The sequence below is a fragment of the Myotis lucifugus genome, unplaced genomic scaffold, assembly GCF_000147115.1.
Source record: "Myotis lucifugus unplaced genomic scaffold, Myoluc2.0 scaffold_77, whole genome shotgun sequence".
NCBI classification, from domain to species: Eukaryota; Metazoa; Chordata; class Mammalia; order Chiroptera; family Vespertilionidae; genus Myotis; species Myotis lucifugus.
The window spans coordinates 415,139-475,213 of NW_005871125.1; the positions used below are offsets into that span (position 1 = coordinate 415,139).

General features: G+C 38.7%; 1 non-coding gene across 1 annotated transcript; it reads right to left on the minus strand.

Annotated features, from left to right (window-relative positions):
- Nucleotides 1-28,451: 28,451 nt before the first annotated feature.
- LOC111826422 lies at nucleotides 28,452-28,514 on the minus strand. Its single transcript, XR_002829755.1, has one exon. It is a non-coding gene; the product is annotated as a U7 small nuclear RNA (small nuclear RNA).
- Between the last annotated feature and the right edge of the window lie 31,561 nt (nucleotides 28,515-60,075).

The window sequence follows — 60,075 nt, forward strand, 5'->3', positions numbered from 1 at the left end:
ACCCTTTCTGAAATAACTCAACTGCAATGATTTTCTACACATATGTATTAAAATGATAAAAGACATACTGTAGGATTTTTTCCCATATGGTGCTAGCAATTTGGAGTTCAGTAGGACTTTTTATAACTTGCAGCTCACCAAGAAAATGTCAGAACCCATGAGAATAAAACAACTTCTATTTTAGGTTTTCAATTCATTTGCTCTGATCTCTCAACCAGAAAAACGGACTCTACAGGCCTCTTTATTCTGAATGAATTTAACGTTCAGTCCTCTACTACCTTCTCAGTCTATTAAGGCTAAGAGTATTCTAGTATCTCTTGTCTTTGCTCACTTACTGACATTTATTGAACATGTGCCATGAAGGGCAAGCTGTCACCACAGTTAACAAACTGACCTTTATGGCAATGGAAACCAGGGTAAGAGAAACCATATTTAAAAAAAAAAATCACATTGCTAGAAGCCCAGGTGCTCAAGCCAAGCAAAGACTCCTCATTTTTAAACCAATTCAAGAGATTTGAGAGAAAGCAGTGTAGACTAACTTGTTCTGAGAAAATTAATAGAAGGGGAATGTGGCTCTCAAATCATCATTAAAGCATCACATTGACTTAAGATGGTACTCACTATAAGATATCCCACTCCTCACTGTCAGAGACAGACGTTGCCATCTCTGAAATTAGTATTGTCATGTGAAAATGCTTGTACATTATGTATCTCTATTGAGATTTTCAGGTATTTCAAAACCACCCAATGATTATAAAATGTGTATTCATACAACTAATATTTATAAAGTACTTACTACTAGTATGTGACAGGCATTGGGCATATTGAGTATATACAGTAGTGAGCAAAACCCAATTTCTGTCTTCAAGGAGTTTTCTGTTGACTGCAGTGTTGTAAATGCTTCTAAAAAGGGGAACTGCAAGGTGATGGGGGAGATAATCATAAAAACATGAAGCCCAGAGTGGTAGTGGAGATGATTTGGGTAGGCAGTCAGCAAAGGCTCTGTGGTGGAAGTCACACCATTAGAAGAGGCAGGTTTTCTCACTTGTGTCTGTTTTAAATTAACCCAGTATTTTACATAAAAACATATGGGGCTAGAATATCCTCACTCAGCAATTCCTGAAAGTTTACAAATGATAGAATAAGTGGAGTTTATTTACCCTCTGACAAGTCCCGTAGTTTGAAACGTGGCAGACTGGTTCACAAGAATAAAAGCAGCTGGGTAAATATTCCCTCTGAAATTACTTTTTTTCTGGTTTAATTAATAATTAAAACACTACCAAATACAGAACTTATGTGGCGCTACTTCTTGACAGGCTGGTTGGGAATGGCCCATTAATCATTGACTATTATTGAGAGGGTGGTGTGTTGGAAGGAGTGTGGGCTTTGAAATCAGACAGGAGTTTCAGTTCTCTCAGATTTTGAGTAAGTGAACCCTGAGTCTAGTTTCCTCATTTATAAAACTAGGAAATTATAGTACCCAAATTCACGTATGAAGACAAAATGATTATGTAAACCACAACACAATGTTGGTATATAGTAAGTAGTAAATAAATTATTAACAATATCACTTGGAAAAATAATAGATTTGAAAGAAAATGTTAAGTGCGTGAAATAAGAATCCTATATAATAAAAGGCTCATATGCAAATTGTCCCCTTGACCAGGAGTTCAATCAGGAGTTCAACTGGGATTTCAACCAGGGGGCGGGGCCGGCCCGATCAGCCCGATCAGGGCAGACAGGCCGAACCCCACCAGTCCATGAATTCATGCACCTGGCCTCTAGTACCATATATAAAAGTATAAGTTTGGTTATGGAAGGGAGAAAAAGTAAAAAAAAGAATGTACAGCTAGATGATGCTTGAGATGAGAGTCTATGAGTGAGAAGCAAGAGGATAATTTAATTAGGTTTTCAGAAAAGTAGTGTTTGTGAAATTCCTTTTTTTTCTTTGAAGGGTTTGGTATCATTTTCACCATCTGGACCTAGGGTTTTCTATGTAGAAGTTTTAAGTAATAAATTCAATTGCTTTAATAGGCATAGAACTAGTCATACTTTTAAAAATTCATATTTTCTATTTCTTCTAATGTCAGCTTTGAAAAGTTGGGGTTATAATAAATTCATCTTTATTTCTAAGTTGTCAAATGTATTGTCATAATATTTTTTTATTCTCATTTTAAGGTCTTTAGTGTCTGTGGTAATGTTTCCCTTTTCATTTCTGATATTGGTGATTCATGACTCCTCTCTGTCTCTTCGGATTGAGAAATTAAATTCTTATACAGAGAATAAGAAATTAAATTCTTTTACAGAGTCACAGTTTGGCTTTATTGCTGTTTTTCTATTGTTTATGTTTTCTATATCATTAATTTCTATCTTATTTTTTCTCATTTCTACTTATTTTGTATTTCATTTTCTCTTCTTTTTCTAGCTTCCTGAGCAGGAAATTTGATTATTGATTTTAAATCTTTATCTGTATCTAGTATGAATATTTGTATAGTTCCCTTTATACACTGTTTTGACTATATCTCACTAATTTTAACATGTTCTATTTTTAATTATTATTCAGTTTAAAATGTTTTCTAATTGCCATTATGATTTCCTCATTGACAGATGGGTTATTTAGATGAGTGTTGTTTTATTTCCAATATTGGGATTTTTTTCACTTTCTTTTTGTTATTGATTTCTTGCTTAAATCTATTGTCATAAATATTCTCTATAATTTTAGTTTTTAAAAATTTATTGAGACTAGCTTTAAATGCTCTAGGCCAGTGATCTGCAAACTGCAGCTCGGCAAACTGCGGCTCACGAGCCACATGTGGCTCTTTGGCCGCTTGAGTGTGGCTCTTCCACAAAATACCGACTTCTGCGCATGGGCCACGAAGTTCAATCGCACTGTACATGCGCGCCCGCACGTGGTATTTTGTGGAAGAGCCACTCTCAAGGAGCCAAAGAGCCGCATGTGGCTCGAGAGCCACGGTTTGCCGACCACGGCTCTAGGCCCTAGTATATGGTATAATACATGGTATAAGATTTCACTTCCACATGTCTATAGACGGAGTTCTACAGATGTCTGATACACTTTACTGGTTTTTAAAATTATTATTATTATTCTTTTCATTCCTTGTGGCTCATTTTGGATTATTTTTATTGACTTCTCTTCAATTTCACGGATTCTTTCTTCTATTGTATCCAGTCTAATATTGCAATTGTTCATTTATTTTATTTCAGATATTGTACTTTGTAATCCTAAGTTTCTTTTTTCAGAATTTCCATTTATTTTCTGTAGAAATTCTCCATTATAAAAATCACCTGTCTATTTTTCCTAAACTATTTTTATATTAATAATAATTTCAAATTACTTGTGTGCTAATTTGAACATGTGAGTGATCAGTGAATATGCTTTTATTGGTTACTTTTCATTGGTTATGGGTCATATTTTCTTGCTTCACATTTTTTTATTGTATACCAGACATTATATACAAAACATAGGAGAAACTGAAATAGACACTAATTTTACTCCAAAAGGGAATTTCCCTTTCTTCTGTGAGGAAGGTAGGGTGAGGGACAATTTCTTTCAATATAATAAAAAATTGAGCTGTTATGGAGCTGGATTACCACTTTAGTTTGTTTCAGTTCAGCTCTAATTTTAAGTGTTTGGAGGATGGAATTAGTTTCTCTCTTCAGTAGGGTTTTGAGCCCAAGAACTATAAGCCTGTCTCTCTGTTTTTAAATCCACCCTCACTTTCCATGATGCTGCAGACTCAGAAGTCCCAGAAGGAAGAATTTATAGAAGGCAGGCAATAGTAAGTTTTTATGCTCCTTCATATTTCATCACCTGCTCAGTACATGTATGGCCACTAGAAGTGTGACTAGATTCTGCTTGTCCAAGAAAAAGCCCCAGCCTTTATAGGCTCCTGACTCTCCTTACCTGTCTCCTTGGACATTTCCAAGGCTAATGCCCCTGGAAATAAAAGTGAGCAATGGTTTCCGCTTACCTAGAAAGGGCTATTCCCCCTCTGGAATTTATTTATTTTTACTTATTTGCATCCAAGCATTTCAATAGCTATAAAGGAAAAGGTTACTTTTTAGTTCATCCTGTGGTGGTTTTTTTTTTTAGGTTGGGAATGATGACCTTTTGCAAACTTCTACCAGAGAAGGAATTGGAGAAATGTCTAGGTGCCCGGGAGGACTGACCAGATTTTTAACTTCCAGAGATCTTCGGTCTTTACCTTAACAACCACACACAATTTTAATTAAGAACATACCATTTAGTTTGGAAAAATAAAAAATATTTGTCATCTTTATAAGTATGATGTTATTTTCTATTACTAACAACTTTTCTACAGAGAGTTTTTAATTTTATAAAACAGTAGAAAAATTGGATTTGATAAAATAAATGTTGTTTATCATAATATTTCAGGAATATTCTTTTACATACCCAGATATTATATATGCCCAACAGATTGCACACTGGAATATTCCAGGATGTCTACCCATGGTCTAAGGTTTGCATGGCTTTTGGGTTTTGCAAGGTAGTGTTTCTTTATAACCCATAGGACAGTTATGAAAATCCATATATATTTTTTTGAAATATTAGTTCAGTTTAATTTCTTTTTTACATTTTTTAAAATTACAGTGTACATTTAATACCATTTTGTATTACTTTTAGGTGTAAAGCATAGTTGTCAGACAGTCATATACTTTACAAAGTGTTCCCCTGTGTTCCCATTATCTACCCGGCACCATACATAATTATTAGAATAGTATTGACTACATTTCCTATGCTGTACTTTATATCCCCATGACTATTTTGTAACTACCAAACAGTGAAAAGAAAATCCATATTTTATGTGAAATTCCTGCTTTAAGTATGGAATAAGTAAATGCTTGTTACTTTCCTTTTAATCAATACAATATTTTGATGATAGTCATCTTTTTAAAAAATATATTTTTATTGATTTCAAAGAGGAAGGGAAAGGGAGAGAGAGAGAGAAACATCAACGACGAGAGAGAATCATTGGCTGCCTCCTGCTTGCCCCCCATTGGGTAACAAGCCTGAAACCCAGGCATGTGCCCTGACTGGGAATGGAACTGTGAACTCCTGGTTCAAAGGTCGAGGCTCAACCACTGAGCAACACCAGCCGGGCAGATGATAGTCATCTTGTTTCAATAAAATTTTCACTTTAAAATTTATTTCAAAGGACTGAATTCTTTTATATTCACAACTAAATGTTTTGGGTATTTTAAAATATTGGTTTGACTAATTCAATATTGTATTCCATAAAGTGGTGAAGGGCATTGTGTTTGTGTGATATTGTGTGCCGAGGGGTTATTAGATATATAGTATATCCTCCAAAGATTATGGACAATAGATAAAGTTTGCCCCATAGTTGCTTCCTGGACAATTGCCACATACTGATTTGAAAATATGTCCAGAACACAAGGATTTGGAATTTTAGGTCTTTTGTGATCCCACTTCTAGGAATATATCCCAAGAAACCAGAAACACCAATCAGAAAGGATATATGCACCCATATGTTCATAGCAGCACAATTCACCATAGCTAAGATCCGGAAACAGCCTAAGTGCCCATCAGTAGATGAATGGATTAGAAAACTGTGGTATATCTACACGACGGAATACTATGCTGCTGTAAAAAAGAAGGAACTCTTACCATTTGCAACGGCATGGATGGAACTGGAGAGCATTATGCTAAGTGAAATAAGCTAGTCAATGAAGGAAAAATACCACATGATCTCACTCATTCATGGATAATAAAGACCATTATAAACTTACGAACAATAATAGATACAGAGGCAGAGCTGCCTCAAACAGATTGTCAAACTGCAGCGGGAAGGCCGGGGAGGGTTGGGGGGCAGGAGGGAGGGGGGTAAGAGATCAACCGAAGGACTTGTATGCATGCATATAAGCATAACCAATGGACATAAGACACTGGGGGTAGGGGAGGCCAGGGGATTGTCAAGGGCGGGGGAAAAAAAGGAGACATATGTAATACTTTTTGTAATACTTTAAGCAACAAAACAATTTTAAAAAATATTAGAGAAACTTTTAAAAAATGAACCTGAGGAGGAATTTCTAGCCTGTCCCAAACGTCTCATCTCACCGACAGCAATGCTATCAAAACAAACAAGGGCCCCAGCACTTACAGACTATCTACCATCAACCAGCCACAGTGTACACACCATCTCATTTGAGCCTCACTACACATGATGAGGTTGAGCCCTCTAACATGCTTTTTTGCATATTATAGAGTAAAAGAAGCAACAAGCTTTTAGAAGGATCAATACTTGTCCCGAGACCACCAAGCAAGTTATCAGTAGAAATAGAATTTGGAGCCCAATACCTCAATCTTAGTTTATGTAAACAGAAAGAAATAAAAAATATATATATATTGGATTTGAAGTACAATCACTATTCTCTGAATTATGAAGCTCACAGCTTCAAATATATAAATTAGAGGATGATAACATTTTCTCTATGAATTAATTTCTTGTCAAATTATAGTGTTTTGTGCCATGTAGGCACCTAGTAAATTCTACTTTGAGCAAATAAAGGGATTATTATAATTATTGTTTACATATTTAGGCATTTACCCAGAAAACAATTTCTGTATTTTCAGATATCAGATTACATTATTCAGGTTTTTCAAAGCCAGAATTGGAGCACCTTTTCCAAAGCTTTCTTTGCCTTTGAGGAAAGAATTTGTAAACTCAAGTATATATAACCTGTGAAGGAAAACTTCTGGAGCCCCTGAGTGTGTGTCACAGCAAATACTTAATAGCAATAGTTGAATGGCGCAATCTGACCAATACCCTCCTAAGCTGATAAACAACTTGACAACAGGGGATGGGTTTCTGCCACTCTATCTTTAGAACCCAAAGCTATGCTGAAGATTTTTAATAGGGTTCCATTTAAAATTATATTTGTCAATAAGTGTTCACTGACTCCTTAACTTTAAGGAAATGAAGAACATGATGTTGTAAAACCAAAGGATGTGTTTTAAAATATGAAGAATGCAAATAGTTGAATTCTGTTGAATACATATTTTGTGACAAGCTTTGGGCTCAGTTCTCTGAATACCTATTTTGTGAAAACCACCCAACAAAGGAGAGGTCCACCCATTAGGTGGACAAAGAAAACTGTCTTGCTCAGAGCCAGCTGAACAGTAACTGGCATATCTGACGCTTGAACCTTTGCCAATCTGATTACAAAACCCATGCTTTTAACTTATAATGCTTATAAGGCTTAATTGTCTGGTTCTCAATTCTGCTTTGTCTCTCATCGACTATCATTCTTGGAGAAAATCATTTAAACTCTGTGGCTATCAGTTATATCTGTCACGGCTGTAGTGAGGGTCATAATTAAAAAGTCCCTCTGTAGCCGGGTGTTTTAGGGGGGTCCTTTAGATGGGTTTGTGGAGGCAGGGAATTCTCCACATACTATGAGGTAGTTCCCTTTTATATAATATTTAAGGAACTTAATTTGTTCATGGAAGTCCAGTGCATTTTAAAAAGGCTGCCAAGGAGCCTGGAAGCTCTGTGACATAGACTTTGAGCTTTGTCCATAACTAGGATTCAAATCCATGCAGATCTGTTGGGTAGACTGGAAAGGTGATCTGGAAGAACATACAGGTCCCTAAGAAAACCACCAGAATGAAGGAGGGATGTAGTTGAAGGGTTGGTCTGTACATGTGAGGAGTGAGATTTAGGAAGATACTTGTGCTCAGTCATGACACCAATATCCTTCTCTCTTTCTCACCTTACCCAGTCCCTGGAAAGCACAGGTGGTGGGGAAACATGCCTATGCTATAAGGAAAAAGACAATGTCACTCACGGTCCAAATAGCTCTATTGAGGAAACTCAATCTGGGACAGCTCACAAAGGGGAAATCTTTTCTTGGGTCAGTGGGGAGGTGAACACCAGGGCTTGGAGTCTGGAGCCTCCGGCAGTGAACAGGATGCCGACCCACTTGTGGTGCAGAGCAATGTGGTCTACTGAGAAGAAGGATCTGGAAACCACGGGCAGGGACTCTGTTCACATGTGAGACAGCGTGCTTTTCTCTGCTCCTATGAGAAGCTCTGCTAGAGAAACAGTCCTCTCCTAGAACCAGTACCGGTTCTGGTCCAGGGACATTTGCACCAATGGAAGATTCTCAGACCGAGTGAAAAAGTCAAATGTCAAGAAAAAATGCAACTTGAGAGTAATTTTGAAATGCTAAAATGTATTATGATAACTATGGTTTGTTTTCATTAAATAGCAGAAAGACCTTGGACCATATCAGTTTTATATATGAAAACATCTTACAAACAATAATGTACTATGAAATGGGTAAATCCACAACACATTTCAAAGAATAAGTTTTTCCTTATTTGTCAGGCATGAGGCTAGACACAGAGGCACAGTCTAGTATCGGGGGTATGTGTATGCAGATGTCAGACAGGCGCTGAAAGAGCCATATGGACTTGTTAGTACAGTGGGGCAAGAGGGGTGGGGAGAAGTGAGGAGAATCTTAGAATAGGAGCAGAAGCTCCTTGAAGGAGACAGGTTCCAGATAAGCAGGAGTAAGTTAGGTGAGCTATGCTAAGAAGAGCATTTCAGAGAGAAGGAACAACACATGCCAAGATAAAGAGAAGTCAAAGAGTATGGCATCATTAGGGGTGTGCAAGGAGCTAGCTGGGCACAGTGCCTTACAAGGTACCTGACACCTAAGGCACACATGGACATAAAGATAGAGCCTCCGCACCCAGAGGAGGGTAAGCTGCTCTGGGGAGGGCATCTGTGCCCAGGGAAGAGTGACACTGTAGGGTCATGATACTCCTCTTAGGGTCTCCTAGAAATATCTTATAAACCAGTGGTAGCTAACACATTCACTCACAAACCAGCACAACTATAAAACATCTTGGAGAAAAAAAAATACCCAAGAAAAGAATGAAACCAAGGAATCAAAAGAAAATCTGAACGAGGAAGAATACTTTTTTCCTAGATGGGAAGACACAATATTTAAATATTTCAGTACTGACCAACCACAATCAGCCCAAATAAAAACCCTCCAGGATTTTTTACAGAAACATGATAAGGACACTTAAAATTTTAATGATATAATGAGAAAAATTTTGAAATGTGAGATTACAAAAACTGCAATAAGGGTATGGTAATCAAAACTTTATGGAAGTTGGGTGAAAATATAACAAAAAATAAATGGAACAGCAGAGAGAATACAAATACTAGTAGAACTTAAAATATGATATACTCACTGTGCGATGGGTGGATTCTTCAATAAAGGTGACAACTTGATGAAAAAAATGAAGTCAAATATCTGCCACATACTATTAATTAAATGAATTCCAATTAGGGTAAAGATGTAGCCTAATATGTTTATGCAAGTATGTGTATAGGTGTGTGGGAATATATAAAGAATTAGAAGAAAATATATAGTTTTATGCTTCTTACCTTAATCTAGAAAGCTTCCTTTTAACAGGTAACAGAGTCCTAGAGGGAAAAAAATTGATACAGCTGTCATATCAAAGTTAAAAATTGCTTACAACCATCAACATAATACATGAAGTTAAAGATCTGCTACTAAACAGAACATTAACAAATTGGAAGGAAGATTTTATAGTATTTAAAATAATCAAAGGATATGGATATCGTTATATATTTACAACAAATGAAAAAAGAACATTCCATAAGAAAAATGCCCAAAGCATACAAATTGGCTTTTCATAGGACAGGAAATGAACACTTGAAATTAGCCCATTAGTAATCAGAAAAATGTCAATTAAAGTAACAAAATACCATTTTTTCACCTATAAGACTAGCAAAAACTACAAAATATCAAGCGCTGTTGAAGATGTGAGATAACTGTTCCTCTTCATTTTTGATGATAGGAGTGAAAATTACACAGGACTTTAAGGGCAAATGGCAATAGAAAATAAAATTTTAAAAATGCACATAACCTGTACCTAGCATTTTCACTTCTAGATATTTACCAGAGAGAAACAATTTCATATGTGCACAGGGAGGTATATAAAAGGATGTTATAAGGTTGTTTGCAACCTACATGTCCACAGGTAGAACAGGGGCTAAATTAGTTGTGATGTATTTATACAGTAAAATATAAGGCAGGAGCTACAAACACTGAAATGGAAAACTCTTCATGCCTTTTTGGTGAGAAAAAAGAGAAAGTAGCAGAGTGACAGCTGCAGAATACCTTTATGGTTCCAACGTCTCTCAAAATTCGTATGTTGAAACCTATCCCCTAAGGCAGTGGTCGGCAAACTCATTAGTCAACAGAGCCAAATATCAACAGTACAACGATTGAAATTTCTTTTGAGAGCCAAATTTTTTAAACTTAAACTATATAGGTAGGTACATTCTTATTAACATAATTAGGGTACTCCTAAGGCTTAGGAAGAGCCACACTCAAGGGGCCAAAGAGCCGCATGTGGCTCGCGAGCCACAGTTTGCCGACCACGGCCCTAAGGTGATGGTGTTGGGAAGTAAGGCCTCTGGGAGGTGATTGGGTCATGAGAGCTCCAGAGAGATCCCTCACCACCTTCTGCCATGTGAAGAGACAAGGAGAAGTTGCAACCTGGACGAGGGCGCCCCTACAACCTGACCGTGCTGGCACCCTGATCTTGGACTTCCGGCCTCCAGACTGTGAGAAATAAATTTCTGTTGCTTACATGCCACCAGTCTGTGCTATTTTGTTAGGAGGGGTTAGCAGCCTACATGATCTAAGACAAATATTAATTTTGTTAAAAGATAAACAGATAAAGTATATTTCAAATGTATATATTTGAAAATGCACAGAAAAGTGTTTCAAGACACAATAAAAAAGTGGTTTTCTCTGAGACAGAGCATATGAATGTGTGGGGTTCTTTAAGAAAAACTGCTTTGTTTGCATTATTGAATGGATATAAAATGCTGATTTATGATAAGGAAATGGAGGACATTCCCACCTGATAGTTGCATTTTTTTTCTATGAAACATGAAATATAGTCTGTTGACTGCAAATAAATATGATTAGTATGGTGATAAAAGCTTAGAATGGCTTCTTTGGGAGCTAAGGCCCCATCTGAGGTTAAAAGCCTTAAGTCTATGGGGCACCAAACCCCAAGTTTTATAATAGTACCCAGCAGCCAGCAGCAAGAAGTGGTGAACTGGGAAAAATGATAGATGGCTTAATAGAAAATGTGGTGAATGGTAGAAAAGATGGAGGTGAGGGTGTTGAGGATACAAATAAGAGAATGGGAAGGATTTAAATTACAGGGTGAGAAGGTGAAGGGATTGAGAAGTAATGGGGATATAATGTAGAGCCTAGAAAAGAAATATAGTCAAAAATATTGTAAGAACTATGTATGGTGCCAGGTGGATATTGGAAATATCAAGGGGAACACTTTTTAACATATATGATTGTCTAACCCAGTGGTTCTCAGCCTTCTGGCCCTTTAAATACAGTTCCTCATGTTGTGACCCAACCATAAAATTATTTTCATTGCTACTTCATAACTGTAATGTTGCTACTGTTATGAATCGTAATGTAAATATCTGATATTCAGGATGGTCTTAGGCGACCCCTGTGAAAGGGTCGTTCGACCGCCAAAGGGGTCATGACCCACAGGTTGAGAACTGCTGGTCTAACCACTCTGCTGTACATCTGCAACTAATACAAAATAATATTGAATGTAAACTGTAATTGAAAAAAATATATATATATACATTAAAAAATAAATTACAGGGTGAAGATGATGGATTGGGAAAAAAAGAATCAGTAACTGGAGGTCTTTTGAGGTCCTCTTCTCTAAATTGCCTGTTCTTATAATTGGCCCATTTTCTCCTGGTGGTTTGACCTTTTCTCATTGACTTCTGGGGTATTAATCCTTTGTTATATGTCCTGTGAATATTCATGTACTGTGAATTAAAGAGTGAGAAGGTGGAAGGGATGGGAGTTATGGTGAGAGAAACTGTAATTCTGCTTGAAATCCTAGCTCAAGGGAATAGTTTGCTAAAGTGAAATGAAGATACTCATTGACCCTCCAAGAGCAAGAATTTTGTGACCTGGGAGTTGGGTGACTTTCACATTGAACTCAGAGGTCACTCATGATGACCCTTGGACCTTCCTGGGTCAGAAGATTGTAAGACAAATACCATTATCCTCGATTCATTATGGGGAGAGGTAGTGGGAGAAGGGGAGAGAATTTGGCAGGTTCTTTGTACCCAGATGAAATGCATCTCAAAGGAGGAGGGGCTTGAATCAAGGTGGAGGCATTTTAGCCTGGAAAGGAAAATGGAAGCCCACGAGGGGGCACAAAAAATTAGCTTTGTAGTCCCTTGAGGTTGACATCTGATGGAAAATAAACCACTTCGACTTGAAATGTCTGTTGTAGAAGTGGGGTCTGCAAGACTCTTTTCTAGAGTCACTACCTATACTAATAAAAGGGTAATATGCTAATTAGACTGGATGTCTTCCAGATGTCATTCTGGACGTCCTTCCTGACGGAGCCGAAGCCGGGGCCAGAGGGAAGCCAGCCAGGTCCCAGGTGCCTGTGGGTGGCCAGAGGAGGGAAGCAGCCCGGGTCCCAAGTGATTGAGGGAAGCCAGTGCTGGCAGCCGGGGGAAGGAAGGCCTACTCTTGCACTAATTTTCGTGCACTGGGCCTCTAGTATAGCCATAATTGTACCCGAGAAGAGTAAGTGGAACAAGAGTCCTTCAAATGTCACTGGTGAACAATGAATGGTATGAGAACCTGTTGAAACTCCATCTCAGGTTCTTTATCTCTTATAACTTATCAACATAATTTTTCTTTATTGAACCAGAATCATCAGTTTTATGTTTATGCAAATGCTGCCTCCTCTTTCTGGTTGTAGGTCGGAGGAGAATTCAATCAGGAGAAGGAGAGAAATCAGAATTTCTCAGCACACTGCATAATGACAAACTTTAAGCCTGGGAACAGATTGAAAGGATGTCATTTGAATTTTTACTTTACAACATTTTAGGACTACCCAGCTAAGTGTTTCATTAAGCATGTTTCCTGTTGAGACTCTTCTACGGCTCCATGTCGAACCCCAGGCCTTCCTCCAGTTTCTAAAAGCCTGTAGGTTGCACAGCAGTGCTAGGTGCAAACATTTGGGCAGAAAGCAAGAGCAGCGTGTTACCCTGCTTCACAAGATGATTAAACAGAAGGTGACTGATTTTGCCCTAGTGTTTTGCTCAGTCTGGTTGACACTGACACGCTTTCTTCACTGACAAGCTTTCTTTGGAAGTTAAAGCAGGTCAAATATAAAGATAAACCAGATTTCTTTACATTTATATTTTTACTTATTCATAATATCACTGCTGATTTCAGGAAAGTAACCCTTTCCCTGTAATGATATGATTTCAGCATATACTAATGATACATATTATTTTTTTTTAAAGACTGGAGGCCAAAACATTTTCTAAGAGTAAATAATACTAATATTGTAAAAACAATCAACCAGAAAATAGGATTTTAAAGAAGATATTCACATACTTACAGGCAATATTTTAGTTCATCTCTGATTCCATTTTGGGCACTAACCTTGGAATTTTCTTCAGATGAATTGCTTTTTTCCTCTTCTTTTAATGGTATCATCATCCTCCCATTGTCTAGGCTTAAAATATTACAGCTATATTTGTCTCCTTCCTTCCGCTTGCTACTCTCATCTAAGCCAACAAAATCTATGCATTCTATAAGCATTATATCGTTCATATTTTTCTTCTCCTGAGTATTTCCATTTGCATGACCTGAATTTATGTCCTAATTTTCTCTGGTTAAAGCCATAGTAATAGCCCCTTAATGATATCCTTGCTTTCAGTTTTACCTTTTAAGATTTATTTCAAAAACCATTTTCTAAAAATTCAAGCTCAAACTCTCTAATATTCACTCATTTTAAAAATATTTATTGAGGTCCCCGATGTGACAGGCACTTTTCCAGGTTCTTGGATTATAGTTAGAAATTTTCAACAAGGTCCTTGCTCCTAGAGAGTTTACATTCTAATAGGAAAAAGGAGATCAGATCTTTAAAGAGGAGTCAGATTGATGAAAAGCTAATTTTGAAAACTAACAAGTGCTATGAAGAGAATGAAACACTGATATGAAAACTGACAAGGTGGGACTAAGGAAAGGTTCACTCTGAAGCTAAGAAAGCTAAAGCTGAGGGATCCTCAATGACAAAGGCCCTTCCCCAAGCCGTAGGGAGCCCTGCAATGAGTTCACACGGTCATATTTAACCAGAGTAAGATATTTCAACCCTAGGAGGTTAACACTGTTGGTTCATTCCACTCTGATTCTAAAGAGGATCCCCAAAACTATTTATGATTTAGAGTCAACCCCAGGTAGGGGACTAATTAGATGTGTTGATCAGAAAGAGCCTTACTGAACGAGAACACAAAGACAATTTAGAGTAACCATTTGAAGAAATGGTAAAACAGGGAGGCAACGGCCCTGGGCAGAACTGAGCTTGAACCAGCAGTGTGTCTGAAGCTGAGTCAGTGAGGTGGGGAAGGGTGAGACCTGAGATAGGGAGGTGGCCAGTAGCCCGGCCGTGCAGGGCTTTGCAGACATTAGAAGGAAGTTGGATTTTACTCTCACTGCAATGTGAAGCTGATGAAAAGTTTTAATGGGTGTTACACAATATAATTTAACGTTAAAGAAGATTATTCTGGCTTTTATGTGGGAGGAGATTGGAGAGGGGAAGAATGGGAGCAGGGAGATCAGTTAGCTTGCCAAGGCATGAGATTAGAGCTGCCTGGACTAGGTCAACAGCACTGGAGACAGATAGGCAGTATATATTTTCAAGGAAAAGTAAGCAAGAATTTTCAATGTATTTGAAATGGAAATGAGGGAAAGAAAGGATTCAAAGAGAATTCCTAGGGGTTTTTTTTTAACAAGTAGGTAAACAATGTTGAGGCTGTGATTACTATTAGCCATTTGAATCAGCATCAAGGAGGCAGTTAGATATCGAATTTGAAGGTCAATGGAGAGGCCAAACAATGATATAATTTGGAATCATTGGCATACATGTGTTATTTAATGCTGTGAGATTGGATAAAATCACCCAGAGAGAGTTTATTTAGAGTTGAATCCTTAAATCCCTCCAAAATCTGCATTATCTCCCAAAATGTATACTGTGATCCTTAAAATGAATCTCAGTATTCTTGCATTTAAACAAAAACACCTCTCTACAGTTACTTTCCTTCTGTAAACACCAAAATTCCATATATCCTTCAAGCTCTACATCAAGATAAAGAATCCCATTCTACATTAGTTTGGCTTGGGCTCCCGTTCCAAAGCAAGCACTACTTTCTGTGAATGTACCTAGGACTTTATCTGTCCCCAAATGTCCTACTTGGCCTTTTAGTGACTTCTAGTACTGTCTTTGATCTCCTAATACTCTTTGTTTCTGGAGTACAGGGACTATATTTTTCCATGATTCAAAAGATCTGGTGTGCCTTGCAATTAATAAGCAATCAGGAGAAAAATCATCTGAACACTATTAGTTAAGAAATTAGTGAAAGTCCATATTTGGCCTGAGATTTCTAGGTATTTGTTATTGTGTAGCTAGAGCCAATACAGAATTTTATCTACACTCCTAAAATTCCTTTATGGTGATAATTTATTAAGTACTCAGTCCATATCAGGAGCAAGATTTCCAGTCTTAAAAATGTTATCTGCTGCCAGATATACTATATCATACAGAAACATAAACTGTTTCTCCTTTTATTAGTTTAAATATTTAGATACAGATGTTCGTGTACTAAGTTCCTGAAGTTTTTAAAAATCATGCTTATTGAAGTATAATTTATGGGTGCCATTAGATGAGCTTTGATCTGCTTTCTGGTGCTATAGGTTAGTTTTCTCTGAATAATATCATATAAATGGAACCATGCAGCATACACTCTTTCATTTCTTGCTTTTTTTGCTCAGTATATTTTTGAGATTCATCCTTGTTATGTATATTAGTCAATTTTTCCTTTGGCTATGTCACATACCCATGTACTTGTTGCATATTTAGGTTGTTTTGTTGGCTTGTATTAGTTTTTCGTTGCTGTGTGGTGCACTGACTCAAACTTAGCAGTTTAAAACCATACACATTTGTTGTCTTACAATCTTTGGGTCAAGAGACTTGGCATAGCTCAACTGGGTCCTCTGCAAGGTTGTAATCACGTTGTTGGCCAGGACTGCATTCTCATCTGGAGGCTAGACTGGGGAAGGAGTGTTTTCTGAACTCAATGGGACTTTGGCAGAATTCATTTCCTAGAGGCTGTAGAAGACACTGTGGTTTGCTTCTTAGAAGCCAGAAATGGAGAGCTACACTTTCTGTAAAGAGCATCTATGTAAAAAAGGGGTCATATAACAAAATGGAATCTAAGGAGTGATATGGCATCACTTTGCCATGTTCCTTTGCCATCTAGGTGTTAAATTTTATTTTTTGGCAGGGGTGGGAGAGGAGGTTTTTTTTTTTCTTTTAAATATATTTTTATTAATTTTTTTTGCAGAGAGAAAGGGAGAGGGATAGAGAGTTAGAAACATCGATGAGAGAGAAACATCGATCAGCTGCCTCCTGCACACCTCCTACTGGGGATGTGCCCGCAACCAAGGTACATGCCCTTGACCGGAATCAAACCCGGGACCCTTCAGTCCACAGGCCGATACTCTATCCTCTGAGCTTTTAAAAAAATATTTTTCCATATATAAGACACTATTTTTTTTATAAAATGGTTAGACTGAAAATCGAGGGGCATCTTATACATGGAAGTCAGCAGAGGAGGGAACCCCGCAGGTGAGTAGCTGCCCATACTTGTCAAACAGGCTTCCTCCAATCACGAGTCTTATTGTTACTGACATCAGCTGATGCCATAATTGGAGGTGGAGGTGGAGAGTGTGCAGATGCAACAGGGATCCAAGCATTCTGAGCCCATAAAGATGTCAGAAAATAAAAAGATAAATACTGGTAAGCGATTGTCTTACTCTGTAAAATTCAAACTGAATGTAATCAGCTATGCAAAAGAGCATGGAAATAGAGCTGCAGAAAGACAATTTGGACCTCCTCCTACTGAGTGTATGATCAGACAGTGGAGAAAACAGGAAGAACAATGTCAAAAGAGAAGAAGTCCTAAAGGAAAACCAGCAAAATGTTTAAAACATTGATTTCTTAATTTTGGATTGGAAAAGTGGGGGGCATCTTATACATGGGGGCCTCTTCTACATGGAAAAATACAGTATTTATGGCCTAGCATATGTTCGATCATAGTGAATGTTCTATATAGATTCTAGATAATTGAGTTTTGAGTTGGAGTGTTCTGTTAGATGTCATTTAGGTCAAGTTGGTTAAATCTTCTAGAGCCACTTAAATTTTCTATTTTTTTTCCCCTTCAGGTACTAAGAAGAGAATGGCTAAATATACAATTGTATTCATGTCAGTTCTGTGAGTTTTTGCTGTAAACATTTTGAAGCGCCATTACCAATTACATACCCATTCAGGATTGCTTTGTTGTCTTGAGGAATTATCCCTTTATCTTTATGAAATGTCCATCTTTATCCTTGGAATCTTTCCTTGTTCTAAATTTTATTTTGTCAGATATTAATATTGCTGCCACTCTACCTTTCTAATCATTAGTGTTTGCTGCATAACATGTATTTTTCCATCTTTTAATTTTTAACCTGTGTCTTTACATTTAAAATGAGCTTCTTAAGGTAGTATATGTTGGATTTTACTCTGTTGTCCCATTTGACTTTTTTTTTCTTTTAATTTGGCTTAAACCAAATTTACAGTTAAAATTATTATCAACATGGTTTGATTTTAAATGCTATTTTTTTATTGGACTATTTGTTCTCATTTCTCTTATTTCTTCTGTTTTCAATGGAGTGTATTTTAAACATCCTTTATGTTCTTACTGTTACTTTATTAGCTATCACTCTATTTTATTTCTTTAATCCCTGGTTTTTGCCCAGGTTTATAATATGCAACTTTATCTAATTGCAATACTTTTCAAATATCATTATACCACTTTACATACAATAAAACTCCAATATACTTCCATTTCACCTCTACCACCTTTTGTGCTTTAGTTATTATATATTCTGTCCCTATGTTATAAACCCCCTATACATTTATTGACTTTTTTAAGCAATTATCTTTTTCAATTAGTCAAAAATTAGAAAAAATATTTTACATTTACCTATGTATTTACCATTTTTGTAGGTCCAAGTATCCCCTAGTATCATTTTCTTCCTATCTAGAGAACTTCCTTTCACATTTTTTATCATGTGGGTTTGCTAGTGATAAATATGTACTTACTTTTTTTTGCTTCATATTCAAAAGATTTCTAGACTAACAATTTGTTTCTTCCAACACTTTAACATTGTTGTCTCATTATCTTCTATATTTTATAGCTTCTAATGGAAAATCTGCTGTATCGCTTATATCTTTATGGTATATGCCTTTCCTTTCCCCCTCCATGTTTGCCTTTGAGTTTCTCTTTTTGAATGTCTTTAAGTAATCTATCTATATAAAAGCCTAATATGCAAAGTCCCCTCAGTTCAACTGATCAGGAGTTTGATCGCTCGCTATGATGTGCTCTGGCCACCAGGGGGTGGTGCAAAATGAAGGGAGGCCCAGGCCGGCAGCTGGCAGCCAGGGAAGGGAGGCCCCAGCCAGCAGCCTGCAGCTGCTAGGGACCCCCACCAGTGCACGAATTTCATGCACCGGGCCTCTAGTATCATAACACTAGAGGCCCGGTGTATGAAATTTGTGCACTGGTGGAGGTCCCTCAGCCCAGCCTGCACCCTCTCGCAGTCTGGGATCCCCACCACTGCTGCTGCACTTACCAGCCTTAAGCCTAGTTTCTGGCTGAGCAGCACACCCCCTGTGGGAGCACACTGACCACCAGGGGGCAGCTCCTGCGTTGAGCATCTACGCCCTGGTGGTAAGTGCGCATCATAGCAACCAGTCGTTCTGCCATTTGGTTGATTTGCATATTAGGGTTTTATTATATAGGATACCTTGGCTTGTTCTTGCTTGTTTACTAGTATATCTTCAGTTTATTCAGCTTGGGGTTTATTGAGCTTATTTCAATTGTAGAAATTTCATCAATTTTTTTCCTGTCTTCCCACTCTCTTTTTCTATTAGGATTTCACTTCAATTGCACAAATATTGTCCTGAGAAGTCAGTACAATTCTGTTTGTTGTTGTTCAGTCTTTTTTTTTCTCACTGTGCTTCATTGTAGATAGTTTTATTGCTATAATTACAAGTTGAGTCACCTTTTCTTTAGAAGTGCCTGATTTGCTATGAATTCCATCCAATAAATTTTTATTACAGATACTTTATTTTTCATGTTTAATGTTACATTTGTCCCAATAGGATCTGTTCCCATTAAGATCATCTTTTTGTTTAAATCAGTGGTTCTCAACCTTCCTAATGCCACAACCCTTTAATACAGTTCCTCATGTTGTGGTGACCCCCAACCATAAAATTATTTTCATTGTTACTTCATAACTGTAATTTTGCTACTGTTATGAATCGTAATGTAAATATCTGATATGCAGGATGTATTTTCATTGTTACAAATTGAACACAACTAAAGCATAGTGATTAATCACAAAAACAATATGTAATTATATATGTGTTTTCTGATGGTCTTAGGCGACCCCTGTGAAAGGGTCGTTCGACCCCCAAAGGGGTCGCGACCCACAGGTTGAGAACCGCTGGCTTAAATACTTGAGCATATTTATAATAGCATTTATAACATTAGTGTCCTGATAATTCCACAATCTCTGATAGCTTTACATCTATTTCTATTTTTGTATTTTTCTCCTAATTATGAGTCACATTTTCTTGCTTCTTGCTTATTAATTTTTGATTGGATGCTGAAATTACAATTGTGCATTTTTGAGTACTAGACTTTGTTAAGTACCTTTAAAAATCTTTTAATGTGTTGGGGAGGCAGTTAAATGACTTGTCAATTAGTCTGATCATTTTGAGGCGAGGGCAGATTTGGGGTTGATGTTACTCTAGGCCTACTTCTGTCCCACTACTACGGTTTGACTTTGTGGGGAGTCGCTACAGAATGTCCTATATATTTTATGTGGTCTGTCCACTCTGGACGATGAAAATTTGAATGATTCCTGAGCTTGTGTGAGCTCTGGGAATTGTTTGGTTTACTGATTTTCGGTAATATTCTTTCACCAGATGTTGTTCTTTGTCCAGCCTGATAGAATTCTCCAATAAGCACGCACAGATTGGCAATCAGCCAAAGAGTCAAGTGAACACCATGCAGAATTCTGGAGCTCTTTCTTTAAATAACTCCTTCCTCTCGAGTAACATGACCCACAAATTCCAGCCACGTTGACACTTAACTCCAAACTCTGTCTTCTCAACTCAGCATTTTTTACTTAGCTTCCCTAATTGTGCTACAGTTTTGAAACACATCTCTAGGTGAAAAGCTCGGCCAATCCTAGGAGTCACCTCATTTGTTTCCCCTCTCTGAGAGATCATCACAGGCCTATCCTGCCTATTGTCCAATGTATGAAAATAGGTGTTTCATATATGTTGTTCAGTTTTTACATTGGTGATGTAGAAGGGTATGTCCAGATCATGCTGTTCATTCATGGTTAAAAGCAGAAGGATTTTTGATGCCTAAACTAATGTTTTAGAACTAAGGATTTTAATGCTGGAACTTCTCTAATAGAGCTTAACAGAATATTTATTTAGTATGTGCCAGGTACTGTGCTTAGCTTATTATGTGTATTATGTCCTTTGGTCTTCTCAAGAATTTTATCATGTATGTACTGTACTTGCTCCCCTTTTATAGATTGAAAAAATGAGAGAAGTAGTTTGTCCAAGGCGCCACAGCTAGTAAATGGCATAGGTGTCTCTCAGACCCAGGACTGCCCGGCACTACTCTGTACTCTTAACACTTCTGTCATGATACGGGGGGTTTGTCTTACTACCTTGGGCATATCTTACAAGTGAAAGAAATAAAGTTTGTGAATGATTTACAAGAAAGACAGCAGATTGTATTCAAGGTTATCTCTCTCTTACTTTCATTAATTTCTATGATGGTTTTTTTTTGAGGGGTCATGTAAGAGTGATGATATATGTAGGAGTCAGTGATGGTTACACAGCAATTTTTCCTCCATAGAAACCTCATCTTTCATGAGGGATCTTTGGAAAATGGTTGTGAACAACTACTGTAAACTGTCCATGTTATGAATGATTAATTAGAAAATTATAGCTGAAAGAATAACAGATAAAAACAGTGGTAACACAAGAGCAACCAAACCAAACAACAAAAGATATGAAGGTATATGTTAGGGTTCAAATAAATCTGGCCAGTTCTTAACTATTCAAGGAGGTGCAAACTCTCATGAACTTTTTTTTTTTCCTGTCAGCAGGGAAATTTTCCTTTCTTTCTTAAAATTTCCTTTCTTACTCTTGAACATCAAAATACTCGTAGACATGAGATAAGTCATTTAGAAGTGCCTCCTTAGAGATCAAAAGAAAACTTTTCTGTCTATGGTTTTTAACAAGTAGGGAAGTGGCAGTAACCAGAAGTCAGAGTTTAACTACAGTAGTTCCCTTTATGTAACAGTATTTTCCTTCTTTAATTGTATTGCATTTAAAACCTTGCGACAGTAGTCCCGTGATGCTACAACAGGCTGGTTAAGACTCCATGCGATTTTCTAAAAGGGAAAGGAAAGGTGTAAGTGCCTGTAGTTCTCAGATAGGTAACCCACCAAGCACTGGGCTGGGTGAGAATCTAGTGAGAACTTTCAAAGACAGGACCACAGTTTAGAGCTATAAACGGAACGTAAGTGTTTTCCCAGCTGGAAACTGTCTGTGTGCAGTTTATGTCATGTGGCCCAATGTAAGGTTTAACTAAACGGTCTGTCTTCCCGAGGTTTATCTGTGGTCATAATATTCTACAAGTAAAATATAAATGGTATTAAGGTGCTTTGAAATGTACTGCACCTGGCTATAGTCCTAGGAGCTAAATGAAAAAGAAAAAAAAAAAGACACCGAAGAGAGAAGAAATTCCACATTTTTGTTATATTGAACAGATTTTCCTTAAGACACTTGCCCTAATGGTGTTAATGGGCTGTAATGTATGTACCCTTATCTTTACAAAGTCCTTTCATTTTTTTAAAAAAAGTAGAACCATTAAGGAAATTAAATGTGAGGGGGAGCTGGGCCAAGGATCTGACAGCTTTGCATGTTTAATGTTTTTTGTTGTCTCCTTAGGCTTTTGTTCAAAAAGTAACTAATGTAAACATCAAAATCTACTTTAGGTAGAACAAATACCTTGATTTTCAATTTTTCATATGAGAACTGGTTTGTATAAGTTTTATTATGTTTTCTTATACTCTATATATTTAACATGTCCATTATACATAAAATATATTTTATATGATCAATTATATTTTATAATTAATATTATATTTACATTGATATTAAGTATTAATTACATGTGGTGCCATATAAAATATATATTTCTGCCTCCTACTTTCTGTACTGTGCATTCTATATTTGTACTTTTTCCTGTGTGTGTTTTCTATATATACACACATACACATACCCACCTCTGTCCCGTTTTCTGTAGAGTGCACTTTTATAAGCCACCATGAACAATTTGGGGGAAAGAGGCAGTTAATGAGTTAATTAATTAAGTAAACAAAAGAGCTATACTAAATTACAGCCTAAGTAGGTAACACCCTCCTCTTGAATAGCCCTCCTCTTCACTAGATCCATTAACCAGAAGCTCTGTGAGGGAGAGCAAGGAAAGAGAAAGGCCATATGCAGCCAACCAGAGCACAACTGATGAAAAGGGTCAAGGGCAAGCAAATTTTTATTTTAATGTTACTTAACCCTTTTAGTGCCCTGGAAAAGGAACACGGAGTTCAACAAAAGGGTAACATCTGAAACCCTGCAGAGCTGACCATATAATAGCTCTGAGGGAAGCAAAGAGGAGATCACAGGCTGTAGGGCCATTGGCTTGGGAGGGGTTAAGCAACTTTATCTGATCTTCAGCTCTTTTACTGAACAACTAATGACCTACAGTCTGGAGAAGTTAAAAGCTGGAAGTGAAGCCAGGGCTCCTCAAGACTCCAACTGGCATTAAATGACAAGGAAGAATTCAGAGGCCAGACAAAGCTGTTATTATGAACCATTGGTGAGGAAGAAAATGAAATTTTTAAAAAGAAGGGGGGGGGGAGCAAGAATGGAAAACAAAACTTAGGAACAAATTTATGCTCAATTTTTAAATAAACTAAACCTCAGTTATTAAAATCTTTTTGCCTTTGTTATTAAACTAATTTGATAAAATTTCAATTTCAGAGTATTTTTAATGCTGCGAATGAAAGAGCTGATAAGTAACAGTGTTTGTGAAAAGTTTATAACTCTTGCAAATAAAATATGATCATCAATTATTTTTTACTTAACTTCTCATTTTCACCAAAAGGCATGTGACATTTATAGATTAAGGTCTTTGGAAATGGTGCTGGCTATCATTTCAGCAGGAAAAAGAATGTTGATTTATTTCCTTGCTATCTTATTAGAAAAATATCCTAATCTTATGGGCTTAGTTAATGGACCCTGAGAATGACCAAATTGCAAAAGATAAAAACATGAATGTTAGCTCAAGATTATTGAGAGAAATAAAAGGTCTTAAAAAAACAACAACACCTTAGGATCATAAAATGCTTACCAGAATTTTATGTACTCATACTTTGGAAACTGAAATATGTGTTAAACTAATTTGAAAATTAACAGAAAAAAGTACTGATTGTGGTACTAGGGGGCCATTCAGGACAGACTAGCTACAAGTGAGTTGATGTAGACAAAGTGCCCGTATTGCTAGGTCAGGACATGTAGGAATATCTGATGTAGGCAGGTGGAAGGTGTGAGGGTACTACGTTCTTCCATCAAAATCAATTTATTAAATTTCTAACTGGAATTGTCAGTAAACCAGGATGGCCTGTGGAAGCTCTGCTTTCTGAGGGACTCTGGTTGTAAAAGTATGAAAGAAGATATATAGGCAATATAATTTTTAAAACATAAACCAAGACTTGGGTGGGAAATATGGTGTCAACATAAAACAAACATGAAGAAAATGTGCATTTTAAGATGAGGAGAAGACTGACTGTGTGATCACAGTTGGAAGGAACTGTCATAGTGGTGCCTTAGGATTGACATGCCAGGTTAAAATTGAAGATCTATGCCATAGCATGAAATAACCAGCTTTGATGAGATGTATGGTACAGAACTCATAAACACAAACTTGGAGCAAATTAAACACAACATGCAAAAGATGTCAACATTTAACCTGTCCTCGTTCACCTTATTGTCTAAACCTAATACTTAATCCTCAGACCTGTGTCTTGATAATGCTTGTCTCAAGGATCTCCCCGAAACGACCACCTTCAACAGGCTCTTGGATTTTATGTGCTTCCAGGGTAAATCCTGAGTAAACATCCCATTAACCCCATTAAGGCCTGGGACTCTACTCTAGTTTTGTACTTACTAGAAGGAAATCAACAATTATGGTTGTTTTCATAACTTAAACCCTCCACCTGGGAGTCCCTTGGACAAATTTCCTTTCATAAGCTTGAACCATCTAACCATGAACTACAAACCATCACCAAAATTGATGATTTTTAATATTTTTCTGGGGAAAGAGAAGATGAACAATTTGTGACTATTGTCTTTTATATCACAGTACATTCAGTGTCAACATTTTCCAGAAGATAATTTACTCACTTTATTAAAAAGTAAAACAGGAATGCTTACAAATTCCTCAGAAAAATACATCTCTCCCTCTTTTTCTCCCTTTCCATCTCCCTCTCTTTCTCTCTCTTTGAATCTAAATAATAGCTCATCAATCTTTATAGAATTACCTAAATTACTGAGTCACCTGGTATCCCAGCTGAACACAAGGACAATTGGATGGCCTCTCTCTACCACTCTTTGATGTATCTACTATTTGTATCAACTGAATTACATTTAGATTCTCTCCAGGGAAGAGAAAAGGGTATTTGGTGCCTCGGAGAAAATCAGACCTGAATGAAGAATGGTTGGCATGAATAGCTAGATTCAGCCACCAGCGTCAGTGGGAGTTTCGGGTACAGTGTTACGACAGTCACTTGAACCCACATCATCTTGCCATCCTGATGACAAGGCTATGAGGGAAGATGATTGACTTTAAAAAATTACTAACTTCGATTCGAAGTCGTTTTCTGTGCCTTTTCTAAAAGCAGAGAAGGATGGATGTCCAGTTTGAGCTGGGTTGTCCGCAGCAGGGTGACTGTGACAGAGTGGTCATTGGTGACAGTGACCCACCTGGAAGAATGCGGCCTGGAGACATGACGGCAGCTGTGGCTTGTGAAACCCTGGAAGCAAATATCAGCTATGCAGGTGGAACGATACGGGCTACCACCCCAGGGAATTATGAAATGATTGAAAGAAGGAATTTTATCTGCTTTATTCAACACTGTTTCCCAGAAACCAGCACTGGGTCTTGTTTAATTTGCAGTTCACTCAAGATAGGGAGGTAAGTGTGTGTATGAGAAAAGGTGAGGGGATCCTGGTGAGGGAGGAAGAATAACATGATCAAGGTACAGTTGAAGGAAGTCAGGAAGGATGTTTCCCTAAACAAGGGGAACAGTTAAGTCAAGAACAACACCTGGAACAGGATGCACTCACAGGAGGCCACGCAGGAGGGACCATGTGAGGAAACCCTGGGTCAATCAGGAGCAGGGCAGCGGGAGGAAAGCATGGGCAAGAGCCTGTATTATCTTTTCTGCAGGAAGGAATGGGTGAGGCGTGATAAACAGGCTTAGGATTGGCTGGATCGAAAAATGTCCGTGGGCTGTGGGGCCCAGGGGCTGTTTCTAGTTGTCTCCAGGCAACTCCTTGTGACTCTGAGATTGCTGACTGGGGCTGGGCTTTCCTGCTGGAGGCTGCCTACACTCCTTCTCATGCTTCCCATGTGGCTCTCCCACACACGAGTCCCTTTTATACTTTGCATCTCTCCGACTTCTTTTGCTGCATTTCTTGAAGGCAACCAGTTTGCCACCCTTACGCTGCCCTTTTGAGATGCTGATTTGAAGCTGTTCATTAAGAAACAAAACTCAGAAAGAACCTCTGAAACCCCTCCTTTCCCCCATCTCTTTCCTGCCTAAGAGACGCAGACAGAACATTTTGCTTCAGGCAGGAAATCTTAGGGTGTTCTCCCTCGTTTAAGTAGAATTAAGTATCTATCATAATAAAAGCGTAATGTGCAAATTAGACCGGACAGCTGAACCACTTTCTGGACATCCTTCCGGATGACCTTCCAGACGAAGCCCTGGCTGCGAGGGCCAAGCCCCTTGCATGAATTTCGTGCATCGGGCCTCTAGTGGTAAATAAGAGGGCTTCGGGCAGGGGCCTGGCAGCTAGATACCCCATGTCCCATTGTTTCTGAGTTGCCTTCCAAGAATTGTCCTGCCTTGTGTGTTCATTCTTCCTCAACCACCTGTATATCACCATTCTCACTTCAGAAATCTAATTTCCCATCCTCTCTTTCTTCTTTGTCCAAAAATGTCAAATATATAATGTTACCCCACTCTCTGGAATTTCATGCTTATGTGGCTTCCCTATGCACATGTATTACAATTTTGATTGTCTCCTGTTACCCTGTCTCTGTTCATTTGATTATTAGCCCAGCAAGAAGAACTTAGAAGATGGGAGAGAAAAAGTATTATTATTCTTATTATTTACTATTATTATTTATTTATTTATTATTATTATTATTATTATTATTATTATTATTATTTAGCCCCATACTCTTACTCAGGGCAGAGAAAGTTTTCTGTTTTCAAGGGCTCATATGACTGTATATAATCATGGATTGGTCCTACACCAGTAATGGTGAACCTTTTGAGCTCGGCGTGTCAGCATTTTGAAAAACCCTAACATAACTCTGGTGCCGTGTCACATATAGAAATTTTTTGATATTTGCAACCATAGTAAAACTAAGACTTATATTTTTGATATTTATTTTATATATTTAAATGCCATTTAACAAAGAAAAATCAACCAAAAAAATGAGTTCGCATGTCACCTCTGACACGCGTGTCATAGGTTCGTCATCACTGTCCTACACCAATAATCCAGGGAACGTCCCCTGTTTAATTTAATTAATTATTATTATTTAAAAATATATTTTTATTGATTTCATAGAGGAAGGGAAAGGGAGAGATGGAAACATCAATGATGGGAAAATCATTGATCAGCTGCCTCCTGCACACCCCACACTGGGGATCAAGCCGCAACCTGGGCATGTGCCCTGATCAGGAATCGAACGGTGACCTCCTGGTTTATAGGTCGATTCTCAACCACTGAGCCATGCCAGCCTGGTGAACTCCACCTATTTTAAAGCTCATAATGTTAATTACATCTGCAAAGTCTCTTTTGCCATGTAACATCATGTTCAAAGTTCCAGGGATTAGGTTGTGGACAACTTTGGGAGCCTTACTGCTTACCACTCACTGTCATTTACTTTAACTCCCAGTGACCTTCATGGGGATCTGTGTCTCCTGTCCTGTACCTCTGTGTGTCTGGAGGACCTGGTCCTCAGGGGGCACACACTTCTGCCAGGAGCCACAGCAACATTTCCAAATTATCCGATTTGAAATAACAATCTGTAACAGGGAGAACTACCTGAAAGAATGACATTCAAGTCATACAAAATGCAAAGATTAAATAAAGCATCACAGTAAGAAGGGGTAAAATATATTGTGCGTGCACTCTTACATGCAGAGGCAAAATTTTCTGTCTTCCGAAGGCATAGTGGGAGGCAGAGAATTACTTTGGTGTTTTCAGTTTGGGGGAAAGGTTGAGGAGACAGTGTGTTCTGATAAGCTCCATAAATGATAGAAGGGAGGGAACCCATCAAGGGGAGGGAGAAAGCATTCCAGACATAACTCAGCCCTGGGAATGCACAGATGAAAGGGGTGACTTGCTTTCCTATCTGGGTGGAGGGCCCTGGTAGGTGGGGGAGTCAGGGAGAGTGTCCTGAGAAACCTGAAGGGAGCTGTGAACTCCAAGTTGAAGCACTTGGTCATGATATGCATAGAAGAGAATAAAAAGCTACATTAGGGTTTTCAGGATGAGTGTAAAATGATCAAAGTGGTAGCAAGAAAAGATAATTGGGGGTGAAATATTAATGACTGACCTTAAGGAGAAATAAATATGGCCATGTTTTTACTGGGTTGTTTTTTTTTTTATCAGTTGAAACTGCATTAGAAAAGAAAAAATTGGGTAATTGAGGAAACTAGATGTTAAAATCTTGAGAAGTTATACAAAGAAGCTTAACAATTAGCTAAGAAAACTAGAGCAGTTAAAAATTTTCCCCCAAGTCTTTTTTTTTTTTTTTGAGGGCTTTTTGGTAAAAGCCGGAAGACCTGCTGGACAAATTCAAAAGGAGCTGAAAGCACTAAAAATTTTTCCCCAAGTCTTATCTAAACTGTTTTTTTGCTCAAGACAATCTCTCAGGCTTCACTGGAATGAGATGTTCTCTGTTGCAAAGAGAATACATTACTCAGAACGAGATGATGAAATATTTTCAATAACATGTTCCAAAGTTCCAGATTGCACCAACAATGGAATGAAAACTTTCTTCTACAAAACTTACTACAACTTTATTTCAGGCTACTTTTTTTTTTTTTTAAGAGGTGGTGTATATAAAACCCTTACCCTCAAGTGTCAAAGAAATGATTTGAAAATAATAACTAACCTATAATGCTTACTATAATTCAAATGTTTCATCAAGCAATTGAAGCCCATAGTTCATTTAATTGTCATAACAAACCTAGGAGGTGGGTACTTAATTAATAGAGTTTAGGTGGCCTGCACATGGGTACAGAACAGATAGTTGGTGAACTCAGAACCTGAACCCTTGTTCTCTAACTTGTTTGTCTGTGCTCTAAACTGCTACACTGGGGTCAGTAAGCTATGGCCTATAGGCAAAAATGGGCCTGCTCCCTACTTTTGCAAATAAAGTTTTATTACAACACAACCATGCCTAGTTATTTATATAGTGCCAGTGTCTGCTTTCACACCACCAAGCAGTTGGGTAGTGGTGATAGCATGATATGTATGGTCTGCAAACTCTCACATATTTAATAACTAGTCCTTTACTGAATAAGTTCATTGATTCCTGCACAACACTCACTATATAGTTACTTTCTGGTAACTAAATTAGAGTTTTCTTCATAGTATAGTCTTCATCTCCATTACAACAATTTACTTATTGTAAATAAGAGAGAGAGAGAGTATGAGAAAGAGAGAATTTTATATACCAGTGAATTTATGAAGGCATTGAGCCTTCTTTTCTCCTTTTAGTCATTACATCATTTGGGGGGGAGAAAAATTCTTCCTGCCCGATTTTAGTTAAAAACAAATTGAACTCTTGCAGAGGAAGTATTAGGGTTCTCCAGAGAAACAGAACCAATGGGGTGCATATTTATAAGGATATGGAGGCTGAGAAGTCCCATGATCTGCAAGCTGGAGACTAGGAGATGTAGTTCCATGGGTAGCAGAGCTTACAAGCATTTGCAGGACCCAGTGCCATGCCTTGTACATAGTTGACAAACCCTTTATTCAGTAAATGTGTATCGAGAAGTCATAGTGTGTCAGTCACTGGAAGGAGAGCAAGATTCAGATCCTCATCTGGGAGCTTATGGTCGTATAGGGAGAAAGAACAGCATATACAAGAGTCCAGTGATAAGAGAGTACAACGTTTTCGCAAGACTGCATGTAGCCCACAGTAGGAAAGAAGACTAAGCAATGGGTGATAGATAAGATGAAAGGTGAGCAAGAAGCAGATCATGAAAGATTGTAGCAAGACACTTGAACTTAAAGTGGAAAGCCATGGCAGGAGAGTGCCATGGTCAGATTTGTGCTATAGTAATAATCAACTGAATGAATTCGATTTGTTCTTTAATAGTAGACTGTAGACTTAAGGTGACCAAGACCATGGGCAAGACATGGATAGGGAGAAGGCTACTGAGATAATATGGGGAAAGCTAATGGTAACTAAAATTGAGGATAGAAACAAGTTGATATTTCTAGAACTATTAAGAAGGTAAAAAAATGAATAAGAAAATTAATAAGAAAGTCGTTGTGGTTGCAATCATAGATGATGAATTGGAAGTATTTTCTTCTTATTCTAACCAATTTTAATTTCATATTTATAAAACAGAAAATTGACTTTAGACTCTTAGAATTCTCCCTCATTAGAGCCTATAGAAATACATATCTAATATTACCTTTTAAGTTTCTTTAACATCTATCTATATGCATCTGTGTGTATGACTGCTTGACATGAACAATAAAGAAAATGTCTTCCATGATAATCACAAAAGACTTATCACATCAAATTTCCAAAACCAAACTCATTTTAAAGAATACACTTAGTGCTCTAGAAACCACCCACTGAGGGAGAGGTAATTACTACTCATCTTGAACTCCTGGGAGTCCATAAGTGGAGGTGGGAGGTAAATGAAAGTCTCCTCCAGAGTGTTCGGAAAAGCTCCCAAATCGCCAGTCATGTTGACACTGGCATGTCCAACTCTTCTGTACCAAAGTAAGGACACTCACTCATTCCTGATTCGATGTCTGTGGATCCAACAATTAACAGCATCTCTCAGGCACAATAAATTAGAGGAAAGATGTTTAACTAAAAATAAAAAGTAAAGAAGCTTATGAAAGGATAAAGCATCTTTTTGAGATAGTGACTTTACATAAAATTCATGTAATTTAAGATAATAGGCAATTTCCCCAAACCTCTGTGGAATGTTTGAAATCCATCAGCCCGATAGTTTATAGATACCACTCTTCTGTATCTGAAAAGCATTTTTGCACTTTGATTGATGCACTGTTTGGGGTATTTAATCCCCACCCACAATAATTAGTAATAAAGTAAAAGGGCTTCATGGCTTAGTGGTTGAGTGTCGACCTATGAACCAGGAGGTCATGGTTTGATTCCCAGACAAGGCACATGCCCAGATTGCGCGCTCGATCCCCAATGTGGGGTGTGCAGGAGGCAGCTGATCAATGATTCAATCTCATTATTGATGTTTTTATCTCTCTCTTCCTTCTTCTCTGAAATGAATAAAAATATATTTTTAAAAATAAAAAAATAGCAAAGGAAAAGTTAACTTTAAAAAAGATGAATTTTTAGCATTCAATCAAAAGTAGTCTAAAACTATTTTTATTAGTAAATAATTGTGTAATTCTTCTGAGTTTTGCTACCAGAAATTATTACCAGAAGTGAGATGCTGTCATTCACTAATAAATTTTAATCAGCAAAGGAAAGGAATAGTATTTAGCAACAAAACCCATAGTTTTATTTGCTTATTAGATTTCCATGACCTGAAGAACAATTCAGAGACATTAAAATTGAAATGAATCTATACTAATAAAAGGGTAATATGCTAATTAGACTGGACATCTGCTGGACGTCCTTCCGGAAAAAGCCATGATGGCGGGGGCCAAGGGAGAGGCAGTTAGGGGCAATCAGGCTGGCAGAGGAACAGTTAGGGGGCGATCAGGCTGGCAGGGGAGCAGTTAGGGATGATCAGGCCAGCAGGGGAGAGCAGTTAGGGGGATCAACCTGGCAGGGGAGAGCAGTTAGGGCGATCAGGCCGGCAGAGGAGAGCAGTTAGGGGGATCAGCTGGAAGGGGAGAGTGGGTAGGGGTGATCAGGCTGGCAGGCAGAGAGGTTAGGGGCAATCAGGCAGGCAGGCAGGTGAGCGGTTAGGAGCCAGTGGTCCCGGATTGCGAGAGGGATGTCCAACTGCCCATCATTCCCTGAGAGGTCCTGGATTGGAGAGGGTGCAAGCCGGGCTGAGGGATCCCCCCTCCTGTGCACGAATTTCATGCACCAGACCTCTAGTTTTATTATAAAAAAGAAAGACTAGGAGATCTGATCTAGTAGGTTAAAAAGTTCTGACACTTTCCCTGTACAATGGGGCCTTACCTTACGAGTGTCCCAACTAACGAGTGTTTTGAGATATGAGCCATCTCTTGGCTGATTTTTTGCTTTGAGTTGCAAGCTCAAAAAAATCCGGGTTACGAGCCAGCTTCAGATACCCCACCGCTAGTTGGCACAGCGAACGTCACAGTGATTTGACATACGAGTAATTTGAGTTATGAGCTCTGTCACAGAACGAATTAAACTCGTAAGTCAAGGCCCCACTGTATTACTTTTTGCTCTATATTACATTAGCATGTACTGCAAATCAATAGTTTAAGAAGAGAGAAAAGAAAAAATAGTAGATATTTATTGAACTTTTATTTTGTACCAAAGACTCTTTTAAATGCTTTATATGTGTTATCTCATTTCTAGAGTGTAAGTCCCATGAGGGCAGAGATACTTTTGCCTATTCTAGTCACTTAGACATCCCTAGCACTTGGAGTAATCTCTGGCATGTAGTAGGCATTTGTCAAACACATGAAATACAACAATTCTATGGAGAGGTAGTATTTCTTCCCCATTTTGCAGATGGAGAAACAAAACAAGCATGTAGAGAGGCTAAGAGAATCATTCAAGTTTATAGAGTAGGGACTAAGAGAATCAAGAGTGTGTTCTTCACCATTGTTCACATTCTCTCATAGTTTAGCAAAAACAATAAAAGCAACTGACACTATTCATGGTCATACCACTATCAGCTTCATCATTTTCAGTCATGAGTTTTTTGTTTTTTTACCTATGAAGTATGTATAGGTGAATGTATTTTCATGCACTCATCTGATGGTGTTTTTATTTGGGCCAACCATGTAGTCAACCTCAATGATGGGTATACTTTTCTCAGTGGGGTTGGGCAGTTTCATTTTACTTCATAAGTGATGACTTTAATCAACCTTCTTCACCTTGAGGTCTTTATGTGAATTTGATTATTTTCAGTCACTATTTCCCTTACGAGTCAAAACAAAAAGTCACTGGACACAACCAGGTTCATAAAGCTCCATCCTGAACAACACAACATCACACAGCAATGGGCAGGGGCATGTCATTAGCAAGACATGATGGCTTCAGTGTGTGAACAGTGTTGACCCCACGTGCATGGCCCTCAGGCAGTGCTTAAGAATTTCACTACCAATGTGAGACCCAAATCTTTTTGGAGATCCGTTTAAACTATACTCTTCTGAAATTGCTGAGGGTACTTTTTCAAAGTGTAATAAAAAAGAACATGTTTCATTCTCAAAATGCATAGAGCAACCACATAACAACTGGGAGGCAATTGCATTCAGTTGGGCACCTTTCATTTTTTATTTATACTTATATCACTATGGCAGGTCTCACCTTGATTTTCAACAGCTTATAAAAGAGACTATACTTTCACAATGCCAGATGGATCAAAATGTTGCCAGACTTTTGTCTGCAGCCAAAAATTCTGAATAGTTTTCTGACTCATACAATGATTTCGAATATTCTAGGCACCTTATGTCTTCCTGGTGGGCGTGGTGAACATCTGTCCTATTTTTTGGCAAGGGGAGGGCTACTCAGTGTCTGAAACTTTCCCCCATGTTTAGGGAGTTTCTTTAGTTCTTGAAGAAGAACATGACACTTTTCATTGAAGCTCAAACTGGCTTTCCCAGTCTCACCAAGGCCCACCGAGCAGACTCACTTCTCTTGACATTGATAGGTTGACAGAAAGAGGTAGACACTTCAAAGAATCAAATCAGTTAAAGGTGGCAGCAGCTGCATCCAGTTTTCAGAGGTACAGTGACAGCTGTTTAGCTGCTGGCTGCATCTCTGCCCAAGGGCAGTAATGGTGTCTCTACTGTTCCAATTCTGAAATATAATCTGGAATTGTTCCTGACTGTGGACCCCTGGTTCTCAAGCTATGTGGGAGATTTTTAAAAATTTTTTATTGACTTATTTATTTGTGCCAGAGACTGGCTACCTGATCTCCAAAGTCACGTTCTTTTCTTTGTGTGCACAAAACTAGACTACCTTTTTCAGTCTTCATCAAAGGGGGGCCCATGTGACTTGGGTCTAGCCAATGGCATGTAAAGGTCATGATGATTGTCATTTTGAGTCCTGGCAGATAAAAACACCCTGTGTGTTTTGCACAAATTTTCCTTCTCAAGTGCAATAGTAAATGAAATGGACAGCTTAAAAATAATCCTATCTAATAATAGACAAACATGGTAATTAACCATATCTCTGCTACGCTTCCCATTGGCTAATCAGGGTGATATGCAAATTAACTACCAACCAAGATGGCGGTCGGCAGCCAGGCAGCTGAAGTGAGCAGGAGGCTTGCTTGCTCCAGTGATGGAGGAAGCCAAGGTTCTCCGCCTGCAGCGGCCGGGCTCTGAGCTGCACTCTAAGCAACAATGTTGCAATTATAGAAGCTAAACAAACCCCAGATACCTGCTTTCAGCCAGCCGGCCTCGGAGCTGGAGCCGCAACAAAGTTTCAATTACAGAAGGTAAATAAATCCCAGAATAAAAAAAAAAAAAAAAAAAGGAGAGACTGGGAGCTTCAGTTGCAGGCTTGGCCCGCCTGAAAACAGCCCTCAGCCCCTCATCCAGGCTGGCCAGGCACCACAGTGGGGACCCCCACCCTGAAGGGGGTGCAGGCAGCCTGAAAACAGCCATCAGCCCCTCATTCAGGCTGGCCAGGCACCCTAGTGGGGACCCCCACCCTGAAGGGGGTGGGGGCAGCCCGAAAACAGCCATCAGCCCCTCATCCAGGCTGGCCAGGCACCCCCAGTGGGGACCCCCACCCTGAAGGGGGTGGGGGCAGCCCGAAAACAGCCATCAGCCCCTCATCCAGGCTGGCCAGGCACCCCAGTGGGGACCCCCACCCTGAAGGGGGTGCGGGCAGCCTGAAAACAGCCATCAGCCCCTCACCCAGGCTGGCCAGGCACCCAAGCGGGACCCCCACCCTGATCCAGGACACCCTTCAGGGCAAACCAGCTGGCCCCCACCTGTGCACCAGGCCTCTAGCCTATATAATAAAAGGGTAATATGCAAACTGACCCTAACAGCAGAAAGACTGGGAATGACTGGTCACTATGACACACACTGACCACCAGGGGGTAGACGCTCAACGCAGGAGCTGCCCTCTGGTGGTCAGTGAGCTCCCACATGGAGGAGTTCTGCTCAGCCACAAGTCAGGCTGATGGCTGCCAGTACAGCGGTGGTGGTGGGAGCCTCTCCTGCCTCCTCAGCAGCGCTAAGGATGTCCGACTGCAGCTTAGGCCTGCTCCCCGCTGGCAAGTGGACATCCCCCGACGGCTGCCGGGCTGCCAGAGGGATGTCTGATTGCCAGCTTAGGCCCAATCCCCTGGGGAGCAGGCCTCAGCCAGCAGATGGTCATTCCCCGAGGGGTCCCAGACTGTGAGAGGGCACAGGCCGGGCGCTGAGGGACCTTCCTCCCCCCCTCCGAGTACACAAATTTTTGTGCACCGGGCCTCTAGTGTATTTATAAAACTGAAATGCCATTAAAAAAAAACCAAAACACCCTGCTGTGTGATTTCGTCTTTCTTGCCCATCAGCCAGATGAATGCAGAAGACACTGAGGTTCTTGGAGAATGGCAGAGGCACAAGATGGAAAATCCATTTAAACTTGAGAGTACAAAACAAACTTCAATTGGGATATGGGGATTTATTTAGTAATACAGCTAGCATTATTTTAACTATCACCAAAATTGGTACCAGAAGTGAGATGCTATCATATAAATAAAACCAAACCAAGCCAAACCAGAACAAAAATATATATTTGTCTTAGATATCAAGTGCAAGAAAACTGAAACCAAACTGGAAAGTTTGAGACCCATGTTAGGCAATAATGAAACTTTTGCAAAGGTCTCACCTGAATAACTTGGAAGGCATATCAGGTCTGTAGTCCTAAAGTAAAGGGTTACAAAATATCAGAATAGTGGTGAGATGTATTGGCTTTTATTTTGTGTTTTTAAGGTGCTCTTTCAAGAAAGGGAATCCAGATCATGAAATACTGTCTGGTTTGCATGTAAAAATAAGATAAACTAGAGAGTTTAGAAATTTGGGGCCTTGAAAATTTAGAAAAATCAGTGGCTTATAGATCTGGAATTAGAAGGGAAAATCCAGAGAAAAATTTTGACAAAGTCGCATTAAGATCTACTCTTGTGGCAAAGATCAGTTTAAAGGTGTGGCCTTGCCACCCAAGTTTAGAAGTCAGAGAACCTCAAAGTGTCAGGCTTTACACTGAAAAAGAACAATACAGCTACACAGAAGCAATAAACAAATCAAGCTTGAGAATTACTTCTAGGAAAGAATTTTAGCTTGATTATTGGCACAAGGAACTTCCTTGAGGCAAATAGATAAGAAGTATGTAAAAGAATTGTTTTGCAAAAGAAACTATTAGCCAAAACTCATACATTTACATTTAATAAATGTTTTTAAATGATGCCTATCCTTGTCATGCCTCACTCATACCTTCACTGTTTCCTCTGATTGAAGACATTTCCTAAAATTATCAGGAAAACATTAAGGACTATAAATAAAGATGTTGGAAAATTCACACTTAGGTACTTTCTTCTATTTTTCTTAGTTAGCCTTTATCACTGAAGTACTAACCTCTCCTTGACACGGACAAAATGGTTCAAGCAGATGCATGAGGGGCCCCCATCCTTCTCATGGTGATGCTGGGCAAACATTAACTAAAAGTTTCACTCAAAAGTTCCTAGAACCAACCTATTGAATGTTTGGATTCAGTGGAAAATTCAAGAACATTCTAGAACTGGAAACACTGCAATGTGCCTGTAGAGCACTATATAGTATTTCAAATTACGTTTATCGGTAAACTCAATAGGGAAATTTTAACGTTAACACAGGACAGGAAAAAAGACACCAGGACTTTAAAAGCCACTGGTGTATGTTTCTTTCCAGTAGTAAGAACCAGTGCCCATTTGAGTTGAGTAGAAGAAACATCTGCTGACAATTTGTGATGGTGATAATATGGCAGCTCTGAAGTATTTCACACTTACTCAAACAACACACACAGTGCTTTTATCTCTCCAAGTAGCCAGTGTGTGTCCTGTTGAGCTGTTACTTTGAAAGTGGTCTCTGTTCTTCTGATAGTGTTGTGTTCTCCTCTACTTCAGTGTAATTAATACGCTCAATATAAATAGCTAAACCTTCAAAAAGATTTGCCTGCCTTGCAAGCGCTACATTTTCAATTACACACTAAATTAGGCACATGATTGAACATGAACACTAACATTTTCCAACAGGTGGTGAATAAGCGATTTCCACTCATCAGCTCAGCAACAGCACTCTGGCCAAATGGCTGCTCTGTTTCAGAGTCCTTCTAAATACACCAAGAGTTTTGAACCAATTAAAAAAAATCATTTCTTTCATGGAAAGATTTAGGGGAATGAAGTGGCTAATTCTAACCCAAGTTACAGAGCAGAGCAAGGGTTAGTATTCTCATATATGAAGGTAGGATGTAAATGAAATTTTGTGTGTGCTATAAAAATGTATCACACGAAGTCCATTTAAGTAAATTTATATTGGACTTCTGATGGTTGGAGATAATGCTTAACAGTTTTTGAAAAGGTACTATAATGCTCTATTTCGCTTTCAAACATTAGATTCTTGAGTATTATTTAGGTATGTAAGTAAATGCAAAAATTACCTGTTTTAAAAATTAATTATATTTGCAGTTGCCATTTGCATTGTGTATCATACTCTCCTATAAAGAAAGCAAAGTGAAACTACTAAATTCCAGAAGATGCCAGGGTGGAGTTGATAGAGGCAGATGATGATAACTGAGACACATGTCAGACTTCTGGGATTTGTTTGCCTGCTTTTATAAATGGCCTTCATCACAAGATCATATCTGGCCAAGCTGAAAAACGTAACTTTATCAGGTACAAGTATCTTTCTCATACTCATCACATAATTTGGGAGGAGTGTCCTACAGCACAAAACACTTTCACTGATTGAGGGTGACAGCATTATATAATCCAGCTGGCACACTGTGCTATTCATGGGGGTATATTGCCAGGGGAGAGCACAGTTTCTGGCAAATCCAGCTACATTTTATTAGGTACCGACCAAGAAAAGGAAGGTTATGAGCCAAGGTTGGGTGACTGAATTGGACGTATTTAAATAGTCCTAGAGTCTAACAAGCACTTCCCACTTACTCTGTGTTAACTTGGTAAGGAGGGAAGAAGAGGAAGACAGCTGAATATGCATAGCCGAATGGTAGAGCAGTTTGGGTAGCATGAAACGAGAAACCCACATCTGCTAGATTTCTCAGCAAGAACTGATTATCAAGTGTGTCTATTTAACTTGCTTTCTCTTGGGATGCTGGACAAGGTAGACTGCAGATGTAATGTCTTCCCAATAGCTTTGGGACATACCAAGTTATAATGAAATCACTTTCTCTCCCTGACCGGTTTGGCTCAGTGGATACAGCATCGGCCTGCGGACTGAAGGGTCCCAGGTTCGATTCCAGTCAAGGGCATGTACCTTGGTTGAGGGCACATTCCCAGTAGGGGGTGTGCAGGAGGCAGCTGATTGATGTTTCTCTCTTATGGATGTTTCTAACTCTCTATCCCTCTCCCTTCCTCTCTGTAAAAAAATCAACAAAATATATTTAAAAAAAACAAAATAACATTCTCTATGAGAAAACTTTAGGATACTTACACAGGATGCTTTCTGAGATCTACTTTTCTTTCCTAAATTTCTTGCTTTCAGCGGGCAATTGTTAAGTCACCAAATAATCAAAGTTAATATAACTGCATTACAGAGTAATATAATGAAATAAAATCACTCATAATTATGTATTTAAGAAATTATATGCATAATTTTTATAATTAAAAAATAGGCATTTAGAAGGGGACTAGATCCAAAAACCTTAAAGCTCTGGCTCATTGAAAACGAAGTCTTCACCCGTCTTAAGCTTGTTACAGGATGAATCACTTATAGATGTACTAATATAGGAAGCTTAGAGAGTAAAACAAGACAACTGTAAAAACATCAAGAAAAGCAAAAAAAATTTCTAAAACTTGAAAAACTGACAATTTTTCACAATTGAAAGGGGGTAGCTGGAGTGTATGAATGTTTCTCTAGGAAGCAAGAGGCTTCTGTTCAACCCTAAGCCTCCACACATTTGGAACACTGGGAAATGGTCTAGCCAGGGTGGGCTCAGGTTCATCATCTAACAAGATAAAGGGCTGTACCTGAGTATGTGTGATGGTTGCAGCTCTAAATTCTATATTGCCCTGCAGTTAAGGGCCCTACAGCATGTGGAATGCTCCCAGTCAATGGCGCCTTGCACAACCCTGGCATCCTGTCATCAATCCTCATCACTAGAGCTCCAAACTACTGAAAATTAGGGACTACAGACCCTTAGAGGTTAGTAATTTATAAGAATGAGAACAAAATTTGAGAAAAGAAGAAACTGTCAATATTGGGCAATGCTTTCAGTCTTTATATTTCTCAATCAAATGGAAATAGAAAGCATCCATTTTAATAAAATAATTGGGGGGTGAGGAAGAAATTTATATGTCCCCCAAATATTTAGTATATATCTTTTAATAGATATTTTCTCTTCAATCCATTTTCTGAGAAGTCATTAGCAACAACTTGTATTTCATCATTGCATTTTTATCATACTCATATGCCCTGATTGTTAAGAATTTATCTTTGATTGATGAATATATTTCTTGACTTGGCTTGAACATTCCCAGATATAGAACCTTGCCATCAGAAGAATATGGGGCTTAAAATCATTGAGAAATGTAATGGATCTGAATTGTTATTGTACAGCAGTCTTACCTTTGTGTAGATGGGCAATGGAAAGATGGGTTAGAGGCCATGAAGAGATGGTGGGCTTTTATTCAGTTAAGAAAAAGCATATATATGTTTATTTATTTGTGTGTATGTTTTATAAAGCAATATGTAAGAATTAGGTGTTATTTTTTTCCTGATTTCCTTTACTTTCTTAGCTCCAGAGAAGAGTAAACTAGATGAAGTAGCTTTGGCACTCCCCACTGCTGACCTTGTGTAAAGTTCTTACCAATTCTTACTTTCTATGGGCTATTTTTCACTAGGTGTTCATTGATAAATCCTAATTTTCACTAGGTGTTCATTGATAAATCCTAATGGGGGCCTCTAAAGGATTTCAATGCTTTCAAAGCTCTAAGAAATAAAACTCTAATGCAGAAATTGAAAACATCTCTAAAAACCACATGTCCTACATTTTCTAGCTCAGTGCAAATATTATGAGGGTTTTAGCCTTTTCAATAAAAAGAACTCATTAAAAGTTCTTCCAAATGTAATTTAATTTTATTGCCTTTGCAAGTCTTGTCATATATAAATAAGCAAATCAAAAAATCCTTTGTCAGACTGTTCTTATGTATTGGCTTAGCAACAAGGTCCAGGTAATTGAAACAGACAGTTACCTTTACAGATACTTTTGGAAGGAGAGTTCCTGGACCTTCTCAAATCACACACATGGTGGACCAGGACAGGTTTAGTTCTCTGGACGTTTAGCAGTGTAAGTCTTCAATTATTTTTTTGGTTGGCAAAGATTCCACTTAAAGGAGATACAATATTTTAAGAACGTTTTTTTGTTTTGTTTTACAGTAATGGGATGTCTATAGTCAACATTTCTGATAAATGATATTAATGTGGAATCCCTATAATTCTAAAACTGGGTGGGAAGAAGAATCATGCAATGTTTAGCTGAAAGCCACTTTCTACATTACTCACTAGAGTAATTCCCATAAGTGTGTAAGCTGTAGTCACTATAGTCATCCTCATGCGGGTGAATTGGTTGTAAACCACTGGCTTGCTACACTAGTTAATTTGTACCGAGTGCTCCAGACTCTGATTCCAAAGTTATTACAGGATATGTAATTAACGTCAGTGACTGAAAATTTAGTTGCTGACAGTTGTAGGAAACAAACAATGGATAATTAAAATATAATTAATGAGCTAATTAAGGTGTCAGCAACAGAAATGCTTTGTTAATTCAATAACAGTTAATGAAGTCATGGTCCTAACACATTTTAATTCATAATGGAGAAACACTGATCTCTAATGGCTAATATCTCTGCTTTACACTCTGTACAAAATCATTCTTAGAGGAAGCTGGGCACTCTGATGTTTAGCACAAGTATCCCAACACAAGCATAAGAACACAAGAAGGGTCTCAAAATTAGCAGACATACAGATCAATGAGCAGTTATCTATATATATAAAAGGCTAATATGCTAAGTGTCCTTCCGCCCATGCGACTGGTTGCTATGATGCATACTGACCACCAAGGGCAGACGCTCAATGCAGAAGCTGCTGCGACGCGCACTGGCCTTTTGCAGAGAAATAGCAGTGCGGACCTGGCACCCACAAAGCAACACTCGGCTTCCTCCGGCCACCACCCCAGAGCGACAGCCCACCAAATCACAGCCAACGCTGCCATGGCACAAAATGCAGCCCACAGCCCAGCCCAGAAATGGTCACTGTGAGTGCCGGATAATGACATCAAATAGCAATGCCTGGCTTCCTCTCCCTAGCAATGACTAGCCTCCTTGCAGTTTCTTCAGCCCAGGAACACGATTTGCTTTATAGTCAAGTGCAAACATTTCACACTTTAACCAAATGTCTGTGAAGCGTTTTCCTGTGCCTCATCTCATTTGATCCTCACGGAACTCCTGGAGTGGAATCCTATTTTCTTTTCACTAGCTGGAAAATGGAGATTTAGAAAGCTTAGAAACTTGACCCGACTGAAAAGAAGTAAGAAATGGTGGGCCTTGAAAATAACTTCAGGTTTTCTCACTGCACAGAATATTGTCAAACACTGCTACAGTTAAATATTTTACCCTTTGTTCTCCTTGCATGATCTACAATAATAATCTGCTTCGTGTTGATATTCACTGCTGTGTTGCTGACAATTACCTGAAAGAGAAGTTGGGGTGCTTTACTGGGCTGGAAAAAGTTTAGCTAAATCAGAAAGCAGGTCTAATTAAGTTTATCCTATGTATATATAAAAGGCTAAGTTGACTCACACATGTGCAATACATATAAAGCTCTCACTGGGACCAATTGCACGCATGTGTTTCCATCTATCATTGTCAATCGTGAATTTGGTTGGCACTTCTATTATAGAGAAAGGGCAAATAGTGATATTAAAATATTTCTTATTAATTTCCTATTAATGTGCACGAATTCATGCACTGGGCCACTGGTCTCAATATAAACACTTATCTTCCTGTCTTGCAAGTTTAACATGATTCATTCTTCATTTGCTAACTTTATAATCCTCGGAGGGTTACAATACTATTTCTTTAGTGTTCATGGGCCTTTGGCAAACTGAATAAACTGGAAATTATACTGCATTGTCTAGGATATTTTGCAAATTCGACTGTTTCCACTTTTTAAAGACTTAATTGACAACAGTTCTCTAAGAAGGATGCAGGCATATGGAAAAAGTCAGGAGCAGGTAGAACACTTAAGCACTTGTGGCTTGCAAGGGTCTACATGTCTGGGTATGAACATGCATTTGGCAATGACAGAAATGAAACAGAAGAAGGGATGAGGCTCCAGAGATAATTCAATGGAAGACTGGCAGGACTCAGTAACTCTTTCCCATGACACAAAGGTGATGGAGGAATAAAGGTTTATTCAGAAGTTTGGAGCTTGGGGTACTGTGGCATGACAACATTACTGACATCTGAGACGATGAATAGATTAGAGTATGGGGGAGAAAGATCCTTTTGGGTTTGAATGTTTTGCATTTGAGGAAAACAGCAGAAATACAACAGGAAATTCCCCAAAGGTTGTAGGAGATTAAATAGTAGACCACAAAGGGAAGTGTAGGTCGATTTTTACCCTGGAAATAATTATTTTCCAAGACAGAATAGATTATAAAGGAGAAATTAGACAGGAAATGAGAACATTTAGGTGCTTCATTCGGAATTACAAAACATGATTTTCTATTTAATATTGTCTTTCACTTATTCATTCAGCAATGACAAAACTTAATGACAAACATTCTTTGAAATTTATCCATCCAAACTGGAGCAAGGTCAAAAGACCCTGAAGAACTTCTGGGGAGGAAATCAATGGCATTTATAGAAAGAACGAAGATATAGAAAAGATGAAAAGCAATGGGAAAGAGCAAGAAAGACACGAGGACATAAAAACTGAAGGAGAAAACGAGGCATGGAAAGACACTGACACTGAAAGAATAGGCACTGAATTTCTCTAATGGCTCAAACAGAAAAATAAATGCTACATTTGCCTTTTAAATAAATAGAGCATTTTCCCAATAATGCCAAGATGACTCACAACGCACATTTTATGTATCTTGTAATTTTCCTACACACTGCAAGGACAACACAGTTGAGCTAATAAGACTAGCCAAGTCTTACATGTAATTATAGGATGCCTATAGCATTTCTAGTACAATATATTAATGAAAGCCAGCTATTTCATTATGGCGTAATATAATGAAAGGCTTTTATAGTCACTCGTTAAAAACAGAACAAAAAACTTTTTCCCAAATATAGCTGAGGAGCAGTAGAATCATTTCTTGATGTAAGTGGATGCTTTTTCCAGGGTATAGAAACAGCTTTTCCTGTCACTAAAAGGACAAACTATAATCCATCTGCCATGTATAATTTGACAATGTGCAGTTTTTAAACAGTAGGAGGGAAAGACATGACTTCCAGAATTTCCCCCGGAGGAGGAGGCTTTCAGCAGTTCCCAATTACTATCCAGGCTGAACGTCTCACTTGAGACATCTGCTCAGCAGTTAGCCATGAAAACCTGGCACACAGGAGACCAGAGGTGTGCCTCACAATTACTGTCGGCCTTAGAGTGGCCAATGGTTTGAGTAGGAGCCAATCGCTAAGTTTCAGGTGTGCTGCTTGGCAGCCCTTGGTGGTGTGCCAGGATGTGTCCCCAGACCTAACTGTGGTGCACTTAAACTTCTGAGATGATAATCTTCCTAAAGTTGAAGGTGAAAATCTCCACTGTGAAGTGTGTCTGTGCTGAGTAGTGAGTGAGCCAAAGATCTTAACGTGTTTCTACTGATAATAGAAGAATGAAAATCATCTAATGCCATAGATCCATGTTTCCTGCAGATAAGGATTGCTTTTTGAGGACCCACTTCAGTTCATTACACTTAGGCAACCTACTGAAAACCTCTCCTGGCGCTAACTCAGAATCCACAAAGCTGCTCTGCACAAAGACCTACTTCAGTACGCACGTGGATGGCTTCCCAGGTAGGAATGATTTTAAGGGGCAAAGAAGAAAATGAAAAATTCCATTTTGCAGATTCAGGTTCACCTTTCGAAATCTTCAGAAAGTTGGATGAGATTCAAGATGGACTCTTTATGAGAAGACAAAGAGCTAAAAGGTAAAAACAATAGCATTGTTCATGGGAAAAGAACCAGAGGAGGGCTTTCTCCATGTGCAGCAATAGAATCCTTTCAACACTAGCACAACCCACAAGTATCCATTTCAAACAGCCAAAACATCTAATTAGGGAGAAGGCTAAGGAAAAATTACAACCAATCTAGGAATCTTAGATTGGATTCTGGAACAGAAAAAGGACGCTAGTGGAAAAACTAGTAAAAGCTGAAAAAATTCTACAGTTCAGATAATAGTATTGTACCAATGTTAATGTCTTGATTTTGATAATTTTATTGTGATCATGCACAGTGTTTATAATAGAAGCTGGATGAGGCGTATATGGGAACTTTCTGTATTATCTTTGTAACACTTGTAAGCCTAAAATTATTTCAAAATAAAATATAAAAGAAGAAAAATACCCAATCAGTTCAATAGAAAAAACTGTGTACTAGGCACTTTGTTTGCTAGTGTAAAGCCAAATCAATGTGCTAATAGTCTTTATTTTGAGCTACTGTGGAATTATAGAATTATTATGGATTTATAGTTTCAACTATTATGGAAGAGATATGAATGTAGATTTATTTTATACATAAGGACACCAAGACAGGAACCATGAAGTCACTTCCCAGAGAGCCAATATTTAATTAAATGCAGAGCAGGGAAAAGAGCTTAGGTTCCGTGCCAATGTCACAGACAGAACCTAAGTAGCATGTTGCTTCTGTGCAATCAGCAACTAGACCCTAGATAGGAAACAAGCACCTCCGTGTCCAAAGTACTTTGCTAGATCCAGAAAGACACGGCTCTCTCTCTGTCCAGGTCCATGACGATGTTTGCAGCTATATCCCTTTAAAATGATTACAATATAGTTGAGGAGACATAAATTGATAACTAAATTTTCAAAACCATTAGGCACTAAATATTTCATGTTAAATGAGCAATATTGATCATCGTAGAAGGATGTAGTTTAATATAGAGATTATTATATTACTAAATTCTAAATACTGACTCCTGTGGTGTCCTACATGTGTCAGCTCTGGGAGGATGCAGAACTCAGGCAGGTCCAGAGGACAGAGAAAATATTGAATCAGTTTGTTACCCTGAGGTCCTCCTCTCTTGGTGCATTTAATGTGCACTTTTAAAAATTATATTTGTTTTATTGATTTCAGAGAGGAAGGGAGAGGGAGAGACAGAAACATCGATGATGAGAGAGAACCATTGACTGGCTGCCTCCTGCACACCCCCCACTGGGGATTGAGTCAGCAACCCAGGCATGTGCCCTGACTGGGAATTGAACCATGACCTCCTGGTTCATAGGTTGACGCTCAACCACTGAGCCATGCCGGCCAGACATACTGTGCACTTAATGTGCAAGACTATGATGGAAACAGGAAGAGGAGCTTTCAGTTTTCCTGTTGGACAAAACCCATTTACCCCCTATTATCTTCCCCTCCCCCCCTCCAGACAGTGGTATATCAGGAGAAATGGAAGGAGTTTGTTCATGACAAAGAAAATGTTCTAAAAGTGCCATGCAAGTAAGAGATTATGTCTGCAAATGGAGCAAAGATGTTAAAAAGGAAGGATGAACAGCCTACTCATGCAGCGAAATGAGCATGTCTCATATGTTTCCATGTCTTTAATTGTGGAAAATGTGGAAGGCGTGAATTCAATGCGGCCTCATCAACGGCTGTGCTTTTCGCAATGTGTATTCCTGAAAACAAGCCTTCCCGAACTAGCTCGACCCCATAGCAGATTGCAGAGCACATGTTGCCAAGCGCATAAACACGTTTGTTTTCCAACATTTGTCAACATCAAATGCTCATAGTTTCCATTCTTCCTTTTTGCATAAAAACAAATGCTATTACAAAAACTTAGTAGACAAACTCCAGCTCACCATCAAATCTTTAGTTTCTCCCGACTTATCTTATATCCACGCCAGGGCAATAATTTAATACGCACTGAGTGGCTTGACAATCCTGGATAGTTCATTTGGATGCGTATCCTTGAGAATTCTAGAATGATAGCCAGCCTGGTATTAATTTCTGGAGTGTTACAACGATTTGTCCCCCAAAAACAAATGTCAGCCTTATTAAAATTCACGGAAAACCAAATACTCTTTGAGGGCAGTGACTGTATGTCTGCGTATCCAACTGTTTTGACTCACGCAGTTCTTGACAAAATGTTTTCTCAACAGTAGATGTTGAATAAATGTTAACCGACTGACTCACGGATGAAATGATTAAATGAATAAGTGAGCGATTTGTTGCATGAGTTCAATAAGTAATTCCAGACAAATCACTGTGAACAATGCCTGGCATTTACTCCCAAGAGAGACATCATGACTTAAAAGTGTCCTTGTCAATGAAAGGGACACGTAGTCATTCAAAGTCAGAAGGAGAAATGAAACCAGTTTCTTGTGAATTCAAGCTGCCCCTAATTCCAGCAAAATATACTTTCAGCTTGAAATATACAAGTAACACACTCCATGTTCCAGATGATCAGTCTGAACAAATAAACTAGACAAATAACTACCTGGTGTCAGGCTCCATGCTGACATTCTTGTCTCACCTCCCGCTCTACTTTCCCCACTTCCTTTGGGCGTTTGCTTCCTCCAATGTCTTTCTCAACATGGTCAACCAGAAACTCCAGCTCAGGTTCTAATGCCTAGAGCACATCCAGCCTCTGCTCCCCTAATTATTCTTGGCCACATGGTTCTGCTTTGCCGAGTAAGATTCTCTCAAGAAAAGAGGTGAGGGTTCAGCGGTCAAATTCATGTGGAAACTTGCCATCTCTTAGGTAGGTCAGTGGCTCCTCTCCTTTATTCTAGCCCAGAACCTCCTTGCCATTCCTTAAACAAGACCTGTGTGCTCCTGCCTTGGCTACTCACTGGTTTCCTGGCCCTGAAAGACCTTCCTCCGCATAACCACTGGGCCTAGTTCTCTCTCTGCTCAGGTCTCTGCTCAGATGTGACGTTGCTGGTGAGGGCTTAGCTGCCTAACCTGCATACTAGTAAACACTCCATATAAAGGACATCTTGCTTTGGTCGGGCGGCTCAGTTGATTGGAGCATCGTCCTGCACACCAAAAGGTTGCAGGTTTAATTCCCGGTCAGGGCACAAACCTAGGTTGCAGGGCCTATCGGGGCACCTACGGGAGGCAATCAATGATTATCTCTCTCTCTGTCTTTCCCTCGTCTCTCTCTAAAATCAATAAAAACATATCCTTGGGTGAGGATTTAAAAAAAAAAAGACATGCTTATTTTTCTTACTGCTGAATTTCCATATTGGGCATCCAATAAACATTTTTTTGAATAGATGGGTTAATACAATATTACATTTTCTAACATTCATAAGACATATTAACATACTAAATAGTCAAAGTAAAGGAGTTTTCTGAGCTTGACCATGCTAGAACACACTCCGAGGAAAAAAGAGCTCCAAGTTATACCAACTGTTCCCTCCATTATAAAAACTGTTCTCTCTACTGAACATCTAGAGAGTTTATCAGAGGTCACATATAGTTTACTGCAATGTTCTTTAATTAACTTAATGGGCATTATTCCTCCTTCCCTCAATTAGCTTTGAACTGCCTCGAGTTCAGAGACCACATCAAATATTCTTCCATGTCACTCTGGTGTTGAACACAGCGCAAGATACACGACAGGTGCTCAGGTGATTGCTGATCGATAGGTCTTCCTCACAGGGGTGATAAAGCAGGAGTTGAACAGACAGATGGAACGTATATTCTCCTAAATGAACACTGAACTTTAAAAATAAAACTGACACTGAATTAGCATTAATAAGAAAATTCCGAGTGGAAATATTTACCCTTGTTTGCAACCAAATATGTGCCGTCTTACATGTAATTCAATTAATGATAGAGTTTCCTTGAAATTTCATTTAATTTGCTTAACGGTGGGAACATAGATAGATATGCCATTAAAATAAAAAAGGACAGAAATTCATTAGGTGATTCTTACAAATGCTTCTGTGGAAAATGACCTTATTGATTGTTTTGGGTATGATTCATAAAATATCTAGAACTGTGCCTTGGAAAACATGGACAAAACCAAAGAGCCCTAATAAAACCTTATATTTCAGAATGGATATTCTGTCCACATGGTTTTAAAGAGGCTTTTTTTTTTTTAAATTTGAAGATACTGAAATGGTCTGATTTCTATCAATTAGAAATAGATGGGATGGTTACAAAAGTTTCTCTTTTTCTTAAGAAAACATACATGAGAATGGCCCAGCCATCAATAGTTAGTGAGCTAACCCTGGATTTTTAAGAGAATTCTGGTCTCTTTTTTAGGGCAATGACTCAACTAATTACCCAAGGGACTCACAAAATGACAGAATTTTTTATTCTTTTGCAGTGGTCACCAAGAGAAAATCGTTTCTTGGAAACAGAGACTCATCGGGCTATGTTTAAAGACAAACTGCTACTGCTTTTTGGCTTTACTCTCATTTTAAAGTTTAAATAAACTAAATTTGTTTTCTTCAGGTAGGTGTAAAAATGTCTTTCCACATTTGAAAATCATCAATATTCTTTAAAAACATTTTTAAACTTAGAATATTTGTCATTCTTGAACTTGGCAACCATGTCACCATCAGACGTGTATACCAAAACAAAAGTTAAAAATATAAACTTTCAAAAAAATGAGGGCATGAACAAACATGTGTTAACATTATAATAAAATTTTCTGTTTTTATTCCTTTTACATATGCTTGTGAAAGCACTTAGGTAAGAGACATTTTAGCTATTAATATTTCAGGAAAAGAAAATTATAGAGCAAAGATATTTGTATGGCTTTTATCTTTCATGCCTCATTTTACTTTTCTACCACATGCTCCCCAAAATAGTAATTACCAAACTACTTCTTTAAGACTTTTAATAACCATTCTGTCTGTATCTAAGTGCTCTCTCAAAACAAGGAGATGCAATGGAGAGAAAAAGCTTCATATGTTAAAGTGACAGACAAATCAGAATTGTAATCTGTTTCAAGTGCAAGAGCGTCGTTTAATCCAGTATTGCCGAAATCATGCTCTGGCTTGGTGGAGCAGATGTGAGTGCTGGTGCGACCCAGGGTGACATGCCATGAGTCGGGAATTGGAGCATCCTTGCTCAAGAAGACAGGTGAGGGGAGGCACACCCAAGTGGACATGGAGCCTGAGGTTAATGGCGTGAAGGTAAAACCTAGAGATGATGAGAGAAAGAGACATGGGAGCAGCCGAGCAAGGCCTGCGGTGGTGCTGACTTTTAGGAGCTGGTCACATTGTGGGTAATGAACGGGTAAACGTCAAAGACTATAGGCGGTGCCGAAAGAGGGGACGGTGGGCAGTCCCTGAACTCACTAGCCTCTGTCACAGGAAGTTAGAAGAGTTTTGTGGTGCTCAGGGAGTGTGGCAGCAGGAGGTTCAATCTCAGGCTCTTCTCCCATCTGACTTGCCATGTCCACACACTATTATCAGATTTCAGCTCTTTCCTTCTCTTCTCCGGCACTTTATCTCTCTCTCTCTTCTAGGCCCTTTCCCACACCCATTGGCTTTACCCAGACTCCTAGAGTACTGGTGAATAATTATTTACCCTGTTAACACAACTTACCAGTCTTCACAACAAATCTATGAAATATTTCTTGCCCTATTTTGCAGATGGGAAAGTATGTGGTGTATTGTCCCCGCCAAACCATAATCTACAAAGCATTTGGTGCCAGTTATATTGTTAACTGTGTTGTAAAATTTAAAAATAAATACAGCTTAACCAGTTTGGCTCAGTGGATAGAGCATCGGCCTGCGGATTGAAGGGTCCCGGGTTCGATTCCGGTCAAGGGCATGTACCTTGGTTGCAGGCACGTCCCCGGTGGGGAGTGTGCAGGAGGCAGCTGATCGATGTTTCTCTCTCATCGATGTTTCTGACTCTCTATCCCTCTTCCTTCCTCTCTGTAAAAAATCAATAAAATATATTTTTTTAAAAAGTGAATATTCTTTGAAAAAAAATAAATAAAAATAAATACATACAAATTAAAAAATCTTCCACAATCCTGCATTCACAAATAGCCAGTGTTGTTATTTGGTATGGAAATGTATGTATATCACAAATTGGGATCATATATTTTTTTGGACTCCCACCCCACAGGGAATAATATGTTGTATGCATTTTTTCTCATTTCAATTATTAGAATTCTTCATTATCATTTTTTTTCTGTACTCATAATTTAACGCCCTCCACAATTTCAGCACAATCTCCATTGTTATCAAATGTGGCCTAAAAAATAAGGTTCCCATGAACATATTCTAAGATAACAAATACTTTCACATGTTTACTTTTCTTTATTATATGTGTGAACTTGCAGATACTCATGGCTTGCAGTTTAAGGGGAAGGAGAATATTGAAAATCATACAAAATACCTTTGGGGAAAAGCCAAGGGACTTCGGAAAGAAAGTCAAATTGCTGGGTAAAGTGTGCTTTAGGCATTCCAGTCAGAGGCCAACTTGTCTCCACGTACCTATGCCGTCCGGTTTGTCCATATCTTTCCCCCTTGATTTGGGCAAATCTAATTGAGACTTATCCATCCAGTTCTGTCCTGAACAGTTGGCTCTGGCACACCCAACGCCATTTGGAAAGAAAGTCTTATTTTAACAACCCTGTTGACTTTCCAACTTCTCCGTTACCAGTCATCAGAGTCTAATTTACTCTTCAGGGGCCCTGATCATTCTATAGGCCGAGCTGGACAGAAAGAAAATAATTTGTTCACTTAGCAGAAAGAAAGTCTATACTCCCCAAACAAAACGAGTCAGACAGGGAACTTCGAATGAACAGGCTCTGCTGATGGGCCCTTTTCCCTACTTTTCATCAGCCTGGTGACAGTAACTCTGGACAGAGATAAATGAGAGGTCAAGCTACCCTTCATTTTTCCAAAGGATTATTTCGCCCACAGATAAGGCACAAAGAAGGAAGTAATAGTCAAGACCAGCCTGTAAGAAAACACACACACAAAGCTAAGTAACAAAAGCTCATTCTCCTAGCAGCTTTCCCTGCCCCCTTTTCCGGCTTGGTGAGCATGCCCACCAGCATGTAGAGTTTGTTGTTATTTTTTTTTTAGTGAGGTGGGGGAAAAGCACACAGCTAATATGTGGCAAAGATAACTGTGCCTCACAGAATAGATGCTTGCGTTGCTTTACCTAACTTTATAGCCGATGTTTAAAAAAGAAAAGCAAAGCAAAGAAAAACTGTCTGCACTCATTTCTGTTTCATAATTTAGAAAGCCCAGGACCATACCGAATAATGTATGTTAAAACTATATTGATTGTTTTTAAAGAAACAGAATAGTAATAAGCCTCACAGGCTCTCATTGTGAGCTCTGAATTTTCTCTCTCCAATTTGGGGAACAAAGAAAACTTTCTAGTCACTATTATGATCCAGACGGCATGTTAAGAACAGAAGGGCTAGTCCTATAACAAGTAAAAAACAAACACACAGATACACATAAGTTTGTTACGGGTCTTTCTCTTTGTTGATGAAATTTGATCTGGGTCTCTTTGGAACTTATTCCTCTACGAAAGGTCATTTTAGATCCCGTGAATTTTCTCAGGGAAAATCTAATCCTTAATATGTAAAGGACTTTGAAAAGTCCTCAGTTATTTTAAGTAGATGGTTAGAAATGACAGTGACTTCTTAGACACTTAGCACTCTGTGATATCAAATGAAACTCAACAATTAGGATTATTTACTGACAAAATGACTTTTAAGTAGATGCATCAATTAATGTATTTTCTTTAAAACATACTCTGAAAACAGAATGCACGGGTGGCTTACATCCAACACTGAGGAATAAAACAGGTCCGGGAAGTGCAGATTCCGAAGCTGCTGTTTTCCGCCCATGTGCACATCATAACCATCACATGGAAAAGGTTTCTGTTTTCCAAGGTGCAAATGTGGAAAAAGGCATTTATGATATCACAAACAGTTTTCTAGCTGTGTTTTATGCTTATCTCTTACTTAGAAGTTCAAATAAAATAAAGGAAATGGGTTCCCTTCCGCTACGAATCACTATGAAATGGCGGCAGAGCAGTTACAGAACCAGTTCTAACTGGAACATTAAGGCAAACTGATGAACACCCACCTCTATTTGGTCAGGGACGTGATGGTTCCGATCAGGCAGTTATGGCCTCTCCTGGACTCAATTTGTCTCCCTCCACATTTTTCTGGGGTAGGCAGACAGACAGGAGCTGAGCGAGGCGATGGACCGATGGACGGGGTACAGAAGGTCACGAGGCTGGAAAGCCCCAGGTGCTTAGTAATGAGCAATCAACTGTGGGGTGGGACCTCGCCCCCAGCGTGAATTTTCCTCGCCTTGCTTATTGCTGGTCATATGCCTGACCTTTCCTCCCTAGAGATAACCTCTAGGCCTCAGTTGTATTTCAGCTCCAGGCCCAGATAAGCAACAAAACCAGCCACAGCTGACGTCAGGACCAGCTGCATTGAATAATGACGCCCTGCCCTGGTGCCGGCCCATCCATCAGTGGAGGCCACAACCCTGAAAGGTCACACCTGGAAAACTGCTGAATATTCTATTAAGTAAGATCTTGCCCTGGGACCTCCCCTAAAATCTCCACCCTTATAGCCCTTAGCAGGGGGGACCCAGTGCGCTCTCCCTCCAGGGAGCACTTGGGAGTGAGGAAACGATTGGTAATGTCCCTGCCTTCCTCTCCCCGCTACCCCAGGCACATTACCATTAGCTTCCTCACTCCCAAGTTCCAAGGGCCCTTTCTTTACCTCTGTTAACTTGTTTGCTAAGCCCATTTCTTCTAGAAATTACTTTTTCCACCTCTGTAATTTTATAAGTAAATGTTCTCTTACAGTTTGGGTCTTGCTCTGAATTCTTTCGTAGCCGGAACCCAAGAACCAAGGTTGCTGTACTCAGGTTGGATCTGACTCCACAGGCCAGACACCTGGCGCTGTTCCCACCACCTGCAACATTTCCACCCACGTTTAGAAGTCAGAGAACCTCAGAGTGGCAGGCTTTACATTGAAAGAGAAAAACAGTTACACAGAAACAATAAACAAATAAAGCTTGAGAATTATTTCTGGGAAAGAACTTTAGCTTGATTATTGGCACACAGAACTTCCTGGAGGCAAATAGATAAGAAGTATTTAAAAGAATTGTTTTGCAAAAGACACTAGTAGCCAAAGCTCATTTACATGTAATAGATACACAATCCCACCCCCACCCCCAAATTCCTTCCCAATGCTCTTGCTTTCTCTTTTCCAGCAGCTCAGCCTTAGCACATTCCTGAAGGGAGCACTTCAGGTCTCTCCACTGAGGGCTGCTCCTTCTACAGGTAGCAGGGTCTAGGGCAGGGGTGGGCAACCCCTGGCACGCGTGCCAAACATGGCACACCAGTAACTTTTGCTGGCACGTGAAACCCTCTGTTAAAATCTTCCATTTACAATTTTTTTCTTAATATCGACTTTTTTATTTTTCAGATAAATTCAGTGTAGGTGCATCTTAGATAAATAAATAATTTTACATAACAAGTTATCTTAAAGACCATAGACATGGATTGACGAGAGAGGGGGAGAGCAATTTCTATGCCTCTGCCTTAACTCTCCCTGCCTTCCTAGATCCACCAGTGTTTTGGTTTCATCCACAGATACTTGTGAATCTTTGTTCTCAGTGATGAATTTTGTTAAGTCTCATAATAGGAGTAGCCTGACGGATGAAAGGAGTAGCTCCTGCATATCTCTGAAGGTCACAAAATATAAACCTGATGTAAAATCTCTGTCGTCAGTGATGCAGCAGCCAAAGTCCCACTGATAATATCAAACGGAGTCATAAAGTTTTCTGTCGGACTATCAGTGTACATGTATACATTAAAAAATAAATGTATTTTTCATCATCATATACTGTGTTTTTGCCGCTCGAATGAATTTTATTATTTCTTCAAGGTTCTTCACATACATACACCTTAAGAGATATCAAGTAGGCGTAACATGTTCTCAAAAAATTAGGGTTGGCACGCAGAAGAATTTTGAGTCAGAGATTTTGCTGGTTTTGGCACGCACTCACAAAAAGGTTGCCCACCCCTGGTCTAGGGGGTGCCAGGCACTCCTCACTACACTATTGCCCAGCAGTTCATCCCTCCTCAACACTCTTGAGAAACCGCTGCTCTGGCAGGTTTTTTTCCATTCATGCACAGACAGAACTTTTCTTCCTTATCTCCCCCAGTATAGATGTTTAGGTCACTTCCTCTATGTACTGACCTCTTCTGCCCCTGGCTCACCATCTTCCTCCCTGTGCTGGGTCTTCCCATCATGTTGGGTCACTGAGACCTTCTATTCCCTAGCTTCTCATATTCAGGGCCTGCTCAACTTGACTAACCTTTACTTCAACTCCATTTCCATACTTCGAAGTATGCCACTTCCTGGAACTGCGCACCATGAAAATCAAAGTCAAACATATTTTTCAAAATATCATAAATGCATTTAAGAGCAGTCCAGACATTCCGTTCAGCTACACCCACTCACTATACCTATTTCTTTTTTTTTTTTAATCTTTTTATTGCTTTCAGAGAGGAAGGGGGAGGGAGGGATAGAAACATCAATGATGAGAGAAAATCAATTAGTGTATTGGGGTTTGAGCGTGCAACTCGGGCATGTGCCCTGATCAGAAATCGAACCCAGGACCCTTTAGTCCACAGGACGGCACTCTATCCACTGAGCCAAGTAGGCTAGGGCTCTATTCTTAGGCTGAAAGATCTCTTTCACCTCACTGTTTCCAAGTCTATCACTCATGTCTTCATTTTCTACCCAGGCTACATTTCATCATCTATAATTTCAACCACTTTTTAGCTAGTATCCTCACATCCCTTACTTCATTTTTTACTATAGCATTTTGCTGGCAAACCCCCTACCCTGGAAAAACCCTATCTGTCAATCTTTTTCGTAATTTATAAGCAAAGATACCACCATCATTTAGGTTTTTACCACTGTAATCTTATGGTCTCCTACCTCTATTGGTGCCTCAATACTGCCTTGAAAAAATTCTAGGCTTCCCTACTAATTTCTCTTAAGTGTTCTAATGTGGCTAGTCTCCTGGTAGGGGTTTCATGTAACTCATGTGGAATCAATAATTGTAGGAGGTGTTCAGTAGTTTCAGTTAGAAATATCTGCGTCAGATTTTTGACTATTGTAATTACTGATGTAAGGTATGAATATATGACAATTTCCCATCTAGTTTTAATTAATACACCTGCACAATGGTATGTCCATAAAAGAGCTTCAACACAAATAAAATAAAAGGAAAGATGAAAAAAAACATTGACCCAAATAACTTTAATAAAAACTTGTTAGACTTCTTGTCTCAGGGGAGTAAAACTCCCACAAATATGGTAGTTAGGTTGAGAAAATGAAGTAATTGCTTTAGACCACAGACCAATTATTCAGGACTATTTTCTGTGTGACATTCATACTTTACCTCGAGAAGTAGTTTTGGTCATGAAGAGACCCCATTCAGTACAAAGTGTACTTATTAGTATGATGGAGGTGGAATTCTGCAGAATTGCAATGCAAAGTGGAAATTAATTTGGAAACCTATTTACAGCATTAAGTAATAAGAATTTACTTATTTATGGTTAGAGAATATTCGATTAACCTTTCAAGTTTATATATTCACAGTAGGTGGCAGAGTAAAAACTTCACAGACAGGGAATTCATCTGATCTAATATATATATTATTTATAAATTCTTATGAATACCAGATTTTGCCTTTTGATGTAAACAGCCAGATGTTACCCTTATGGAGTTACTGAAAATTATTAAAGTATGCTTATGGCTTATTTAATCATATAAATACATTTCTGATTTTAAGAAGACATGAGTTGAGACAAGAGAAAAGGGCAGGACATGAAGTTCAAACACATTTTTTTTAAAGTACTATGCATCCCAAATGTTTCAAATGTTCAAATATATCAGAAATTCTTTACAAATACCTGAGGAATGTGCATAGAAAGAATGTAAGAATGTAGAGCCAACAGTAGAGTACCATTGGGATAATGACAGTTTTATTTACTCCAGACTTGCACAAGCAAATGCAATTTAACTGTTTGGAGGAAATGATCATCCAATTACTGATGATGATAATATGTGATGCTTTCTCTGTATTAAAAATCATTAAAAAACCTCTGCCTTCCAGAAAAGGAAGTTTTCATAAATGAACACTTGAGGCTATATTCTTTCTTAACATGCACCCGAAGTGGAAATCTTGCTGAAGCATGAAGGAAAATCTATCTCATTCGGGAGTGATTTCCAGTTTGGATCCATGGTACTACTGCACCTGACATCTTTTAAATAACGCAGGGAATTTATGTGTGAAGAAAATGGTGATGAATGATATGTTAAACAGTCTTCCTTATGAGATGAGAACTGAATCCTTAGAGTTTTAATGAGGTTAAAATTAAAAGCGAGCAAAGATATAAACCAATACACAGATAGCTAAGATTTTCAATGTATTCAAATCTCAGATTTTCAGTTTTACATGACACTTTAAGGTAGAAAATGACCATAGAGACAAAAAAAAAATTGTTTTGAATTCTCTTTTTCTAACAACAGAGCACCTATCTTTGACAATCATATAAATTCTATTAATCTTTTTCTTTTGCCAACCAACATTAAGATTGCAGAGTAAAGGTGCTAATTATTTCTTGCACTGCTGAAGTCAGCCAATGAACTGAAGAGTGTCTGAAGGAACTAGTGAAAAACATCTGAGTCCGGTTATCTGGCTTTAGCAGCTGCTAAGCAGTGTGTGTGTGCGTGTGTGTGTGTGTGTGTGTGTGTGTGTGTGTGTTAGCTACGGTTGCTCATCAGGATGAACATTATGATGAATTTACAGATAGTGATTTTTTCCCCTTGGCATAGATTATTTTCATGAGTTCCTTCCTTGGATGCCACTTTCTGGAGCCATTAATTTGCATTATGAAGCACATAGTTCCTGAATCAGATCATTGATGCATAAACGCTCTTATCTGTCTCTTTTATCTGGATATATTTCATACATTATCGCTTATCTGTTCACCTCCAGGGTGTCTGTTCCTCTGCCATTAGGTTCTCTGGTGGTATTAGCAGCATTCTCCATGGATATGTGGCCACAATCTAATTAATGTGTCATGATCAGCAGTGAAATGACAAACGTAATTATTTTATGAATAACATGGTTGTAACGATGGTGTATTTTTTATTTATTTATTTTTTTAAATTTTTTTTATTGCTTAAAGCATTACAAAGGGTATTACATATGTGTCCTTTTTTTTTTTTCCCGTCCTTGACAATACCCCGGCTTCCCCTACCCCCCAGTGTCTTATGTCCATTGGTTATGCTCATATGCATGCATACAAGTCCTTCAGTTGATCTCTTACCCCACTCCCTCTTGCCCCCCAACCCTCCCCGGCCTTCCCGCTGCAGTTTGACAATCTGTGTGAGGCAGCTCTGCCTCTGTATCTATTATTGTTCAAAAGTTTATAATGGTCTCTATTATCCATGAATGAGTGAGATCATGTGGTATTTTTCCTTCATTGACTGGCTTATTTCACTTAGCATAATGCTCTCCAGCTCCATCCATGCCGTTGCAAATTGTAAGAGTTCCTTCTTTCTTACAGCGGCATAGTATTCCATCGTGTAGATGTACCACTGTTTTCTAATCCATTCATCTACTGATGGGCATTTAGGCTGTTTCCAGATCTTAGCTATGGTGAATTGTGCTGCTATGAACATATGGGTGCATATATCCTTTCTTATTGGTGTTTCTGGTTTCTTGGGATATATTCCTAGAAGTGGGATCACAGGGTCAAATGGGAGTTCCATTTCCAGTTTTTTGAGGAAACTCCATACTGTCTTCCATAGTGGCTGCACCAGTCTGCATTCCCACCAGCAGTGCACAAGTGTTCCTTTTTCTCCACATCCTCTCCAGCACTTGTCGTTTGTTGATTTGTTGATGATAGCCATTCTGACAGGTGTGAGATGGTACCTCATTGTTGTTTTGATTTGCATCTCTCGGATGATTAGTGACTTTGAGCATGTTTTCATATGCCTCTTGGCTTTCTGAATGTCCTCTTTTGAAAGGTGTCTATTTAGATCCTTTGCCCATTTTTTGATTGGATTGTTTATCTTCTTTTTGTTAAGTTGTATGAGTTCCCTATAAATTTTGGAGATTAAGCCCTTATCAGATATGACGTTGGCAAATATGTTTTCCCACGAGGTGGGTTTTCTTGTTGTTTTGTTGATGGTTTCTTTTGCTGTGCAGAAGCTTTTTATTTTGATGTAGTCCCATTTGTTCAGTTTCTCTTTAGTTTCAACTGCCCTAGGAGCTGTATCAGTGAAGAAATTGTTTTGGCATATGTCTGAGATTTTGTTGCCTTTGGATTCTTCTAGAATTTTTATGGTTTCCTGTCGTACATTTAAGTCCTTTATCCATTTTGAGTTTATTTTTGTGTATGGTGTAAGTTGGTGGTCTAGTTTCATTTTCTTGCATATATCTGTCCAATTTTCCCAACACCATTTATTGAAGAGACTGTCTTGGCTCCATTGTATGTTCTTGCCTCCTTTGTCAAATATTAATTGAGCATATTGGTTCGGGCCGATTTCTGGGGTCTCTATTCTATTCCATTGATCTATATGTCTGTTCTTGTGCCAGTACCAGGCAGTTTTGAGAACAGTGGCTTTGTAATACAGCTTGATATCTGGTATTGAGATCCCGCCTACTTTGTTCTTTCTCAGGATTGCTGCAGCTATTTGGGGTCTTTTTTTATTCCAGATGAATTTTTGGAGAGTTCGTTCTAGATCTGTGAAGTATGCCGTTGGTATTTTAATGGGAAGTGCGTTGAATTTATAGATTGCTTTGGGTAGTATGGACATTTTAATGATGTTGATTCTACCAATCCATGAACACGGTATGTTCTTCCATCTGTTTATGTCTTCCTCTATCTCTTTTTTTAATGTCCTGTAGTTTTCTGAATAGAGGTCTTTTACCTCTTTAGTTAAGTTTATTCCTAGGTAGCTTAGTTTTTTTGGTGCGATGGTAAATGGGATTGTTTTTCTAATCTCTCTTTCTGCAAGTTCACTATTGGTGTATAGAAATGCCTCAGATTTCTTGGCATTAATTTTGTATCCTGCTACATTGCCAAATTCATGTATTAAGTCTAGTAGTTTTTTGACGGAGTCTCTAGGGTTTTGTATGTATAATATCATGTCGTCTGCAAATAAGGACAGTTTTACTTCCTCTTTTCCAATTTGGATGCCTTTTATTTCTTCTTCTTGTCTAATTGCATTGGCTAATACTTCCAGGACTATGTTGAACAGGAGTGGTGAGAGTGGGCATCCTTGTCTTGTTCCTGTTCTTAGGGGAAATGGTGTTAGTTTTTGTCCATTGAGTATGATGTTGGCTGTGGGCCTGTCATATATGGCTTTTATTATGTTGAGGTATGATCCTTCTACTCCCACCATGCTGAGAGTTTTTATCAAAAATGGGTGTTGGATTTTGTCAAATGCTTTTTCTGCATCAATTGATATGACCATGTGGTTTTTTTCTTTCAATTTGTTTATGTGATGTATCACGTTTATTGATTTGCGTATATTGTACCATCCTT